Source organism: Primulina eburnea, chromosome 14, assembly GCF_022965805.1.
Source record: "Primulina eburnea isolate SZY01 chromosome 14, ASM2296580v1, whole genome shotgun sequence".
NCBI lineage: Eukaryota > Viridiplantae > Streptophyta > Magnoliopsida > Lamiales > Gesneriaceae > Primulina > Primulina eburnea.
The window spans coordinates 21127174-21199262 of record NC_133114.1 but is presented as its reverse complement, the minus strand read 5'-3'; the positions used below and the strand labels follow the sequence as shown (position 1 = coordinate 21199262).

General features: G+C 36.5%; 4 protein-coding genes and 2 pseudogenes across 4 annotated transcripts; 3 read left to right on the top strand and 3 right to left on the bottom strand.

The window, feature by feature from the left end:
* The first annotated feature begins 18276 nt into the window (after positions 1–18276).
* LOC140811250 (uncharacterized) lies at positions 18277–21897 on the top strand. Its single transcript, XM_073169118.1, has 5 exons — positions 18277–18424; positions 18860–19291; positions 20138–20448; positions 20871–21005; positions 21424–21897. The coding sequence occupies exons 1-5, from the start codon at positions 18277–18279 to the stop codon at positions 21895–21897; spliced, it is 1500 nt and encodes a 499-aa protein (XP_073025219.1).
* A 14539-nt stretch (positions 21898–36436) lies between these two features.
* LOC140811249 (protein FAR1-RELATED SEQUENCE 5-like) lies at positions 36437–37870 on the bottom strand. Its single transcript, XM_073169117.1, has 3 exons — positions 37463–37870; positions 37090–37363; positions 36437–36759 (listed from the first exon to the last, which is right to left on the bottom strand). Exons 1-3 carry the CDS (start codon positions 37868–37870, stop codon positions 36437–36439), a joined length of 1005 nt encoding a protein of 334 aa, XP_073025218.1.
* A 1797-nt stretch (positions 37871–39667) lies between these two features.
* LOC140812382 (zinc finger CCCH domain-containing protein 3-like) lies at positions 39668–45603 on the bottom strand. Its single transcript, XM_073170635.1, has 7 exons — positions 45311–45603; positions 44939–45111; positions 44762–44821; positions 43097–43213; positions 42674–42943; positions 41803–42030; positions 39668–40219 (listed from the first exon to the last, which is right to left on the bottom strand). Exons 1-7 carry the CDS (start codon positions 45366–45368, stop codon positions 39854–39856), a joined length of 1272 nt encoding a protein of 423 aa, XP_073026736.1. The 5' UTR covers positions 45369–45603; the 3' UTR covers positions 39668–39853.
* A 7223-nt stretch (positions 45604–52826) lies between these two features.
* LOC140813289 (uncharacterized) lies at positions 52827–60270 on the top strand (annotated as a pseudogene).
* Positions 60271–61045: 775 nt separating this feature from the next.
* On the bottom strand, positions 61046–64167 carry LOC140813325 (synaptotagmin-3-like; annotated as a pseudogene).
* A 514-nt stretch (positions 64168–64681) lies between these two features.
* LOC140812401 (protein FAR1-RELATED SEQUENCE 5-like) lies at positions 64682–67244 on the top strand. Its single transcript, XM_073170655.1, has 2 exons — positions 64682–67069; positions 67169–67244. The coding sequence occupies exons 1-2, from the start codon at positions 65874–65876 to the stop codon at positions 67242–67244; spliced, it is 1272 nt and encodes a 423-aa protein (XP_073026756.1). The 5' UTR covers positions 64682–65873.
* Positions 67245–72089: the final 4845 nt, after the last annotated feature.

The following is a 72089-nucleotide window of genomic DNA, read 5'->3' as shown; positions in this document are numbered from 1 at the left end:
TTTTTTCCGAACCTGAGTTCGGATTCATAATTTTTTCGAAATTCTCCTCCTCAAACATTTAATTACTTGATAATAATAAATTTTGTGTTTGGAATAATTTTAACTCGTCTCTGATACCATTTCACCCAGGAAAATAGATCATTATAAATAATAAGGGTATTTTTGTCAATTTTAAACTATTTAGGGAGTTTGGGCAAAGTTTTTGAGGTGTAGGGAGTTAAAGTAAAGTTGAGTTTGAGTTTGGGGATTTAAAACCAATTTTCCCTTACAATAAAGCAAATTATATAAATTATATAAAATCCTAATGAAGGTTGAAGAAGTCCGTGATAGGTTTACACAACTTGCTTGGCATTTATAGCCAAGTGAGAATACTCTTCTCTATATACCAACTCAAGCTTATCTGGGTCGTGTGTATGTATGTATGTATGTATCGCTTCTCGTGGTATTTATGGAGTTCGCCCTGGTTTGATACTAACTATAAACTTACTTGGGGCAAAGATGAAACATGTTCTTCGTAGCCGTTGGTTGTGGGTCGTCTAAATATGATTTCGAAGAGCTGAGACAGCCAGTTGGATCCTATTCAATTACAAGCAAAAACATAAAATAAATAATTTTAAATAATTTGTATCTCTGTTTATAGTTAAAATATTTTTTTTGAAGAAAGACAAATCACATGTATTCTAAAAATTAATTTGCAAATAATTCTAGTAAATATTTGTCATTCGTATATTAAGATCTGAAATAAAACAAAAACTTTTATGATACGGTCTCACGAGTCTTATTTTGTGAGATATATATTTTATTTGGGTCATCCATGAAAAATTATTACTTTTTATACTAAAAATATTACTTTTTATGCTAAAAGTATTACTTTTGATTGTGAATATAGGTAGGGTTGACCCGTCTCACAGATAAAGATTCGTGAGATCGTCTCACAACTCTCCTGAAATAAAACAGAATTGTTAAAAATATGATATAGTTGAAAATATTTTAACTTGCTTTCCCGGAGAAAATTCATTGGCCCCAACCGGTATAGATTGTTGCACGATTTGAACAAAAATGAATGAGACCTCACCCAAGTTAGTACCTTTTTTTTTAATCTATTCACAGAGCCATACGTGCTAAATTCCCCAAACTATAAAATCTTCTCAATCATATCCAATTTAAGTAAAGCAGATCTTTCCAATTTTACCCAAAATTAAATTATCTTAATATCATTCATACATATATATATAGATCCAATATGTATATATATGGGGTCCATATATATTATTCAATTATATTTATTATATATACAAAAAAATCTCATGAGAGAGTCTCGCTGATCAACTTTACGAGACAGATCATAGACCCGAGTCAGCCTATTATTTTTTATGCACAAAGTGTTATTTTTCAATCTAAAAATATCATTTTTGTTAGTTATATTATGAAAAAATATTGTGTAATATATGTAAATTTGAGTTATATGGTGAAATATATGTTGATTTGAGTGAAAAATATTATTTTTTATGTTAAAAATATAAAATTTCACTGCAAGTATGAAATAGACTCACGGGAAAATCCATCAGACCGTTGCACATGAGACATAATCATTTTATATGAGATATTGTTTCTCCTTGTACGCTTTTGCTTATTCTTCACTGCTATAGATGTTTTTAAATTGCAGAATTAGTCGAGGCAAGAAATGTTTTCTCTTCGCAAGACAAAAATTGCCACATGTTAACATGCTTAAGGTTTCACGGCAATTGTCCCTAAGATACGATGACTCAAGATCTAGAGATTGTAGCACTTGAATCTCTAGATAGCAGCGACATACAGTAAAGAAGTAATATGTGTGTAGAAGAGAAAATGAATCTATCAAATGAATGCACACATGAGGGATTATTTTTAATAATCCGATATGGTTGGAACGAAAGAACACAATCTATTGAGGAAACTATAGCCCAAGGACGTGTCTATTCTGTTAGAGTGTGCCCAGCAATCCAATTTGTGACTTGGACTTTATTGACTCTAATGTAAAACAATATTTATTTTAATAATATTTTACCGTTTTATCCAACTATGAAATTTACTTTAACTTTATACACATGCAAGCTACATAGATAAAGTACAGTCCTTGAATATATAATAGTACAACGAGGTATGCCTCTCAACATAAGATCATGAAACTCATTAAGAAGCTTACCATATATTTTAAACATGTTCCTAGTTGAATCAGTCATCTTACATCGGCGCTCTCAAATCGTCGATCAGGGTTATAATGAGTTCGGAATAATTTTTTTAGTGAATTTGGAATTTATTAATTAAATGATTGTGTTAGTAGTGGTGACTATTAACATGCACAAATTCTCATAAATATTCTAGAGGAGTCTATAATTAAATTAACCAAGGAGTTATTTATAAATTAAATAATTGTTATTTTATTCAATATACATATACATGTATATATTTTATATAGTGATATAAAATGTGTATATGATATTATTACATAATGTATTAATAAATGTCAATAAATACATTATATATTAATTATATGGGAGTTTAAATGTAATGAAATTATTAGAATCTTTGTGGGAGAGTTAGGAGTCTCACTCTATATATACATTACTAGGACTCATAATACATGACCAATTTTTGCACACAAAATTCTCCTCCCTCCTAACCAAGCAAAGTCATGGCCACCTTGAAGAAAATTGAGAAAATATTCGGCCAAGTACCTTCTTCCACCGCTGCGTCACCGACGCTGAACTGTCTTCGGTTTTTGGAAATTCGGAGTACGTAATCTCAACGCATAAATCGCTTGAGATTTCTAGTACAATCCAAGCGAGGAAGACAGTCTTCGATCGTGGACCCAATTAGGTGATCAAAGGAGAAGAGTTATTAGTAGGGAATTACAAAAAGGGCTATATCCCGTCTATGTAACGTTCGAAAAACCAAACCTACGTAAATCATATGCATGCAAATTATTTTAATTGCTTAATTATTTTATTTATTTTAAATGCTTGCATGATATTTTTTTATATGATTAATGAAAGGATCGGTGAATCGGGTGAAGAGTGTTTAGAAGGGGGGTTGAATAAACACTGCTCAATTAAAATTATTCTTCGACAAATTGATTTCAGTTGTGTTACAAACTGAATCTAAATATCCCGTCGGTCAATAACAATCAGTTAAACTGAATAAACAGTTGCGGAAAACTAACTGACTGAAAGATAGAGTATCTAACTGAAAATGATAACTAAAAGTAATAACACCACAACTTGTTTCTGGATGTTCGGAGACTTGAATAACTCCTACGTCACCCCTTCTATCACGAAGATAGGATATTCACTAAAAGACTTTGATCAAATACAAAAAAGTGTACTGGCCCACTTCAGTTTGGACTTATTACTTTGCCAATACTGAAACTCTTAGTATACAACACTTTTACAGATCGTAACTGATCTTAGCACAACTTATAAAATCTATCAATCGATTACAAAGTGCTATATAAGCTCAAGAGCGTAGTCTAGAATACTACTGATATAACTGATAAACGTGAGCTTTGATTTCTGAATGTAAGTGGATATTTTTGCAGCGTAACAACAAGTAAGATAAGATAACAGAGAGTCGGATATTCTTCAGCTGTTGTCTTCGACTATTTATAGGCTTTCCTCTCAACGGTAACATTAAAGATATTTGAATATTCTAACCGTTGATTGCCACGTCGATATATTCTGACAATCGTACACTGTTCATTCTGAAATGCGGCGAGCCACTACCAGTTGCAGATAGCTGTACTATTTGTCGGTTGTCGCTTTCAACTGATGACGTGTACAGCTGAGAGATCAGGTGGTAAAGATCAGTTGACGATGGAATAGACTTCAGTTGTAGCGATCAGTTGACTGATGACATGTTCAGTTACGTCGATCAGTTAGTCAAATTCAGTTGCTAGATCTTTTGTCAAACGCCGGAATTTCGTTTCCAACAATTAAAGGTATGGTATCATGATTAAATGATTATATGACATGATTTCATGAAATTGAAGGATTTTACCCGAATATTCAATAATAGGCAGGAGAAAGAAGACCATGGATGACCAAGACTAGAATAAATATTTTTCTTTAAATATTTTCAGGGCTTTCTAATATGATTAAAATGATTTAATTTTTTTAAAAATGTTACAGTTCGAATTATTGTACGAGCCGAGCTCGATTTTTCCCGGAAAGCCGATTTTGGGCAAACAACGAGTTTTTAAAAGATAAAGAATATTATTTTGGGAAACTAGTTTTATAAACTTTTATGTTCTAGTTAAATATGAGTTATTGAGCTCAATTTAATTAAATTAAGTAGCCTCAATTACTATTATACTTTGAGGCCCAAAACTCAAACTCATTAGCATGATAATTAAATTATAAATAAGGACTCCTAGGTCTTTTGGGAGCCATATTGCAGCCGAAAACACACAGAACACACACACACACACACACCAAATTTTCGAGTAAAGGTTGGGAAGAAAAGCTAGGGTTCTTCATCGTCCGATCGTCCATCTTCGTACCCTCACCAACGATTGAATATTCGAGCGTTTTAAACGCAAAGACACGTTTTCTAAACCATTTTAAGCATCATTCAAATCATAATATGTATGTTTTAATTTTTTTTGCATGAAAAATATTTACGTCTGATGGTTAGACGTTTTGTCAAATATTTCCAAAAGTTTCAATGTTTTTACGTATATATGATCGTATTATGATTTCCAACGAGTACGCTGCCAAACGTAGGATGAAATATGATTGGAACATGAATAATTAAAGGAAAACACCTTTGGGAAAGTGGCTCGGGTTGGGCTGGTATGACGCGTGGCTGGGCTGGGGCTAGGTTAATTAGGTGGTCGTGCTGGTCGTGGTCAAGGGTTGGGAAGAGTCCTAGCATGGCTAGCATGAAAAATATGTTTTGGCAGGTAAAAATACATAACAAGGTACATTTCTTGAAAAAATACATTTAAAAAATCTTATATTAATTAATAAAAATTAATCATGTAATAAAAATAATTTTCCTAAAAATTCCCCGATTTCCATTCCTCGTTCGAGCGCGAAATGCATCTAAAAACCCTAATGCATGAACTTTTAAAATTTCGTGAAATAAATTCTATCATGCAATAATTATACATTAAATGCATAAAAATAATTAAACACATAATTAAATAAAAACCCTAGATTGTATGCATTCAGGTTACGTGAATTAATTAAAATCTTGAACCTTACAGATAGTCTACAATCTTATATTAAAACTTGACAACCGTACGCTTGCGAACGAAAAAAACACAACAATTTACACATAAAAAATCTTAAATCCAAAGGCCCGTTAATAATTGGATATGTGCATTATTTTTAATCTTTAATTTGAGTGAGGGTAAATAATCTATGATTGATATAAATGAAAAGAAAATGAGAAATTTTTTAATAACCCTTCTTTCTCTTCTATTCTATAATAATCAAAGGGACATTCTTATTGACTTAGAACTAAAATATCTATAATATTAAATAAAAAATCTCTCAAATAAAGATAAAAAAAAAAAGACATCATCTTTTGTTTATCAAATTGCCCTTACAACAACAATTTTTCTCAAAATTGTCATATATCATCTTCTGTTTCCTAAATTGTCTTTACAGCAATATTTTTTCTCGAAATTTTCATTGCAATTTATTTGTAATACTCTCTCTCTGAAATTTGCAATATGACCTCTTACTAATTTCTATAATTATGATATAACATTAATTTTAATATAATAAAATTAATTAGAAAAAAAACTACACACATGCATACATCGCGTGTGTTGGTGCACTAATTATTATATATTCGCAATCACTCTATATCATATCCAATTATTTTAATAGTCACCCTATAATCCCTAAAAGTAAACGCGACCTTAAAGTATAATGTATAATGATAGATTTCTATAAGAACATAAGAGCTCACCATTGTTCATGTAAACGAACGAAAAGCATCGATGGCGGTAGTGATTCTAGTCGCGTTTACAACAGTCAGCTAGATTTCGGAAATAATTAGTGATAACTATATAAAGTAAGTCTCACATTCGAAAAAGAAAAAAAGAAATGAAATACTTATAATTGAAAATGCATCAAATAAATTATATTTGAGTGTCGACTAGTGTCAAGGAAAATATCCATTGTTGTAATTAATAGTCAAAGTTAAGAACTGGGGACACTAGGGGACTAAATCAAAATTAATTAATATTACTTCGGATTTTTTTATTATTACTAGTATTTTTAGTAATTAAATAATATAATGTGACTTAATAAATTGGAATCAACCAATGCAGTCTTTTGAATTGAAATAGACTCTCTCCAGAGAGGATTCGAATAAAGAAGTGCTTGTTCGAAAAATGTGTCTGTCTATTCAAATAGTCAAAATATTTGGCGGACAATCACATCCTTTGGCAGAACATGTTTCAGCGTTATAAATATAACTCTATTTACGAATTGTGTGGTACTTATTTTCTCAAATCTGTTTTGAAAAAAAATTATAGATATATATTGTTGTCTATATATAAATTTTGTCTTGGTTTTGAAGTTCTTGAAAATAAATTGTCATTACCCCAACAACAACATATACATCTTTAAGAAAAGATTGATCGAGGGCATTCGTAGTGACTAAGAGAGTCGAAGATCAAGAAGTGATTTATTTATATTGCGATAAAAACTAATTACATTCTAGAACTTATTTTTTCTAACGATCTTCAAGAAATATTGGTTTTTGTTTCCTTGCAATTGATCAGGCTGCTCGTTCGAAATTTGTGTTTGATGATTAGACTAACGTCACCCGTTGGAAGGACAAATTGTTTTTCATAGTCACTGAATTCGATCGGGGTTCCATATTTGTTGAATCAAGACCTGCTCGAAGCATATCGTAAGAAACGAGAAAAGGTTGAAGTTCGCTGCAGATGATACATTCTTATAAAGGTTGTATCAGACCGATCATATGAGCTCTCCCGTTCAATCAAATCCCCACAGGAAATCTGGAGTGCCTTGGAGAACAAATACACATCTGAGAAACAAGGTACAAATACATTTACAAGCATGAAATTTTTTTAGCTAGCTTCAAATGGATGATAATAATTCTGTCATGGATCTGTATATGAACTTCTTGTCTTAGTTTCTAGATTCAAAGATTTGAAAATAAAGTGACTCCTGTAATTACAAAATTTCCAACCACTTGGAATTACTATATAAAGAAATTGTTGCACACCTCTGAATATTTTATTACAGACAAACTCATAAAGCATATTAAAAATGAAGTGTCCAAAATACGACAACGTAATCCAACTGCATGCAAATCTAAGGAAATGATAAAATGTCTAATTAAATTATTTTAATTACTCTAAATTTATGTCTAGAATCATGTCTATATGTTTAAGTAGAAAGTTTTATCTGATTGTTTAATATAGGGCATTTAGCATTTTTCGATGCTCAAACGAGAAACGAAGACCGGGAACTGATTAAAGAAAATATTTTTATTAAATAATTATTTTTAATTATTCAAATTATGATGAAATTAATATGTGATTTTCGAAAAATAGGGATTTTAGGATATTTTTGCATGTCGAGTCATATTTTAAACCGGTAATCGATTTTTGGCAAAGTTAAGGATTTTTTGAAGGATCCGGTAATATTTTTACAAACTTATCGAAACGAAATATTTTACATACGCGTCTTGGGCCTAATGAGCAAGTTTTAGTAGGATTTTGGTTCAGGATCACTACCCTTCGATATTTTAAAATATGACCCATTCTTCCATTATTTTTCTCTAGTTACTTTCACTCAAACCCTAAGCTCCCCCCCCCCCCTCCCTCACGGCTGCACACACACACACAGCAGGCCTTTGTGCCTCGGGTTTTCAAGGGAATTCATAAGGCACGTTGTTACGTCCCTCCGATATTCGTCCCCCTTATCGTTTGTGTAAATTTTCGAGCGTTTAGACGCCCTACGCCCTCGCTTTCTCTTCATTCACACCATATTATGTATTTTTGAATGATCTTGCATAGTATATGATAGATCTACTTATTTATTCACGGTTTGAATGAATATGCATGGAAAAATCTCATTTTCTTCTTGTGCTTCTCATGTTTTTGCATGGTTTGAAGGGGCTGCCATGTTCTCGTAGTTAGAGGCTCGATTCATAGCGGGTTTGAAGATGTTTAAGTGCTAGAAACATATCTGGAATCGGTTTTGTAGGGAGAGCTGATCGGATCACTCGATTGAGGAGCTTTGTGGTTCGTTTTGATAGGGTGAAGGGGAAGCCATGCATGGGCTCGTTCCAAGCGTTGGTTCAGGTCTTGATGGATCTGAGTAAGGCCTGGGTGGTCCATGGGTTGTTAGTCGCAAGGGCTATGGCCATGGCTAGAGGCTAGGTCTCGCGAGTTAAGGGTTGGGTTGCGTGTGTGTTTTGCTGTGATTCTGTGTGCTTGGCTCGCTTTGGGTGACCCAGGCAGGTGTTCAGGTGGTCTTGGTCCTAGGTTCGGTGGTTAGGGCCTGGTCTTGATGGCTTGGGGTTAGGGCCAATGGTTAGAGCCGAAGGGTTCAAGTTAGGGTTTCGGTTTTTGTTCTGAAATTTAAGCGGGTTAGGTTGAGGTTCCAATGGTCCTAAATGATTTGAATGGGGCTGTATAAGGCTTGCTTATGCGCTGTTAAGCTATGGTTTAAGTTTGGGAAACTTTGGTTACGTTTCAGGTTGATTCGAATTAAAATCGAGACTCTGGTCCAAGATGTAAAACAAATTATGAAACTTAGACAATGGGCTTGATTCTAGGTCTAAGAAATAATTTAAAAGTGTGTTTTAAGGTGTTTTGGTATGCTTGGATGGATTCGGGTCGAAGTTCTAAGCTCCATGAGTAAAATGGTCAAGTTAGGGTTTCAGGGGAAAATGGTTATTTTGCACCTGAATTATATCAGCAGTGCTGACAGTGTCCTGATAATTGGAAGTTTATGTTTAAAAAAGTTTATTTCGAATGAATATGGATTTTTATTGTAAATGTTAAAGAATACATTGCATGTTTGTTTCAAGAAAATGTTATATGCTATTTTTTTTAATAAATCATAAACTCGAAAATTATTAATTTAAAATAATTTAACATTTCCATCAATCATAATAATTTAATATTTGAAATCTCAAGTGTATAAAAATCCCTAAATCGTCAACTAACCAAAAATCCTACGTCGACCTATAAAAAGTTCAACTAACGATAAAATAAAGCATAAAATGTCTCTAATAATATCATTAACAATAATCTTTTAAATATTTTACTATAAAGCTAATGCAGAAAATAAATGTACCTCAGATGTGTATTGCCACACTCGATCCACTCAAGCGTCAGCGCCTCCTCATATCATCAAATCATGCAACATTCAAACCTAGTGATTCTATCGACTCAACACGTTCTAAACATGAGTAGCAAATATTACAAATACAATCAAAAGCATTAAAAATCATACTTTTATTTAAAATAGCTTTTATGCATAAATAAATCGTAAAATCATTTAATCGTAAAGCTTTCAATCCTTTATCATTTTGGGAGAAATTTGATCCTTGAAAGTAACTTGCATTTTATCTTCTGGTCGACTGATCAGTCTTCAGCTCAAAATGGTCCATGGGGACGGGCACTAGGAACCGCCATGGAAATATAATCGTCGGGCTCTCTCTGGGGCCTTTTCCCGTAAACGGGCCCCCTCTGGGGACTTTTCTCTCAGAACATTCCCATAAAAATTGTAAGTTCACTGTTCTTTCTTAAAATATATCCCCCACATATCATCTATCCGACAGTCAATTCACTTTCTTCAAAATATTTTTCCTTTTCTTTTTAAAGCATAAAATATCATGACTCTAAAAAAAACATTTTTCACAGTAAAAATTGCACACATTTACCATAAATCATAAAATATAATATTTTCATAAAAATCATCATTTTATATAATTTAACATGCGTTATGACCCTTCGGGACGCTGCCAACCTTTTACATATTACTCAAGTGTAAAATGACTATTTTGCCCCTAGACGTAATATTTCTCAATTTTGACTTTTCCTTACTTTTAATGACATGAGCTTATCCCAAATAATTAATCAAGCTTAAATCTAAATATTTTTATAATTTGTTTTAGCTTAAGTTCATGGGTTTCGATTTAATTTCCTATTTAATTATTCGTGGGGCGTTTATTTCTCGAATTAATTCAAACTTTATTATTTTCTTCCAGTATTTTTAAAATAGAACTTTTATTTCATAAACTACCCTTGTGAGTCGTGAGTCACCCCCGTGGACCCATGGTTCAAGGCATTTTCTATTAAACTCGATTTTTGACCCTTGAATGAACCCACCGAGCCATCTATCAATTTTATCGAACCAAGCCTGAGCCACCTCGAGCCAAACCCTGACCAACCCACCTAGGGACCCTCCTGACCAGTCCTGAGCCAAGAACCCAGCCCCTAACTCACGCAAATCATCCTGAACATAGACACAAAGCTGCGCGAGAGCTTCTTTGACATCCTAGGACTCCTACTCGGTTTAGGACTCATTTGCCCACTTAACCCATGATCCCCTCTGACCCTTACCTTACTCGGACCATGGTCAGACCTAACCAAAGCCAGCCCGAGCCCCTGAACTATGCTGCAAGCCTGCTGCCACAGAAACAAGCCGCGCGAGCCCTCCATATGCGCATATTAGTTTCCTACTTCGACTAGGACTCTTTTCTCGAGTCACCCTCTAGCCAGCATGGACCACCTATTGCATAGACCCTCCTGAACCATCCTAAAGTGAACCAAACCCGAGCTGCGAGCCCCATTGGCTGCAGCTGCCTTACCCGAGCATGGGGGAGGAGTCCCAACTCGTTTGGACTTCTTCCCATGCGCCTGAACTCGAGTCCTAGCCATGCTAGGACTCTTTCCTACCACTGACCACATCCATCCCAGCCACCTAGCCAAGCCTTGTGTAGCCATGCACCGAGCTGGCCCTTGAATCGTGTGTGAACCATCCCAAAACCCTAGGATTCTCCTTGCAACTCACGTGCAGCACTTAGCCTATTTTCCAGCCCTTGTTTCCTCTTAAATTGTTCATATTCTATCCATATCTCGCCATATGTTGGCAGCGTACTTGTTGGGAATCATAATACGTTCATATATACGTAAAAACGTTCAAAACTTTTAAAATAGTTGACAAAATGTTAAATCATCGAACGTAAATATTTTTCATGCAAAAAAATGAAAACATGCATATTATGGTTTGAATGATACGTAAAAAGGTTTATAAAATGTTCCTTTGCGTTTGAAACGCTTGAATACGTGATCGCCGGCGAGGGAGGACGAACGGGCGACGAAGAACCCTAGCTTTCTTCCCTTGATATTTTTGAATTTGTGTGTGTGTGTTGTGTGTGTAAAAATTGGTTGATGTGAGGTCTTCAGAGCCTAGGTATCTAATTTATAGATTTTAATTTGCATGTTAGTGGGCTTAGGTTTTGGCCTTCCAAGTATATGAGTAATTGGGCCTACTCAATTTAGTTAAATTGGGCTAAATAACTCTTATTTAGTTGAAACATAGAAGTGTATAAAAATTAGTTTCCAAAAATAATATTTTCGATCTTTTAAAAACTCTTCGTTTGCCCAAAACCGGCTTCCCGGGTAAATTTGAGCTCGTCTCATAAAATAATTCGAACTCTACAATTTTTAGAAAAAATTAATCATTTTTAATCATATTAAGAAGCCTTGAAAATATTTAGTAAAAAATATTTATTCTTGTCTTGGTCGTTCCCGGTCTCTTTTCCTCAACCTATTATTGAATGTTCAGATAAAATCCTTCAATTTCATGAAATCATGCCATATAATCATTTAATCATGCAATCATACCTTTAATCACATAATATGTACCAAGTAAGCATTTAAAATTAATTGAATAAAACAATTAAGCAATTCAAAAAATTTGCATGCATGTGGTTTACGTAGGTTAGTTTTCCGGACGTTACGATTATCCCCCTTTAAATATAATTTCTTCCTTGAAATTTTCCTTGTCTTGAAAATTGAAAAGCTTAGGCTCCCTCATCCACGACATATTTAACCCTCTAACTTAAATTTTTCTCTTCATTTCGGTACTCATAATCTCGGAAAATGAGTTTCTATCTCAAGAATTTTCAACGTCATCTCTAATATCCAGTTCAGGTAGAGCATGCAACCTATTCTCCTCTAAGTTCTTCATTATCCCAATCAATTCCATAACCAATTTTTAACATTATTTGCAATAATGGCATTGTAAGAAAACTAGGTTACCAGTAATTAGTGATGTGTCGGCTCTACTTCAGCCTCCTCAGCTTGCATCACATATATCCTTCCAGTCGTGGGTTGCTTGAGCTTTGGGAATTCCCCGGCCTTGTGTCCCAAATCTCCACACTTGAAGCACTTGTAGGTACCACACATTCACTTTCCATAATGTGGTCGATTGCACTCCTTGCACAGTGGTTTCTCAACAGTCTTCGGGTTGTTTTCTGTTGGTGATTGTCCTTGTGGTTTCGGTGATCCGGTTGCTTAGGTGGTCCCGTATAAGGCTTCTTATTTTGCTGAGTAGCTCGCTGAGCACGATTCTTCTTTTGGGTCATATCACAATCAATATCTTTGAGTGACTGCTCGGCTCTAAAAGCTTTGGAAACAGAAGTAGTATAATCAGTATGATCGACGAGCATCACATCACGACGGATAGTCGGCCTCAAACCATCTAGGAAGTGTCGTAAGTTTTCCGCAACATCATTCGAAATAAAGGGAAAAAAATGACAGCCCCTATCAAACTTCTGCACAAACTCAGCAACAGACCAATCCCCCTGACGGAGACTCATAAACTCTCTCTTAAGCCTAGAATGGACATCAGAAGTGAAATATTTCTCAGAGAATACTCTTTTGAAGTCTTCCCAAGTCAGTGTCGCTAAGTTCACTACTCGCTCCGCTCCCTCCCACCATTAGGAATCGTCGTCCTTCAGCAGATAGATGGTACAACGAACTCGGTCAGCGTCCGCCATATCCATATAACGAAAGATCACTTCTAAGATCTAATCCATCCCTCAGCCACGAATGGATCAATAGTGCCCTGGAAATCCTTGGGGTTCATCCTCCTAAAACACTCATATGCAGCCTTCGGTCGAACACTTGCACCATTTCCTACGTGTTGCTCTAGTAAACGAGCTATATCGGCTAGTACACGGGTACTAGCATCCTGATTAGGTGGAGGCTGTGGATTATCCTCCTCATGTCTATCCTCATCATTCCTACGCAAAATCCTTCTAGGAGGCATCTCTGTACACGCCGTCCAAACCACGTAACCAACATGCATTTAATGTTTTACATGCAACATGCAACTAACATTTATATGATATATCATAAAAGCATTAAAAAAAATTTAGCATATAAAATATAAGGCAGTAAAACTCACATACTTGAGGTGTGACTTCTTGAGCTTCTCGGAGTGACAGTACACAACCCTTTTGGGATCCTTGGCTCTGATACCAACTAAAACGTCTACTATTTTTTTAATAAATCATAAACTTGAAAACTACTAATTTAAAATAACTTAAGATTTCCATAAATCATAATAATTTAACATTTGAAATCTCAAAGGCATAAAAATCCCTAAATTGTCAGCTTACCAAAAATCCTAAGTTGACCTTAAAAAGATCAACTAAGTGAGTCTAATCACTCAGCACGTTCTAAAGACGAGTAGAAAATAATACATATACAATCATAAGCATTAAAAATCATACTTTTATGCATAAATAAATCGTATATCGTAAAATCATTTAATCGTAAAGCTTTTAATCCTTTATCATTTTAAGTGAAGTTTGATCCTTGAAAGTGACTAGCATTTTATCCTCTGGTCGACTGATCAGTATTCAGCTCCACATGGACCCTGTGGATGGGCACTAGACACCTGCATGGAAATACGATCGTCGGGCTCCCTTTTCCGTAAACTGGCTCTGATGTGTCCCACATCGGTTATAAAGAGTTGTCTTGGGCAAAATATATATGAATTCACAATCCTCCTCTCATGAGCTAGCTTTTGAGGTGGAGTTAGGTGGATTCATATCATATGGTATCAGATCCATACTCTTGACTGGTCGTGTGGGGCATGTTCCTGGAAGTGCCCTGGAGTACGGGTTAACGAAGGAGTTGGCACGAGGACGTACAGTCTAAAAGGGTCGGGAATTCCTGGAAGTGCCTTGGAGTGCCGGTTAACGAAGGAGTTGGCACGAGGACGTGCAGTCTAAAGGGGTCGGGAATGATGTGTCCCAGATCGGTTAGCAAGAGTTGTCTTGGGCAAAATATATATGAATTCACAATCCTCCTCTCATGAGCTAGCTTTTGAGGTGGAGTTAGGTGGATTCATGTCAGGATCCCTCTGGGGCCTTTTCCTTCACGATATTCCTATAAAAATTGTAAGTTCATTGTTCCTTCTTAAAATAGATCTCCCACATATCCTCTATCCTTTGTCACAGTCAATTCACATGTCTCAAAATATCTTTCCTTTTTTTTAAAGCATAAAATATCATGACATTCAAAAATAACATTTTTAACAGTAAAAATAGCACATCTTTACCATAAATCATAAAATATCATATTTTCATAAAAATCATCATTTTATATCATATAACATGCGTTATGACTCTTCGGGACGCTGCCAACCTTTTACGTATTACCAAAGTATAAAATGACGACGTAATATTTCTCGATTTTGAGTTTTTCTTACTTTTAATGACATAAGCTTATCCCAAATAATTAATCAAGATTAAATCTAATTTTTTTCTAATTTTATTTAGCTTAAGTTCATGATTTTTGATTTAATTTCCTATTTAAGTGAGGTGTTTAATTAACGAATTAATTCAAACTTTATAATTTTTTTCTTCCCATATTTTAAAAATAGACTTTCTATTTCCTAAACTATCCTTGTGAGTCGTGATCCACCTCTGTGGACCCACGATTCAAGGCATTTTCTATTAAACTCGATTTTTGACCCTTGCATGAACCCACCGAGTCATCTCTCAATTTTATCAAACCACACCCAAGCCAAACCCTGAACAACCCACCTAGGGACCCTCCTGACCAGCCCTGACCTTAGGACCCAGCCCCTAGCTCACGCAAATCATTCTGAACATAGACCCGAAGCTGTGCGAGAGCTTCTTTGACAACCTAGGACTCCTACTCGGTACTTAACCCATGATCCCCTCTGACACTTACCTTCCTCGGACCATGCTCAGACCCAACCGAACCCAGTCCGAGTCCCTAAACAACGCTGCGAGCCTACTGCCACATAAAAAAGTCGCGCGAGTCCTCCAAATGCGCCTATGAGTTTCCTAATTCAACTATGACTCTTTGCTCGAGCCACCCTCGAGCCAGCACAGACCACCCCCTACCTAGACCCTCCTGCACCACACTGAATTGAACCAAACTAGAGCCGCGAGCCCCCTTGACTGCAGCTGCCTTACCCAAGCATGGGGGAGGAGTCCCAACTCGCGTGGACTTCTCCCCATGCGCCTGAACTCTAGTCCTATCCCTGCTAGGACTCTTCCTTACCCTTGAACACATCCAGCCCAGCCACCTAGCCGAGCCTTACGCAACCATGCACCGAGCCGCCCCTTGAATCGTGTATGAACCATCCCAAAACCCTAGGATTCTCCTTGCAACTCACATGCAGCACTTAGCATATTGTCCAGCCCTTGTTTCCTCTTAAATTTTTCATATTCTATCCATATCTCTCCCAATATTGGTAGTGTACTTGTTTGGAATCATAGTACGTTCATATATATGTAAAAACGTTCAAAAATTTGAAAACAGTTGAAAAATAAATATTTTTCATGCAAAAAAAGTTAAAACATGCATATTATGGTTTTAATGATGCGTAAAAAATTTTAGAAAACGTGCCTTTACGTTTAAAACGCTCGAATACGTGATCGTCGACGAGGAAGTAAGAACGGGCGACGAAGAACCCTAGGTTTCTTCCCTTGATATTTTCGAATTTGTGTGTGTTTTGTGTCTGTAAAAATTGGCTGATGTGAGGTCTTCAGAGCCTAGGTATCTAATTTATATATTTTAATTTGCATGTTAGTGGGATTAGGTTTTGGGCTTCCAAGTATATGAGCAATTGGGCCTACTCAATTTAGTTAAATTGGGCTCAATAACTCTTATTTAGTTGAAACATTAAAGTTTATAAAAATTATTTTCCAAAAATAATATTTTTTATCTTTTTAAAACTCCTCGTTTGCCCAAAACTGGCTTCCCAAGTAAAATCGAGCTCATCTCATAAAATAATTCGAACTAGAGAATTTGATTGTGACTAATACGAATACGAAATGATATGACTAATACGATACATGTATGAAATGATACGATGACATGTAAAGCCGAGACTCGGTTTACGGGTGAGAGTGTCACTAATATCCCCACCGCCTGGTACCATGATAATATTAATATTGATCGATTGACAATCAGCTGATACGAAAGTCACAATTAATGTTCTGAATTCATCTAAGGGCGAAATGTATATGTATATGATTTCAGGAAATGAATATGTTTATGTTTACGGAAGATAATTAAATATATATTAATTACAATACTTTTCACTGTTGCATGTTATGTATATGTATATTTTGTTATCGTGGGTAAGGTGTGTTGAGTCTTTAGACTCACTAGTTGTGTTTGATATAGGTGAGCATGAGGGGACGGGAGGTGAAGGTGTGTTGAGTCTTTAGACTCACTAAGTGTGTTTGATGCAGGTGAACATGAGTATTAGAGGACAGGAGGTGCTGATGACTGATCTGACTGAGCTGGTGGAGCACGAGAACCCGAGGACCTTGTGCTATTTCCACAATTATTAACTTTGAGGATATGTTTAAACGGTATTTTAAGCAGTTTTTGATTTTAATGGGTTTATGGTTTGGTAGATTTTAGTGTTTTTCTAGATTTTTTTTTAGACTCGTAGGGTGATTCATTTTTTTACAATTTCAATTGCAGTGATTTACTCGGTAGTCGGATTTATTTTTGAAAGCATGTTTCAAATTTTTTTATATTTATTGGCATATGTTTATGCTTCGGTCGATTGCTGGATAAAAAAAATCAGTAGATGTTTAGGGTCGTTTTAGTTGGTATCATAGCAAGGTTTCCTATAAAGGGTTGTGCCACTGCCAGCTTCAAAAGTTCAGTCGTCAAGCCTTAAATCTATAAGTTTAAAGTTTTAATTTTTTCACTTGCATGTTTACATGATTAATACGTTTAAGTACATGTTTTTATGTTTTGAAGTTAAATGGTTTAAAAGCTAGATTAAATTTCATGTTGTTTACGTTTAGAATTTGACTTTGTTCAAGTATTATGCCTCGCAGACGAGCACCTCGTGATGATAGACAGGATAGTGATCTTGAAGGTAACAGGGTTTTCCACCGCCACCACCAGGATATCCTGTTAGAGGGTACTTGAGGGCATAGCTCAGCTGATAGAGCGGGCTCTACAGACTCCGAGAGCACAGCATGACATTTATGAGAAATTTAGGAGGCTGAATCTTAAGGAATTTTCTGGCACCACCGACCTTTTTGTTGCTGAGGGTTGGATCAGGTTCCTCGAGCTACATTTTCAATAACTAAACAAGGTGGATGCTGACAAGGTCGGATGTGCCACCTATATGCTGTGGGAATAGGCGTCTCTATGGTGGGAAGGAGCAGAGCATGGGGTTAATCTAGCTACCCTCACTTGGAATCAGTTCAAGGATATGTTCTATTACAAGTATTTCACTCCAGACATCAGGGGACGTCTGACTAGAGAGTTTATGAGTCTCCGATAGGGGAACACGTCTATTGCTGAGTTCATCAGAAAGTTTGATAGGGGCTGCCATTTTGTGCCCCTCATTGCTAGATATTCTGCTGAGAAACTGAGGCATTGTATGGATGGCTTCAGACCCACTATTCGTAGGGACGTGATGTTGATGAGGCCGGCAGATTACGAGGCTGCTACTACTTGTGTCTATCAAGCTGAGCAATCTTTGAGAGGCATTGACTTTGAGTTGCAGAGCAAGAGACAGGAGACTCAGCGGGGTTCTCAGTCCAATAAGAAGCACTTTTCAGGACCTCATAGGGCTCCGGGGAAACAGTGGCCCCAAGGTCTGTTCAAGAAGCCGGGGCAGCAGAAAGCCACCTCAGAATTAAGGTGCCTAAAAGCCTGAGGAGAGGCAACAATGCAAGCAATGCAACCGTCTCCACTACAGTAAATACATGTTTGGAACATTCAAGTGCTTCATCTGCAAGGAGGAGGGCCATAAAGCTGCGGATTGCCCGAGGAATAAAAGACCTACTACCAGTAGAGAATATGTGATCCACACTGAGGAGGCTGAGGCAGAGCCAGACACGACTTTGATTACTGGTAACCTATTTACTTAACATTTTTGTATTTCTTTGATTACGTGAAACGTTAAATTGGTTAGTAGAGCTGCTTTGGGCGATAAAGAACTCAGAATAAACTAGGTTGCTTGATATGAATTAGATGGATTTAAGGGACGCCATTGTACTTTGAGAAATTTGGGCATGGAATGTAAACTTTATAATGTATAGGATTGAATTGAATCAACTTAGAAATATGAAGTGGTTATTACAAAAAAATTAAAATATTGTGGGCCTTTATGCAAAATTCAAAATTTCGAGGGCCAAAATGATAAATTCGAGAAAAGCAAGGGGTTAGTTGAGATTTTCAAAAAATCATGTTGGGTAAATGGGTTATTTTCGAGATTATTCAAGGATCATTTGAGGTAATTTTTTAGAATTATGTGTTATTAATGATAGAATTTCATGAATTTATTAGACTTGAATGGTTTTGATGGTATATTTGCTGCAAGAAGGACATTTATCTTTGGTATAGCTACCTATGCACCACTGTATTCAGAAAGGATATTTATGTTAGGTATTTTTTTTGAGGCAGTGAGGAACAAGCAGATGTCGCACATTATTTCCTTTATCTGTGCGAGGAAACTTATAAAGAGAGGCTGCCAAGCTTTTGTAGCGAGCCTTGTGTCAGTATCTAAGCCAGTCAGTCAGAGGCTAGATGATTTTGAGGTTGTCAGAGATTTTCCTAGCATTTTTCCTAAGGAAGTTTCTTGCATTTTACCGGATCGAGAGGTGGATTTTTCTATCGAGTTGATGCTGGGGAAAATCCCAATTTTTAAGGCACCCTATTGTCTAGCACCTGCGGAGATGAAAGAACTAAAGGAGTGGATTCAGAAGTTGCTGGAAAAGGGTTTTATTCGTCCGAGTTTTTCTCCATGGGGCGCATGTTTTATTTGTGAAGAAGAAGGATGGCACTATACGACTTTGCATTTACTATAAGGAGCTGAACAGAGTCACCATAAAGAACAAGTATCCCTTGTCTAGAATCGAAGACTTATTTGATAAGTTGCAGGGAGCTTCGATTTTCTCGAAGATAGATCTTCGTTCGGGATACCATCAGTAGAAGGTGAGAGAGCCAGATGCTCAAAAGACGGCTTTCAGGACTCTTTATGGGCACTATGAGTTTATGGTGATGCCAATCAGGTTGATTAATGCAACGGCTATCTTCATAGATCTCATGAATCGCGTATTTCAGCAATATTTGGATTAGTTCGTCATAGTCTTCATAGATGATATTCTGATTTATTCGAAGAACAAGGAGGAGCACAATCGGCACTTGAGAACAACTCTTCAGATGTTGAAAGACAAAAATATTTTTACCAAGTTCAGCAAGTGTGAGTTTTGGCTAGAGAAAATGGCGTTCTTAGGCCACATTATTTCTAGAGATGGAGTCGAGGTAGACCCTAGCAAAGTCGAGGCAGTTTGAGATTGGCAAGTGCCTAAGAGTGTGACAGAGATCCATAATATATTGGGTCTAGATGGCTACTACAGGAAGTTTATTCAGGGCTTCTTTACTAATGTGGTACCCATGACCGCCTTGACGAAGAAAAATGCGAAGTTTGTGTGGAGATCAGAGTGTCAGGAGAGCTTTAAGAAGCTGAAGCAAGCTTTGACTTCAGCACCAGTTCTAGCGATGTCAGCAGGGCAAGGAGAGTTTGTTCTTTATATAGATGCTTCAAAGTCGGTTTGGGTGCAGTTCTTATGCAGAATGATCGAGTGATAGCATATGAGTCCAAACAATTGAAGGTGCATGAGAAGAATTATCCAACTCATGACCTCGATCTTACAGCAGTAGTATTCGCTCTGAAGATCTGGAGGCACTACTTATATGGAGAGAAGTGCAATATTTTCACTGATCATAAAATCTTGAAGCACTTCTTCACTCAAAAAGAGCTGAAAATGAGGCAACAAAGATGGTTAGAGCTGGTTAAAGATTATGACTGCGACATTAGCTACCACCCGAGAAAGGCTAATGTGGTCGTAAATGCATTGAGTATGAAGAATGCAGTGATTACTCAGTTGTCTGTTTAGATACCATTGCAGACAGAGATTCAGATATTCAAGCTTACGGTGTATGCCAAGGGCGATGCTCCTAGTCTTTCTACCTTGATAGTTCAGTCGACTCTGAGAGACATGATTAGAGGAGGTCAATCTTCTGATGAGTAGTTGCAGAAGTGGGGACTGAGGGATGAGTCCCAAGGTCTAAAGTTGTATTCGGTTTAGGATGGCATCGTTCGTTATCGTTATCGACTGTGGATTCTTAGTGGAGATTCTTTTACGGAAGATGTTATGAAAGAACGTCACAGTACCACATACTCTATTCATCCAGGGAGTACAAAGATATATATAAGGATTTTCTTTCCTTGTACTGGTGGCCAGGCATGAACCGAGATATTTTGCGTGTTGTATCTGAGTGTTCGACCTTCCAGCAAGTTAAGGCAGGACATCAGAGGCCTACAGGGAAGCTTAAGCCTCTCCCTATTCCCGAGTGGAAATGTGAGAATGTCACTATGGATTTTGTGGTAGGGCTACCGAGGACGGTTGGAGGATTTAACGCCATTTGGGTGATAGTCGATCGGCTTGTGAAGTCGGAACATTTTCTAATTATTAAGAATATTTTCATCATGACTCAGTACGTAGAGCTGTACATCAGAGAGATAGTCAGATTGCATTGATCCCAGTACCCATAGTTTCATACAGAGACCCGAGGTTTACATCTTCTTTTTGGAAGAGTCTACATCAATCTATGTGTACCAAATTGTTGTTCAGTACAGCTTTTCATCCTCAGACCGACGGTTAGTCTGAGAGAGTGATTCAGATTCTAGAGGATGTACTCCGAGCTTGTGTGATCGAATTCCAAGGCAGCTGGGAACCAAAATTACCTCTAGTGGAGTTCACGTACAACAACAGCTATAATGCATCTATAGTTATCTCTCTATTCGAGGAACTTTATGGGAGAAAGTGTTGATCACCTATTACTAGGATGATGTAGGAGAGAGAGCAGAGTTGGATCTAGATATTGTCGGACAGATCGCAGAGCTACTAGTCAAGATCCGGGATAGGATGAAGACTACTCAGAGCCATCAGAAAAGTTATGCAGATAAGCGACACAGATATCTAGAGTTTGCAGTGGGTGACCACGTATTTGTGAAAGTTTCACATATGAAGGATATAATGAGATTTGGTAAGAAGGGCAAACTCGGTCCAAGGTTCATACGACCATTTGAGATTCTCGAGAGATTTGGAACACTAGCTTACAAAGTTGCACTGCCACTGAATCTGGCTGAAGTGCATAATATGTTTCATATGTCAATGTTGTGGAAGTACATGTCGAATCTTTCACATGTGTTGAATTATGAGCCTCTGCAGTTGACACCGAATATGTCATACGAAGAAAAGCCTACTGAAATTCTGGACAGACTGGAAAGGAGAATCCGGAACAAGTTATTCATGTAATGCCCGGAAAATTAATCCCAGTAATCGGTAATTATTGAATTATAATTTGATATGATTATGAAAGGATTAATCGGGACACGAAATACACATAAGTGTGAAAAGTGTGTGTATTGGTGCAAAGGACTCACGCACATGCGCGAGCTAATGCGCGCACATGCGCGCATTGGACAGTAGGCTTCGCGCATATGCGCGGAGTGACTGCGCGCATATGCGCGAAGGAGGCAGTAGGGTGCCTCGAAATGAAAGTTCCCTCGCGCACATGCGCCGATTTATGCGCGCATATGCGCGAGGCGATGTGGGCAGCACGCGCGGAGATTTTTCATCTCGCGCATATGCGCCGCGAGGAATCGCGCATATGCGCGAGACGTGCGATGGGCACACTCGGCCACTTGGCTCATTGCATGTGCGAGGTGTATATATATATATATACATGCAAAAATCATTTCTTCATAAAGGAAAGGGAGAAAGAAACGGAAGCTCGGGGAAACTTTTGCTTTTGTGATTTCAAAATTCAATCGTGCGATCAATCCGTCCGTCCGATTTTGATTCCGACTTCGGTACTGAGTTCCTAGCAACGTAGGCTACAACTGGACGTAAGTTTTACTATGTTTTGACATGCTTTGAAATTATGCTATTGTCAGAATTGAATGGAACTCATATATGTTGTTCTTGACATAGTAGACATCATAGAATCGAAGTCAGATTAAGAAATAGACTGATTATGGAATTGTTATGATTTTCTGATTATAATCAGTTGATACCGGACAGATTTGGATTATGGATTGATTATAGAATGTATTGGATATGGGTTATAGATTGTAACTATTATCTGGTGAATTGGTATAGACGGGGATATTGGAATTGTACCGTTATACCGTTGATGTTAAATTAATTCCAGATTGATCAGATTGTTATGGAGTTGACTAGTATATTGATATGAGATTATTGATATTGTCAGTACCAGACAGGCTTTGAATTCAGGACTTCGACTGAGCCAGAAACCGACGAAAGAAAGGTATAAATTAATGTTGAGTTGGGATTGCACAACTCGAGTAAGGTTTGACTCGAGTCTCCCTAAATCACATACTTAGTTTATTACATTGATTCTTGTAATTGATGAGATTGATGGGTATTGTCTATTGATTTATAGCCACTGCATGTATTGACTACTGAGTCGTTGAGTCATAGGTTGATTCGCCTAGTCACCGGCTGATTCGTCTGGTTATTGACTGATTCGTCTAGTTATTGGCTGATTCGCCTATCTATAGACTGATTCGTCTAATCATTGACTGATTCGTCAATTCTGCGGCTGAGTCGCCCAGACATTGCTGATTCGCATAATTCTTTACTGATTCGTCACTTCTGAGGCTGATTCGCCCAGTCACTGGATATATGTATTATATCGATGCCGTTTAGGAATTGATTCATTCCTATCGACTGAGATTCGGTATAATTACTATTATTCAGACATCGGGATCCCTAGGATAGAGTTGAGTCGAGTCTGAGACGACGCGTCAGTTGAGTCGAGTCTGAGACGACGTGTCGGTTGAGTCGAGTCTGAGACGACGTGTCGGTTGAGTTGAGTCTGATCTTACATGTTGATTTACAGTGTTTATATCATTCATGATTATTGAATGTTTGATATGGATTTATGTTTCTGATTTGGGACATGTTATGATTAATTCTAATATGCTTTCGTATATGCTTTTATATGACTGCATGTTTACATTATTTATACTGGGATATTCATATCTCACCGGAGTTATCCGGCTGTTGTTTTGTTTTGTATGTGTGCATGACAACAGGTGGGACTGGATCAGGGTCAAGAAGAGGATGAGAGAAGATTAGATAGTGTGGAGATCCGGGCTTTGCAGCAACTTAGGATTCAGCTTTGATATATAGTTGAACCTAGTTTAATTGTGTAGATAACACAAGAATTATATGTTCATGTATAATATGTAATTTGAGTAAATTACATTACGTTTCCGCTTTGTATTTTAAAAAAAATTTAGACCCTGTTTTATAATTGATTAAATAGTCCCAGAAACTGATTAAGAACATGATTAGCGTCCGGGTCCCCACAATTCAAATGGTCAAAGTCAAGTGGCAAAATCATTTGGAGGAGGAAGCTACTTGGGAGACTGAGATTGAGATGAAAAGTCGCTACCCGGAGTTATTCGGAGAGTGACGAAATTATAATTGAGGGGATGAGGAATTGTAAGGTGCAAAATGCAATAACGTAATCCAACTGTATGCAAATCTAAGAAAATGATAAATGCCTAATTAAATTATTTTAATTGTACTAAATGTCTAAAAGCATGTCTATATGTTTAAGTAGAAAGTTTTATCTGATTGCTTAATATAGGGCTTTTAGCATTTTTCGATCCTCGAACGAGAAATGAAGACAAGGTACTGGTTAAGGAAAATGTTTTTATTAAATAATTATTTTTAATTATTAAATTTATGATGAAATTAATATATGATTTTCGAAAAATAGGGATGCATGTTTCGAATTCTACACTATGTAGGAAGATAATTTCGAAGTTGATAGTGAGGGTTGAATTTTAAGGAATCATGAAATTAGAGACTGGATTATGATAATTTTAAATTTTTAGGGACTTAATTGCAATTTTTCTAAAATATTGAGGGTGATTTTTCTATAATTCGGAAGTATGGGGGCTTAATTGTGTGAATTTGAAAACTATGAGGCCTAAAATGCAAAATTTTGGGGCTAAATTTGAGAATTCGATCATGTTGGGTCTTGATTGCAAAGTTTAGAAAAATTACGGGGGCATCTTAGCATTAAATTTGAAAGTTAAGGGAGCCGCTTTACATTTAATTCGATAAGTTGAGGGGCTGGAATGCAATAATTTAGGCTTAGTCGAATAATCCGAGAACTTTGGGATTTAGACTGTAATTTCAGAAAAATAAAAAGTTCTAATTGAATGTAGTCGGTAAATAAATTACTAATTAAGGGTTACATAAGTAATTGTGATTGAGGAAGTTAGACAGATATGTTAGTATGGGTATGTCCTCGGAGGAACGAGAAATGGAGTGACATAGGAGTATTTAAAGTCTCTAAATATCCATAAAAATCCTCGTGTGCATTATTCTTGTTCATTCAGTACAGTACCCTAGCTAAAATATATTCAAATCTATCATTCAGTTTAATTCCGCACTATTTTAGTAAACTGGTCAATATTGACATACAAGATTTCAAGATGAGTTCCTCAAAGAACTTATTCACATTCGAAAAATATCTTAAAAAGCATAAGTGTTTATTCAATCATCTTTCTAAACACTTTATCCATATTAACAGATCCTAACAACAAGTGATCACTTTATCTTGTTTATATTGCTCCACATGGTGTGAAGTCTCATAGTTTCCTTCTTTATTGATCCATGTCTGTATCTTATTGATGTAATTACCTATATATGAACACTTTAAATCACATCTTATTTCAATTTCTCCTCCTCTTGAAAGCACTGTGCAATAAGCTCATTCAAAGTCCACTTTTCCTTCTGGTTATTATATCGTATTTTGAATTGATTAAATTGCGCAGGTAGAGAGATTAAACTATATGAACGAGTATGTCTTCGAACAATGCCAACTTGAATGCTTCAATCGAGTCACAAGATTTGACATCTCCATTATGTACTCCCTTGTGTTCTATTTCTCTTTGTACCGCATTGAGACAAGTTTAGTCGAAATAGTACTTGTCTCGACATTTTCATTTCCCGCGAAAGGGTCTGCTATTTGAGCAAGGAACTTTTTGACATCTTTTTTTTCAGGAATTGCACTCTTTATAGTATCTAGAATGGAATGTCTCATAATCATCAGAGTCATGCGATTTGATCGCTACCACGTTTCCAAGGAACTCTTTTGATCAACGTTTCTTGAGCTGGTCAAAGGTACGAGGCGATATTCTCTTAGTACATAGTCCAAATCCATGCAGCCAGTACTTCATAACATTCTCTTTCCATTTCTTGAAGTTTGAACCATTAAGTACTGAAATTTGTTCATATTGGTAGATATAGAAGTTGATATAACAAAATAGAACAAAAACTCACAATAAATTGTAGTCCATGCATATATTTAAATTAAATAAATTACAAAAATATATGCATGCGGATGGTTGGGCCCATAAAAAATACCTAGCACAACATTGATATTCAATTTTTAAACAAAAATCACAATTTGTAAGTGGTACAATTAAATATCATGATGATTAAATATTGATAATAAATTTGACCAACAATATGCCTTTCTTTGGACCTACAATTGCATATATAGATAAATCCAAAATTATCACATATTTAGTACCACATATTGTGTTAACATTTGGCTTAAAAATGACCTTCATTTGGGCCAATCATTTTCTGCACGATATAATATCATTTAATATGTCTACAATATGTCAAGAAAACAATATTCTTTTGGGCCGATTAATTTTCGCACAATTTTAACACGCTTATAATATGGCCAAAAAATAACATTTCTTTGGGGTGATTATTTTCTGCATATATATAAACTCACTTATTATGTCTGTATTCTACTCAAAAAATATCATTCTTTTGTGCCGACTATTTTTTGTATAGATATAAATGTACTTGAAAAAGATATATTGGACCTAAAATATGATTATAAAATAATTTTATTTTGGTCCGATTATTTTTCGCATAAAAGTATATGCACTTTAAAATCATCTATTGTGTTTGTAATTTGGCCAAAAAAATAGTCTTCCTTTGGGCAGGCTATTTTCGAATAAATTAAAATACAATTTATGTTGAACTTTAACAATATCTACATATCTCAAAAAATCACTTTGTTAACATGTAATTTAAATTTAACCAAATTTGATATACAAGTTATTAATTTAACTCAAAATTTTCAAAAGAAAATGTAATTTACTTTGATTAAGCCAAATAAAAAATATAGAGACCGAATATGCAAGAAAATAAAATATTTGAACCTAATAATTATTCATCCATAAATATTTTACCGAAATAAACAAAGGCAATAAAATAATGAATAATTCCATATCATTTTATTTCATGCAATTAAAATTTAAAATGGTCGAATTTAATTTCACAAATCACAATTGCAGAAATAAAAATTTAATAAAAGGTCAAATTCCTGAAATTCAAAATCTGGTTTAAAATCGGACAACCAAACAATGCCTTAAATTCAATCAAAATCCCCAAATCAAAACCATAACCCTAAACACGAAAACTGCAGCCAGCTCCTCCTCCGGCCATGCCAAACTCCGGTCACCATGACCCATCGTCGTCTACTTTCGGCGACCACTGCCTTACCTTTTCCAACCAAAACTCTACCAGAAATCGATTAATATCGACACAAAATGGACAAAAATCACGTGGAAACTAAATTTTTTAATTTCAGGTCAAAATCCAATCACGTTGCGGTGGTTTTCGATCAATAGATGGTATTGATATGAGTGTGTGGGCATGGGCAAGATTTTCCCTCAACACCCACGCCCGAAAGTGGCCGGAGTACGTCCGATTTGCCCCTGAATCCGGTGGCCCAACCTAGAATCAAAAAAATCGAATTTCCATTTTTTTTTCGAAAATAAATCTTAATTTTGAATGTAAAATTAGAAAATTCTTTATCCAAATAGCATGAATTTATTAAGATCCAAATTCATAAAACTTAAAAAATCATATCTGAATCAAAAAAAAATTATAGACTGGAAAATCTCATCGAATCATAAAACATAATTTAATATTTCAATCAATCAATAAACAAAATTCTCATAATTCAACATGAACGTGACTCTGATATCATTGTTGGACATTTAACAAGAATAAATATACAAAGCATGTGATTGAATCCAAATCACAACAGACCATTAATTCATGTCGAATTATCATAATATATAAAAACAATAAACGAGTATCAGATTTCATTGATCAATCTAGTGTTCTAGTTATGGATCTTCCAAGGCAGCAGAGAATCGATCACCTTATTCTTGCCTCATATGGAAGAAAGGGAGAGATCTAGAATATGTATACTGTATATATTCTATGTTATTCTCTGTGCCTCGAGAACCATAACCTTATATAATCTTAGCAGTTTTCGACTCATCGTAGAAGACTTAATTGAACTGGGTTTCTACACATAAGGTGGACCATATCACTTTGGAAACCCATAATTAATTAGATCACCTTATTAGGTCTTTCATTAGAGAGTTTGTCCATATACAATTAATTAAATTATGTGTGTCACGCCCCGAGACCGGGGTTAGTCGACACCGGCGTTGTCCAACAATCACATAATCGTCAAACAACAAGCCTCGCAGTACAGTATATACCAAAACCAGTTTATTTCTCATAATCAATAAAAGAATCGTCTTTACAACTTGAATACCAAAATAAACTGATTAAAATGTTTTAATAGTGCGGAAACGATAAACATAAACTAATCTTTAAATCTTCTGGAATAACTCGATATCTTCTACCGTCTCAAATTTGCTCTTGTTTTTCTTCACCCATTTGCTCTTCGTTCTTATCTGGGTGGGGAGTAAGTAAGGGGTGAGTGATATGGTCGCCACTCAGCAAGTGGGGGAATATCGAGCACAATAAAACAACATGCATAACTTTCGAATCATAGATCATGAGTTCATACATACTTCATAAACTTGCATAACATTCATCAGCCATTGTGATTTATCCAACTTTCTATGGTTTACTGACGTCAGTCCCTAATTTTTACTCCTCTAAGGGGGCGAGGCCGTATAGCGGTTATATCCCCCACCGCGTAAGGGTACGTCATGGTTGGGATTCCCACCCATATACAGTCGACTCCTCACAGTGCTTAAAACAGTATGACAATTCGACACAAGAAAAGGAGTAGGAAAGAATATGTACTCGACTGTATTTTCAAAAATACCGAAAAATCACATATGCATATATCCGAAATTTTAAACCTTTAAAACAGCCCACTTACAGTATGTATTTATGCTAGAAACGTAGGTGTTTGGCTTCGAGAATTGGATCGCTTCTCCTTCTTGTTCGGACAACACTTCGGCTTGATTTTTAGGCTAACTTCGAGACGATATTTGGGCAGAGTTTCGGCTAGGGAGAGTTGCTGAATTCTCGAAAATATGCAGCAAGAATTTCGAAAATAGGGTGTAGGAGAATGAAAGGGGTGATGAGGTATTTATAGGGAGGAGAATGATGTTTAATTCACTCAAATCATACCAATATTTTCTTTGACTCTCTCAATATTGACTCCAATTCTCCTTGCCAAATTTCGAAAATCCATCTACCTAAGTTGTGAGATTTCTTGATCTCATGGCCCTTGATTTGGCTTGAAAAAATATGGTGGCTAGATCTAACGGTTTTGGTGCAAGTTTGATGATTACCTTCCCAATATCTAACTCTCACCAATTTGGCATTTAATCTAGGATGGTTTTTTCGAAATCCCCTTGCCATATCATACCTTAATTCTTTAATTTGTGTGATATCCCAAATCTTGTATATTCCTTACTCAAATTTTCGAAAATAATCATGCATAAGAGTTAATATCATTAACTTGATACCAAAGATTCCCAACAAATATTTCCTTAAGCATAACCTTATAAAATACAAAAAAATCCTATGCTAAAAATCTTACACTTATTAATTACAAGATGGGAAAAAATCAGGTTCTCACATCCCTCCCTCCTTATGAGAAGTTTCGTCCTCGAAACTGGAGTTGGCCTGGTCTCCAAATAGGTAGGGATATTCCTCTCGCATCTTTTCTTCAACTTCCCAAGTTGCTTCCCGCTCTGTGTGGTTGGACCACTGTACCTTGACGTAGGGAATGATACGTCGCCTAAGAAATTGTTCTTTGGTGTCCACAATTCTGATAGGAACTTCTTCGTATTTCAGTTCTTCTCCCAAGTTTTCTTCGGTCAAGAGTGGTTCTACTTCTAAAACGTGACTTGGGTCTGGAATGTACCCCTTAGTTTGGATACGTGGAACACGTTGTTGATTCTTGACATGTTTGGTGGCAGTGCTATTCTGTAAGCCAATTTACCAATTTCTACAGAATTTCGAATAGTCCTACGTAACGAGGTTTCACTTTTCCAACTTTACTGAATCTAATGATTCTTTCCTTAGTGAGACCCTTATATAAGACTTTTTCACCCGATGTGAATTCCACTGGTCACCTTTTTAAGATCAGACTAGCTCTTTTGCCGGTCTTATGCAGCCTTGAGTTTGTCTCTGATGATGGCCACCTTTCCATTGTCTATTGGATTAGTTCTAGCACAGTTATGATTGTTTCTTCTATTTTGTCCTAGTACAGTGGTGATCGATACTTTCGTCCGTAAAAGATTTCAAATGGAGTCTATGGAACGTGCCCTTATTATATCCTCTAGAATTTGAATCATTCTCTTTGTTTGACCATCATTTTGAGAGTGATAAGCCGTACTAAGAGTAATTTTTGTTCTCGTAGCTTTTTAAAAGCTCTACCACAGACGTGACACAAATCTTGGATCTCTATTCGACATTATGATTGTAGGCACTTTATGTAGCCGTATAATGTTATCCATGTATAGAGTAGTCAACTTGTCAATATTATAATTCCTTTGGACGAGTAGAAAGTACACATATTTTATGAGTCTATCTGCGATTATACGTATCCCGTCATGACTCTGTATTGACTTTGACAATTATACAACGAAATCCATGGAAATATGTTCTCATTTCCATTCTAGGATTCTAACGGTCGCAGTAGTCCTTCCAGTCATTTATGCTCGACTTTCACTTGTTGGCATACTTGTCACTTAAATATAAACTCGGCGACGTCTATTTTCATCCTTCTTCGCCAGAAAATTTCTTTCAAATCCCTATACATCTTTGTACTGACGGTATAGATTTGGGATGTTGACTTATGCGTCTCTTACATCACTTCTTATCGAATATTGTCGATGCCTGGCACACCCAATCATCCTCCCATCCCTAGGGTTCCACCTGGATCCACTTGAAATTCTGACGACTTTATTTCCTTGGCTTGTTCATTGAACTTCTCTAGTGTTATGTCTCGAATCTAATTTAACTTGGCTGTTTCCCGAAGACATGGTTGTACAGAGAGTGATGCTATGGTTATCTTACCCGTGATTTTTCCGACTTAAAGCATCGACAACCTTATTTGCCTTGCTGGCGTGGTAGCTTATTGTCAACTCAGAGTCCTTGAATAACTCTATCCACATTCTTGCCTCATTTTTAATTCTTTTTGAATGAGCAAACACTTGAGGCTTGGTGGTCTTTGAAGATTTCACATTTTGCATCGAAGAGATAGTGTCTCCAAGTTTTCAAAGCAAATATTACTGCTGCCAACTCGAGATCGTGAGTAGAACAGTTTTGCTCATGCGGTTTTAGTTGACTCGCCTGTCTCGCATGAATACGCATATGATATCTTCCTTTGATGCTTTAGTGTTGATGGTAAAATCCTTGTCCTCAGCAGATAATACCAAAATCGGTGTAGATGCTAGCTTCTACTTTAATGTTTGAAAGCTCTTTAACATTTTTCTCTCCAGTTGAATTCATAGTTCTTTTGTGCGAGTCTCTCAGTGATACGCCTACTGAAGAGAAGCCATCGACAAATTTCAGCTAATAGCCTGGTAATCCAAAGAAACTTCCAATTTCTGTTGCATTCTTATGTTTCTGCTAATTTAGAATTTCCTCTACTTTCTTTGGGTCCACTGATACTCCTGATTTTGATCTTACATGACCTTATTCTGAATGCTGACATTGTGGTGTTTTCTGCTCTGACCTATAGCTGATGATAGCACGTCCTTAGGTCAAGCTTGGAGAAGACTATAGCTCCTTTACGTTGATTGAAAAGATCTTTTATCATTGGAAGAAGATATTTATTCTTGATTATGATCTTATAGAGTTCTCTATAGTCTATACGCAATCTCATACTTCCATCTTTGTTCCTTACACATAGGACTGTACGCACTTGGTCTAATTTGTATTTGTCTAACAACTCTTGAAGTTGTTCTCTTAGCTCCTCGAGTTCATTTGGAACCACTCAGTACAGTGTATTGGAGATTAATGCATCACCAGTACCAAATTTATCTCGAACTCTACTTCTTAGTCTGAGAACATTCCAAGAAGCCTTTCTAGAGAAAAAAAAAACGTCCGAAAATTTTCGTATTACTGAAATATCTTCCAACTTCCGCTCCTCTCCTTCTTGCACTTTATTTACCATTGCTAGGTAAACTTCTTCTCCCAATAGTATGGCTTCCAAGTCTGGGTCACAGAAAATAATGTATTTATGTTCCTTGCTATCACCATGGTACCTGATTTCTTCTTGGTTCGGGGTTCAGAGTTTGACATTCTTACTCTGGCCATCTACTATTGCACGGTTCTTAGCTAATCAGTTCATCCTTAGGATGACGTCGAATCTACCGAAGTGATTTGAATCAAGTCGGCACTGAATATATACGAATTGATACTAATTTTATCTTATCTTTAAATTAACCCGATTACTATCTCAAAACTTAAAACACATATAGAATATTGAAACTTAACTCAGTATCAATCTATAGTTTATTGACTTAAATCCCGAAAATTATAACCTAGTCGTTATCTTAAATAATTATTCTTTTACTAAATCTTACTTTCATCAAGATCATGAGCCTATCATGCTCTAATACAAATGAGTTAATTGAATGTCATTCTCTTTGAATCATTCTTAGTACCATAAAAGTCGAAACTTACTGTACTATACTTTCCTTGATACCCATCAATATCTCATAACTTATTTTATTTACGTAAGGTCGTAACCTACTTGTTATCCCAAAATAATATAAATTCCTTAACCTGATGATATTTTCTCACAAGATCTTCCAATGTCCTACATATTTAAAGTTAGCGCTTAACATTTTTACTAACCCAAACATAATGCCCACATAGTTAACTATCGACCCAAAATCAAATTCTATATTGGAATATCCAAAACTCATTATAACTCTTAATCTCAGATTTTCACATACTAGTTTTTTTTTCTTCCCATAAATAATTTATTGTCCCCAAATCAAATATTTCACCTTAAGTCAGAAGCTTAAGTCAACTTATCTCAGACAAATACAATCCCAACAATATAGGTCAATACTAATTGTTTCCTTACTAAAATTCCATAAAACTCCGATAAGCACTGCGAGAACGCGTTGAAAGAGATTTTTCGAGATATTTTCCAAAAATGAAAAGTTTAGATAAGAACATATGGATTCGAATGGTATATCGAGAGGATTTCAGATCAGTTGACGGAACCGAATTCGGAGTTTCCTACAAAAAATTTTGAAGAACACATGTTGGCGGGTTGACTCGTTGACTCGGCCGAGTTGACTCGCCGTGTTGACTCGCCGGAGTACGGTCGGAGCAGAGGCGTATGTCGGCGATGGGGTAAGGGTCACGGAACCGGTGACGGAATGACCAGAATCGGTCGGAAAACAGCCTAATTTGGCCGGAACTCGCTCAAAATCGGTCCACTCCTTCGAAATTGGGTGTTTTTGATTTCTTGATCAGATTCCAAAATTGATTGATGCTAAACGTTACCCATGGATTGCGTATCGTTTGGGTAAAATTAATTTAAAATCGGAGTAGGATTGGTAGGGCAATTGGACGAAAATAATTTCGGCGTTTTAGGGTTTATTCCCAAATTCTTAGATCTGAAATTTCGGCTTTACCTGAATACGAAATCTGAAATTGAATGAGCGCTTTTGTTCGTTTCGTCGAGAAAATGCTAGAACAGGTCGGCGATCGAAAAAAATACTACCGGACACGGCAGGAATCGGCGAAAAACGCGGCAGCGCGCTAAGGCGCTGTTTGGCCGAAAATCCGAAAATTTCCGATTTTTTTTTTTTTTTGAAATTCGAATTTTTTTCCCACTCGGATTATGAACCTGGCAGCTCTGATACCACTTAAATGTCACGCCCTGAGACCGGGGTTAGTCGACACCGGCGTTGTCCAACAATCACATAATCGTCAAACAACAAGCCTCGCAGTACAGTATATACCAAAACCAGTTTATTTCTCATAATCAATAAAAGAATCGTCTTTACAACTTGAATACCAAAATAAACTGATTAAAATGTTTTAATAGTGCGGAAACGATAAACATAAACTAATCTTTAAATCTTCTGGAATAACTCGATATCTTCTACCGTCTCAAATTTGCTCTTGTTTTTCTTCACCCATTTGCTCTTCGTTCTTATCTGGGTGGGGAGTAAGTAAGGGGTGAGTGATATGGTCGTCACTCAGCAAGTGGGGGAATATCGAGCACAATAAAACAACATGCATAACTTTCGAATCATAGATCATGAGTTCATACATACTTCATAAACTTGCATAACATTCATCAGCCACTGTGATTTATCCAACTTTCTATGGTTTACTGACGTCAGTCCCTAATTTTTACTCCTCTAAGGAGGCGAGGCCGTATAGCGGTTATATCCCCCACCGCGTAAGGGTACGTCATGGTTGGGATTCCCACCCATATACAGTCGACTCCTCACAGTGCTTAAAACAGTATGACAATTCGACACAAGAAAAGGAGTAGGAAAGAATATGTACTCGACTGTATTTTCAAAAATACCGAAAAATCACATATGCATATATCCGAAATTTTAAACCTTTAAAACAGCCCACTTACAGTATGTATTTATGCTAGAAGCGTAGGTGTTTGGCTTCGAGAATTGGATCGCTTCTCCTTCTTGTTCGGACAGCACTTCGGCTTGATTTTTAGGCTAACTTCGAGACGATATTTGGGCAGAGTTTCGGCTAGGGAGAGTTGCTGAATTCTCGAAAATATGCAGCAAGAATTTCGAAAATAGGGTGTAGGAGAATGAAAGGGGTGATGAGGTATTTATAGGGAGGAGAATGATGTTTAATTCACTCAAATCATACCAATATTTGCTTTGACTCTCTCAATATTGACTCCAATTCTCCTTGCCAAATTTCGAAAATCCATCTACCTAAGTTGTGAGATTTCTTGATCTCATGGCCCTTGATTTGGCTTGAAAAAATATGGTGGCTAGATCTAACGGTTTTGGTGCAAGTTTGATGATTACCTTCCCAATATCTAACCCTCACCAATTTGGCATTTAATCTAGGATGGTTTTTTCGAAATCCCCTTGCCATATCATACCTTAATTCTTTAATTTGTGTGATATCCCAAATCTTGTATATTCCTTACTCAAATTTTCGAAAATAATCATGCATAAGAGTTAATATCATTAACTTGATACCAAAGATTCCCAACAAATATTTCCTTAAGCATAACCTTATAAAATACAAAAAAATCCTATGCTAAAAATCTCTTACACTTATTAATTACAAGATGGGAAAAAATCAGGTTCTCACAATGTGAGCCCACAAAATAATTTCAACAAGGTAATTACGGAGCTACCAAAGGAGGGATACTCATGTTGTAGGTGTATGAGTTGGCGTCCAATTGGTGATCAAATTTACATGTAGATCCATACATTCAAAGTCAGTAAAGGCTGTAATACAAACGAATCCGGATCCCCTACAGTGTTGAGTAAAACAGCAAATGGTGTTGTGTGCCTACATGAAAATTTTCAACATTTGACAATTTTTTTCAATCTTGCTTTCTTTTAATTTTTTTTGAGTCTTCTCTTTTTTTTCCCCACTTTTTTTCCCTCTTTTCCTCTTTTTTTCCCTCCATTTTCCTCCTTTTTTTTCCTCTTCTACAAACATTAGCGGACAGTTTTATATGAAATGATATAAACATTTTAATTCTTTTATGTTAAATTAATAATTTTACAATTAAATATTATTATATTAAATTTTTACCAGTGAAAACCCGTATCAATTTTTTTCCGAATTTGATGACTATTATTAATTTTTTTTCAATGAATAAAATTTTAACAATATAAAACTATTGACATGTTAATGCTTAAATTAAAATTTAGAACATTTCCATTATGCAATATCAAAACTAAAATTCAATACCACATTTCCATCAAAAATAAATAATTCATACGTTTTGAGACTTCATTTCAATTAACAATGTTAATCGGTTATTCTTAAAAAAAATTACTTTAGAGCATTATTGGATATATCTCCATAAAAATCATGGCTTCAAGATAATAGTGTGGATGATCAAAATGTGCCAACATTAAATAAGAATAAATATTATAAAATCAATTTTAGCATATAAGAATTAATATTTTTTTTGGCTTAAGATTTTTACCCACTAAAAAATTTCTAGATATCATTAAAGTTCATACCATCAATAATTCAGTGAATTGAATTGACTTCCAGTTGTTTGAATACATGCATGAGATACCGGAGGTGCTGAACAAGATACGGGTAATTCATCATGTGTTCCGATGTCCTACAATGATTGTAAAAATATGAAATCTAGATAATTTTTGTTTCAAAAAAGTATTAACAGTAGTTAATTTACTTCGACTCTCGGATTTGTTTTTCTTTGTTTTGCTTGAAGTTTTACCCAACTCTTCAATCTTCTTGATTTTTTCACACCATTTCTTTTCTTGAATCATTTTGCTTGTATCATAGAAGGTCCTATCGATGATGTCTTGACACGACCATTGTTGTCTTGGCTCACTTCAGTCAAACACATTTCCATGACTTGCTTGGTTAGATCACATACCGAATTATGCACCAAAGAGAAAGTTGATGGGTGGACGGATGCTTCGGTTGCTAGTCTAATGAGCATCATACAAAGTTTTCTATACCGTTCTGTACTTTCTCGTTTAGTATCTTCTTCGACTTCATTGCCCATACAATCGTGTACCACTCCACTCCTAGCTTTTCTCGTCCATCTATTCAAGATATAATGCTCTGGCAGTTTTTTATATCCTGCACATCATATACTTTCACAGCATGACAACACAATAATCCAGTCATCTCAAATTTTCGGCAACTACATGAAATCATCTGTGTGCTGTGATTAAATGTCACCCTTCATTCTCATTCTTTATCAATTAGCCTGACAACATATTCACATAATGGTTGAGTTTCATTTTTATATTTTATATAAGCAGCTGCGAACAAAACAAACTCCACTTGAAATAGATGAAAGGTAGTAGGGTATAAATTTCATAAAGTTGACGCAACATAGGAGAACTCTCTAGCTTTAATGTCGGTAATTATTGGCGTGTCTAAAATTCACAACTTAGCTCATTGTACCTCTTTTCCTCCAAGACCCGTTCGAAGTGCTTAAAAATTGCATTATATCTAAATCGGGTTTCATAAAACTCTTGATATCATAATTGACACTTTCACTGAGTTGTATGCTCCTCATGCCAAGTGTGAAAGCTTTGTTCATGTAACAAGCTGCCCATTTCTCCTTTATATTGTCAGTGGATTGCAACCATGTGGTTTCTTGAATATTATATTGTACTAGTATAACACTCCACGCCTCCTCGAATGGGATCTCATCATCAATGCTATACATACATCTCTTAAAATCAGTTAAAAAATGATAACCATCTTTCATCAAGTTTCCCAAGTGTTTGACGTCATTTTGCATCAAATGCTATGTGCATAATCCATGAAATACCTCAGGCATCACCTCCTGTAAGGCCTTTGCCATAGCTTGACCCTGATCAGTGAAGATAGTGAGAGGCTTTTTTTTCTTGTGTGCCGCTAAAAAAGTTTCGAACAACCATTTAAATGATGATGCAGTCTCATCATACAAAGGTGCTGGACCAAAAATCACCGCTCCTCTATGATGATTGAAACCCGAGAATATAGCAAGTGGTTGGTATGCACGGTTTGTACAATACGTGGTATCTAGTGACACAACATCACCAAAATACTCATAGTCGATTAGCATTCTCGCATCGTACCAAAAAACATTAGTTATCTGTTCTTCCACATCCATCTGATTAGCATGGTAAAATGAAGGATTTTTAGATAATTGTTGTTGAAAATATCGCATTAGACAACCAACTTCCCCATATACCATACTACTTTGTCTTTTGGATCGAATATAATTTTTAGCATCCAACATGGTATAATCAATACCATCTATTCCCCTTGCATGCTTACTCATCAACTGAAAATTTTATTTTTGTTTAAGCCTAACATCCTCTGCCAGATCAATCTCATAAGCTTAAACTTCTGTAACTTTACATTGGGAAGACAACATATGAACTGTTTTTTGAAGATGGAGCGGGTGATTATGCTCTTTGATAACCTCACTAACTTTATATTTACTATACACAATTGTGACGCCCATTATTTCTTTACAATTTGTTCGAGTCTCAAGCTGAGGATTGAGTGTCGATGAATCTCTTTTGTCTTCATTACGAACACCCACACACTCCTTGCAACAAAAATATTTATACGAAGTTATAAATCCGGTGTTTTTGTTCTTGTTAAAATAATGCTTCATGACTCCAAATCCAATTTTCCCACCCTATTCAACCCAAAACTTCCAAGACTCGTCTAGACCATTAAATTGCATACCAATCTTAGGCTTGAATTCGATATTTGAACTAGAATCCATCAATAATCTCGAAATATCAATAACATTTTTGGTTTGTTTTAGTCTCAGTTTTCCACGATGGTGGATAAAAATGCATTAAATTTGTCTGTTACATATAAAATGCAACAAATTAATAAAAAAAAAAATCTAAACTAATATCCAAGAGCAATAAGCCAAAACTCAATAAGTTAAGGACGTCAATTGTAATTAGTGTCAATCAAAATTCTAAACCAGGCGAATTGTGTCATGTACAAGAGAACGGTTAAATAGCCTAATTTCCTTGTTGGTTTGCTTGAAGTATTTTTTATAGCTCCATATTCACCTTACAAAATGTAAAATTCGTACAAAAATCATATTCAAATGATAGCCTTTATCAGTGATTAATAAGATTCTTACTAAAAAAATTAATCTTAGATTAGATTATAACAACATTTTTTTTTCCTAATATTGTACTAACTATTAAAAACACATCACAACCAATTTTCTAAACTATGAAAAAATGAAAGGAAAATTCATAATCTACTAAATTAATACAGATCAGAAATATATATTTTCTTTCTTAAAAAAATTAAAATAATGTTAAAACAAAGCCACAAGCGAGAAAACCGCCCAAATCTCCTACAACGATGATATTTAAATGTAGCATCGGTAATGGCAAGTTATACAGACAATTAATAAGAGTTTCAGATCAATAGCACAATAAAAATACAAACAAACAAAACCAAATTAAAAATTCGATAGCCAAACAATTAGAAAAAGAATTAGACATTTAAAAGAACAAGAAAATCGAACTTTGTATGTTATAATATTTCATGTAAAAATAATAAAATTGAATGACATAGAAAAAACAAGGAAAAAAAAAAAGAAAATGGATAAAAGAAGACGAGATGAAATCCCGGAGAAGAAAACAAGATCAAACCTAAAAAAAACTAGTTTAAAATAAGTCCAAATCAACACAACCCGTTAAAACTCCACATCACCAAATGTCGTTGGTGCACTGCAGATCCAGATCCAGATCCAGATCCAGATACGGTACGAACATACATACTATTGTTTATGTAAACAAACCAAATGACAGAAATTTCGTAACCTCATTTTTTCGTTTGATCTATAAATATGATAAATTGTGATAGTTAATCTATTAATAAATAGTGTAAACTCAAAAGTATTGCGTACAAAGAAGAACTTAATATATAGATACTATCATTTATAATAAAAGTAGATAAACTATGATAATATTATAGATATAATTTACTATCTAACGACATAGAAGAATGGCGCAAATCGAGACAAAGATGTCACCTACAAATCAAGTGTTGTGCTTGGGAACAGTATCAAAAACATACAAAAAGACCATGTCGAATAATGAACTTCGATTTACATTCAATTAAAAGGCCAGAGAAGAAGGATAAGCATCAATAACATGGATGCTGGTATTCATTCTAGTCGTGCTTACAACAGTCAGCCAGATTCGCTAGATTCGTAGTGGATCATATCACAAGGTGTTTTGTAGGAATTCAGGAGAGAATTAGACTGATCAGGTGAATCTTCGCAGCTTTTAGTATTAGAGTGCCAATCCTCGTCGCTCCTAGTCACGCCTTTCTTGATCCCGTAACTTAAAGTTGATGATTTAGAGGGAGACATTTCAGATGATGGAACCAGTGGTGATGTTCTTTGGTACAGTAGGGAAGGTGAATAAGGAGCTGCCAGAGGTGGGATGGTCAGACTGTAGGCGTATGAGTAGGCGTCCAATGGGTGATCAAATTTACACGTAGGTCCGTACTTGCAAAGTCCGTAAAGGCTGTAATACGAACATACAGGATGTCCCTGCAAGAGAACACAAAATAGTTTAAACACAAACTGTAACGACATCAAATCAACATTAAATTTTCAGAACATTGTCTTGTTGCAAGAATCATAATGCCTTGCACTTCAACTGTTGACAACGCAGCTTTTAGTCATCTCACAGCCTTTTTTTCTGAGTAAAACATGTGTTTTTTGTTCCCATTTTGTGGAATTATCACCACGACATCACAACTTACCACTCCACATTATTTGAGGATTGGCCATCATACTGATCGACTCTACTATGTTTGGTGTATTTTTAAAACATGGCATCATGATCTTTGCTCGTTCCATAGTTTTTAGCCATGTTCTATGAGATGAATTCATTCCTCATATTTTCGACAACATAAGAACGTGTAGCTCTCTGATATGATCCGGTTTTTCTTTACTTTTCAAATGACAACTACTAATAATCCATGGTTACGTTAGATTTTTATATAATCATGGAAAGTGCCACTTTGTATGATTCATGCAAGCTCTCCATCAGAATTCATAGCATTTAACTTTCAACAAAGCAAGCCAACCAAATGCTGTATGTGACAAGAAAAATATACTGCTATTTCCACATTCAAAATTTCGACAACTATCACAGATCTCACACACGTACAAATAGCGAGTAATTTCCCGACACGCCCCACCTAATGGCGAGTTGCGGGCCGGCCCATCCCGATAGCCTGTTTTGATGTCTACGTAAAAGGAACCCATGACCGATTCATTTTAAAACAGGATCAATTGAACTATTTTACCAATGACAATATAAAATGGTACAACTCTAATTTTTTATGCATTTCATCAATATGGTTTGAGCAATTGAGCCGGGGCTCACATGATCACATCCCACATAAATAAATACAGCAGAAACTTTTGGCAAAACAGGCTAAAAGTTCCTATTTCCTCACATGCAGCATGCTTTACATTGTAAGCTCAACATAAAAACAGACATTTCTCAGTTCATCTCAGTACTCAAATTGAACTGGGTTATTTCATAATAACTCAAAATATAGTGGGAATATGACTTCTGCAAAATTATGAAGTGTGTTTTTTGATCATGGATCAAATAGTGACATCATAGAGGATAACTCATTTTTGCTATCTAAGTTATAAAACTGACAGCTGTGGATGATTTTACGCTAGACTAGTCAGCGAAGCTGTAATGGGTTTATGTAAATTGAAATGAAATGGAAATGAACGCAGTTAGAGGTAACAAGCACAGAATGGATAACGATTTACACATTGAACTCATTTTAAGATTCCAAGCATCACAAGGAACAATTGATTCAAGCATCATATGCAATCATGTCTTCAGAGTTGAGCATCATAAAATAATGAATTACACATATGAAATTGAAGTACAATTTTCAGAGGAATCAGATTCGCAAATCGACATTGTCAAATTGATCAAACCCAATCCCCATTTTCTAACCGACAGTATTTTATTATGGAATTCACGAACACATTCTAACACAAAGAATTTATATGTCTTATTTTTATTCATTTAGGCTGGTCAATTATTCATATCAATAGATACATGCCAACAGCAAATATAAAGACATGAAGCAACTCACAGGTCTTAAAGGAAGCCCAAGTGGACCAAGGGAACTCGATGTCAGTTGCGAGATCTTTTCTCTTGGGTGGTTATACTTGCAGTCCTGTCCATACTTACAGCTCCCATAATTCATGAAATATCGGCATTCAGGTTGATCCGGCCTTTCCGGAAGATAAGATGCTGATAGCTTCCCATTGGGAGCTGGTGCAGCATGGACAGTAGTCATAGACAGAGGACTGAAATTTCCCTAGTGTTCGGTAAGAGACCAAGTAAATAATTGCAAATTATGAATATAAACCTCATAATAAAATTTATATGGACAGTTCATGACCCCAGACAACTAAATGCAGCTGCTAGCACAGTGATTAAAATGTATCAAGAGAGTGCTTATGAAAATATTGGCTGCATGACAAAGAAATCATACAGCTGTTCCACACATAATTTGCTTTAGATGTAATACAATGAAAAATGTCAATTTGTTGCATTCTACTTGAAAAGTTAAATGCTTTCAGTTCTACAAAATGGAGATACTGTCAACTTTGCAAATGTCCTGAGTCTTCCAAATTTATGAAATAGTGTTCAAAATAACATCACAAATATATGGCCTAACCAGAGTGTAGATCTACAAAACTACTTTTTTTTTAAAAAAAATTATAGTGTATAGGTTAGAGAAATATGGTTAAGAACTCTAAAAGGAATAAATATACATTAGAATTGCTGCAATAGCCTCTCATACGATTTTGATGGCAACAAATTTTAATCACCTTTCCTTCCAAGCAAAGTTCATTAAATTTTAAGCAAAACAAAATAACATTCTTGGGACACAAAATGTTGCATTAAATTTCACAAAAATCCCACAAACTGATAATTTTCCATTCAATAGAACATACCACATACGTGCTCCAGCCTTGTGATTGAGATAGAAATAATGGCATGTAGCTTTGTGGAAGTTGCATGGAAGGACTGGGGAAATAAGTAGTATTTGAGAAGGATGCTGTTGGAAGTTCACCAACAGATGGTGCACCGGACGAAGACACAACTGCAGGTCCTACCACAGGTAAGACATTTGCAGTTGGCAGGGGTTGAGGATGATGGAACTTGCAAGCATATCCATACTTGCATAATCCAGTCAGCATATAATGAAGGCATGACTTTGAATCCTGTATACTTGCACAGATTATGATAATAAGCTCTACCGCACAAAAACCACTACTTCTATAATAAGCATTTTCATATCACATTCCATTTAGATTATTGAGCCTTCAAAAGCATTTTGAATTTAGAGGTACAACTTGACAAAAAAGAACATGTACCTCACGCATCGGCAGACCCAATATATTCGGGACGGCTGATGAGTCTACAGGCCTGTCCTTTGGGTGATGGTACTTACATGATGACCCATATTTGCACCAACCTGTCTTTAGATAGAACTGCAAGACAATAGGAACAATTTATAAGAGCCTGTAAATGATAGCAACCAAAGAATTATGCAGATCTATGCTTACTTTGCAAGAATTATGAAAAGTTCCTTATTGGAAAGGGACAAAAGCAGGAGAAGAAACAACTAATGAAGGGTTTGTCCAAAAAATACAGTTTATCATTTACTCAATTTGTCCCAGAAGACGAATCACAGCCTTCAAATATACACCTAATCATCTATGCTCGTTCAAACAAACAGAACTTAACTCAGGGGAAAAAGATTCAAGTAAAAAATGATAAATACTCGTAGATGACATAGAAACAAATAACACACACACACACACAAGGCAGTCATTGTTTTGAACTGATATGAGTTGAAGATCATATAAATCAGAACCATTAAACAGATTGAGGATCGGTTGAAAAGCCAAATGATTAATCCCCAGAAGACAATAATATAACTAAAACATACCACGTCAGAAATCGCTCCTGAACGTCATCGAGATCACTATAAATATCTTTGATATGGAGAGATATAAGTTTATGGTATCTTCTGAGAACGTCAACAAGCATTCATACATTTCAACAAGTTTAATGTAGTGGCCCGAACATGTTGATTTCATTCAGTAAAAAAAAATTTAAAGGTTCAGAATTCCTTACAGGCTCAAGCAATTTGTTCTATTACAATATGAAAGAAGAGAGAACTCAGATGGCTCAAACATTGTCTTATGAAAGTCCAAAAATATGATTAACTGAACATATGTAGCCCCAAATTCTCTCTCTATATATATCGAGAAGAAGGAGCCTATAAGTTCTCATTTGGACCTCCGAATATGCGCCCCCAAAACTACTAAAATCGTTTTTAACCTTAAAAAAAATACACATGGTAATTTCAAAATCTTTTATTAACATGGTAAATTTAATTAATAATTATTTAACAAAATCTTTTAATAACATTGTTGCTGTGCAAATGCCAAGAGTGTGCAAATTAATTATAGTTAATTGAATGACAATTTGCAACAAACAGAAATTTCTCACATTAAGAAAAAATCCAAGACTAACTTTATTGAAAATAACTTCTTTGTCTAACACCCGTATAACTTGAGACTTGCTGAATATAGCAAGCTAAATTACCATAAACAACAAGGGAGTAGGGACACATGTCAGTAAACCGTCCTATTCAAATCACTCCACACTAGGGCAAGAATTAAAAAGTCTACTTGAGTATAATGTTGATACTATCATAAACAGCCCCCCTAATAGCCCCAATAAACCTGGAAACTACATCATATTTGTTTGATAAAAGGAAGGCGATAAGAAATATTCGGACATATCTATTAAGATTTACTTCACAAGGAAATCAAGTCCAAAAAGTGACCACTTCGCAGAACCATAAGAAGATAAGGGAAAAGTGATTAATCAAGAGCTTTGTTAAGAACAGTATTTAAGATAAGAAGACACAGGAATTTAAATATAATTAATGAAAAAAAAAACCCAAAAATTTAAAAATCTAACACAGAAAAATGACAAACCAGAAAACAAGAACAATACAAATTTACCCCGCAATCAGGCTGCCCAGCTCTTTCTGGCAGTTCAGCAGTGTTTCTAACACCATAATCCTAGCCATCATCAACAATAAAAGGAAACGAATATGATTCCATATATTACTTCATTAAGTAGATAAAACACCGCAAGCACAGTAAATAAAAAGATATCATTTTGAGATTGAAATTTACTTGTCCTCCATTAGAGGGATGATTGAAACGACAATTGCTCCCATATCCACAAGTTCCGGTTCTCAGATAGTATATGCAATCCGGTTCACCTGGCCGATTCGGATATGCACCCACTGCATCACCCACTCCACCATTATCATTACCGTTCTCCAACTTCAACCTGCTCATCATATCTGCAGCAACAAACATTTACCAATCCGTAAATTTTTCTGGAACTTTTTTTACAAAAACTACCTTCTGGATCATCAAAAGACGAAAACGATCATCAGCACAGAATCGGAGGATAAAAAATTACAAAAACGACATACCCTACCGCAAAACAAAATCAAATACACAAAAAAATGTTCTCCACAGAAATATTCAAGATAATACCTTCAGCTTGCTCAGGAGCTGGATTGTAGGAATCGGGCAACACACCATTCCTAAGCATTCTCTTCCGATATTTGTACACACTTCAATAAATGCTATTCTCACTAAACTCTGAAGATTATTCGTGTGCAAATGAATATACATACGATCGATGAAACTCAAGACAAAGCTCCGATCAATGGCGGAAATCCAGAATCACGCCAAATTTAATTACAAAAATATGAACAATTAATAATTTGGAAAACTAAAATCTACGAAAGTTGTATGAAGAAAAACGCCAAATATTTAGTAGTAAATAATTAATAATAATATGTACTAAGTAATAAGTATATGGCAAAAACTTGTGAGAAACGATCTCACGGATTATATTTGTGAGATCTATAAAAAAAAATATTACTTTTTATGATAAGAGTATTATTTTTAATTGTAAATATCGATAAGGTTGACCTCTCTCACAAATTAAGATCCGTGAGACGGTCTCACATAAGACCCACTCAAAAAGAATATTTAAAGTCGTAAAAAAACTAAATACTGCGGGACGATGTATTGTAATGACGTATGTGCCCTTTTCGTTTTCTTTTCTAACAAGTTGAGCGTGGGCTTTTTTAGTCTTTTCATCGGATAATTAATACAGCAGACGAGAATATAATCTTTTGTCTCTATTTTATAGTACGCGAAAAATCGGCGCCGTTAAAGCGCGCGAAAGAAATAGCGTGGTCTACAAGCAGGGACGTCTGAGCCGTTGGATCAACCTTTCTGGGACCCACATGGAATATGACGATTGGGCCCAGTAGCACCGACCTCATAGATATAACGTATCACAAAAAAGATATTATAATGATATTTTATTTTTAATATCGGAGCATAATAGTTTAATCGTCATAAAATGGTAATTTAATTTGGTTTCCGAATTGTATAATATTTTAAGTTTTGAATCCAACTCGAATTAAATTTATTCGAGCTCGAGTTTGATATCTGTTTTAGTTGGAATTCAGTTTGAATAATTGAATCAGAATTTTAAATATGTTTGCGAACTAAATGTTAGAAATATATTTACTCAATATATAATTATATTATATTAATAATAAATAAAATATTAAAGTTGACAATCAGCCAGCGAACTATAAAATAAAATTGAGTTGAGTTCGGGTGAAAAATAAAATTCGACTTGATTTCGATAATTTAAAATATAATTTAATATTTTTCAAATCGATTCGATTTGTTTTGTTCAAGTAGTTGGCCCCAAAATAAGAAATATTATATTTAATCATTTTTCTAAATGAATATATTTAAAAAAATAGAGAATTACAAAATGCTATTAAGTTTAAATATAGTTGATCGTAGAAGAAATGGAGAGTGCAAAATAATGGTAGTTGAGGTGTAATAAAATACATGCAGCTGCCGAAATCATAATGGTTAGATTTCTAACAATCAAATTTGTAATGATTAATATCTTGTAAATATTGGAGTAATTTTGTTTTGTCAATTAAATTTTTTGGGTTTCGTGTGATTCAATTAAACATGTATAAGATATTTAGAGTTATTTACTTTTATTTTCAAAATATTTGACTTCAAACTATTACTTGATAAACAGAGATAGTCGTTCTTTTATGTCCATACAATGATCAACTGGAAAAATCCTTTGGTAATACCCCAAGAAATATCTCATATTACCATGTAAGCATGAGCTATCAGACGTAACAGTGTAGTGTAATTAAGCGGAAGCATGGCCATCTGTCCCATCTTGAGTAGTGGCTGGGCACTAAAAACAAAATCATATTTACTTTTCCTCCCATAAATACCCTGGTTTGCTTATTACTAAGGCATTCATATACATTCACTTGCAAACGAAATACTCGCTCTCTTCATAAAATATTGACTTGAGCATCAGAACCACGTCGGAAATCATCTGTCGCTCCACTAACGATCTCTATTGTTTTATGCGTGCAGATATTTCCAAAGCTAGGGAAAACTTTATCTTGAAAGAATACAATCCGACTTGGTGCAATTGTCCACCTATCTCACACCCAATTTACCTGGTCTCATCATTAGCGTCGTATGTGGGAATCAAATCTAAGATGAAGATATTGTTTCCACTCGAAAATTAGCCCGGAGAGACACTTCCAGAAGGGAATTCTCATATTCAGAGGTTCCCCAAGGATATCCACCCCAACAAACTTTCATGGTCAATCCGGAACAATTAACTCAATGGATAACAACAGTTGTTCAGAAGGCTATGGCAGAGAAGATACCTCCTAGCATTAGTCGAGCACGCCGTGAGGAAGGACCTAGGGAGAAATCTCCTTCCCAAGATGGACTGGAGAATGAAAAATAGGAGAGTTCCTAAGAAGGGTCCAATGCTATTACTGTGGCCGAAGAATTAGAAGATCTAAGACAAAAATTGAAGAAGCTAGAGGGACAGGCCATGTCCTCTTGGACTCCCCAAGTTCAATCAAGAGGGTGTCCTTTCTCCACTCGCAGAGTCAATGAGCCCTTGACAACTCACTATAAATATGGGGACTCAAACCTAATCCATCTTCTTAATCATTATTAGGATCATTTAATTAATTTGGGTCTAAATTTTTTTTAAAAAAATACAAATTCGGAAACGTAAAGTAATCACTCTGATAAAGATATCAACATAACGTACAGATCATGTACAACATATGTTTAACATATGTACAAGTGTCATATCTTTAAAAGTTTACAATCATAAAATCACCTAATAATTAAATTAGGCTTATAAAATGCTAAAAATTAACTAAATCTTTTAAAATGCCCCATCCTTAACTTAAAATAGAATACCACATTTTAAAAATCGCCAAAATCTTCGTCGGTCTCTTTTCCTCGATCCCGCATCGAATAATTGCCTGAAACATGAAGCTCAAGAAAACATTTTAACGTGCATAACATAAACATAAATAATTTATAATAATTAAATTTCATAAATCATGCATTGCTAAAATACATTTAAACTTAAACAAGAAATTTAAATAAATGCATGGGTTTTACGTGTACTGAATTTGGGCTCTACAGATATGATCCACGGAATCATCTGGAGAATCAGAGTGGTGAGCAGCCTCTACCTCTTTCTAGTTATCTACTCTGGTAGAACCTCATAGTACGACCACCTCCACCGCCTCAGATACTTGAGTCTCAGTGGCTGCTTTCTGGACCGGCAGCTTCTTCTCGGTAGCAGCTTTCCGCCCGTTTTTTCTCCTCAGTTGCTCGTCTTTTGGCGAATGCCTCTTGCATCTCTGAGTTGTCTGATAGCAAAAAAATGGAAAAAATAATATTAGAATAAGTGTGAAGTCAAAAAAATGGAAAAAATAATATTAGAATACTATGTTGAGCACCCGAGCGAGAAGCCATTGCCTCGATCACCATGTCTAAAGGTTCCTCTGCCTGGGCACTCAACCGTAAGCCAACAAGTTCTCTTCAGTTAGAAGGAGAGAAGAGGAAAACTTCTTCCCTTCCACGAGCTCCTGACTTCAGATAAAAGGCTCCTCAAACTTATAAGCCCGGGGAAGATCAGGCTGAGTAGGGAGGATGGGCAGGAAGCTAGTCAAACACTGAGGAGGAGAGGGAAGGGTGATGTAGAAGAACCTGCATTTCCATCCCTTTAGTGAAGAAGGAATATCATAAAGGAACCGACTTCTCATACGGGGAAACAAAGAAAAGGCATTGTCCCCAAACCCGCAGACAAAGAAATAATGGAGGACAAGGTGGATAATGAGAAGGTTGTGCATTTTGAAGAGAATGTAAGTGACGACTATTATGCTAAAAGAGTTGGGTGAAGTTGGTTTATGGGGACTCCGAAAAAATGGGCCACTTTGATGAAGAAAGAGGGATGGGAAATATAAGACCATTACGTATTTGGTCTTTAAAAAAAATTAAAGAAACCCTCGGGGGGATGATCAGCCCGATTGGAGGGACAAGAGAGCCTGATTTGGAAAGAGGAAAGAATAGTTCCTAGAACTCTAAGATCTTCCTCAGCCCCGAGGCGAAGGATTATTTCCATGGTGGAAAACCAGGCGGCTCTCAGGGTATCAGATAAAGGTGAGCTGGGAGCTCGAGCTTTGCCCTTATCCTTTTTAGAAGCTCGGGAGGTGCCGATGTTGGGGGGTTTGTGTTTTTGTTTTGTTTTTTTCGAGATACGGGGGGAGGTAGGTTTCTTCACAAAAGGGGATGGTGAATCAAACCATGCCGCTACAAACTTATACTCAGGTGAGCCACATATATACGCTCTAGAAGTAGAAGAAGTGGAGTCTGACATATTTCTAAGAAACCGAAAGAGAAAGCCTACTTTGGTTATTTAGTGATTTTAAGATTTTTAAAACTTTTGAGATTTATCAATTGGGTATTTTAAAATTTTAAAGTGAATTAACATTTTTTTAGCATTTAAACTAGCATTTTTAGTAGCAATTTAATTAGAATTTTTTTTATTTAGCATGTTAATTGGGTGATTAAACATTTTAACCCCTAATTATACCTATAACTCACGCGCGCGCACACACACACACACTTCGGCTATCACATATACACACATTCTCCTTGCTCTTCATTCTTATTTTTTAAAATAAAACTTAGGGTTATTGAGTTCTCTCAGCAGCCGCCCCTCTCCTCTGTATTTTCCAGCAAGTTTTCGTCTCTTTTCTTGAAAGAAATCGTGCCACGTTCGTCCTGGATCAACCCTCGCATCTTTCCCGCTTCGGTGCCGTCGTTTCGGTAACATTAAATATCAAAAGACATGTATATTCTTTCGTTTATGCATCGATATCATCATAGTATTTGTTTTTATATTTATTATGTGTAAAAATTCATGTATGTTGTACAAAGTTGAGCAAAAATTGGTTGGATCGATTTTGAAACGAATTTAGATCTGAAAACTCAAAATTTGCTGTCATTTTAAATACTGAAAATTTTCGGTCAATTTTCTGGAAAAACTTTCAACATATAAAACTTAGAACTTTTTGATATCTTTGATTGGATAGTAAATTCGAAATATTTGGATAATATTTGAAACATATCTCTACGGAAAATGATGTTATGTATGCTCAAGTATGTATGATGCAAATATGTTTAGGAAAATTTTTATGATGATGGCACGTCAACGTTTATGCTACTACGTCCATGTTTCAAGTATGTTTATGCTATTACGTTCAAGTTTCAAGTATATACGCTCTATTTTAAAGACGCATGTGTTTTTATTATGTATTACTTGTTATATCCAGTTTATACATGTTGAGTCTTTAGACTCACTAGACTTGATCGATACAAGTGAGGATGACTTTGAGGAGATGAAGGGTGGGGACTAATGAGCCGTCTTGGACTGCGCAGGAGGCTAAACCCGAGGATCGCCCATGTTTTAAGATTTTATGCAAGACGATTTTAATACTCTGATTTCACGCTAAGGTTTACGATGTTTAAACAAGTGTTTTTCTTAGGCAAACTTTGTTGGTGATATTTTCATTGCAAAAATTTTGGATGAACAGTTCATGGATGACCATAATTTGAAATTTTATTTTATATTTAAGAAAATTTTTATTTTTTCGCAAATTTTAAAATAGTTTAAAAGTACGGTACGTTACAGTAATGGTTTGAACTCATGTTAGTACGTGCAGCAGTGGCCCCAAGCGAGATCCAACGAATCCCTCAACGCCAAGCAAGTATGTTCGACGTGCAAAAGAAAATATTTTTATGTTTTTGAGGTATGCTAAATGTCTTGTGACCAAATTATGAACGAGTTTGGAAGTCGGTGAACGTGGCCGAGGACTTCTCCACCCCGGTAAAGCATGACCGGGTTTTGATCAGGATTGGAAAGCGGTAAAGCATGACTAGGGACCAATCCACCCGGTAAAGCATGACCGAATATCTCATGTATGTGGAAGTGGATTTTCCCTGTCAGCCCAGTACTGTAGTTTAGTCTGATCAGGTACATTTATGTATAGGTCACTTGCTTTGAACATATCTCTACGCAAAATGATATTATGTAAGCTCAAGTATGTATGATGCAAGTATGTTTAAGAAAAGTTTTATGATGATGGCACGTCTACGTTTATGCTACTACGTTCAAGTTTCAAGTATGTTTACGCTATTACGTTCAAGTTTCAAGTATGTAAGCCCTACTTTAAAGATGCATGTAGTTTTATTATGTAGTACTTGCTATCTCCAGTTCATACATGTTGAGTCTTTAGACTCACTAGACTTGATCGATGCAGGTGAGGATGAATTTGAGGAGACGAGGGGTGGGGACCAATGAGGCTTGGATTGCGCAGGAGGCTAAACCCGAGGACCGCCCACATTTTAAGATTTTATTCATGACGATTTTTAATACTCTGATTTCATGAAGTGGTTTATGATGTTTAAACGATTATTAATTTTGACAAACTTGATTTTGGTTGTTTTTATTGCAAATGTTTTTAGACGAGCAAGTTATTTTAATGCAATTTTGAAAGTTTATTTTATATTTAAGAAAATTTTATTTTTCCGTAAACTTTAAATAGTTTAAAAGTACGGTACGTTACAATTCGTACATGGTTTTTTTCAATGTCAAAGTGATCCCAAACTTTGCTTCGCTTTGCTTGGCCTGTCGTCGTGTTCGTCATAATGTTGCTTTCTCTGGCGGATGATGACGATTGAAAATTCCCACCACCTTCATTGGGACGTTCCGCGACATGTTCTTCCTCGTGACTAGGTTCGAAGTCTTCGAAATCAAGAATGTAGGATAAATCTTCACCAAAATCTAAATTGCGGTTTGAAGACGACGCCATTGAAAATATATTTAATAAGTATATATAATGAATAATAACAACATAACAATTGTGCTGAAAATATTAAAAAGAGATTGATTGCAAATAAATATAGAATGTGATTGTTGGGTAAACATAATGAAAAACAAGCACGTATTAGAGAGGCAAAAAAAAATATTTGCAAATTTACCCCAAAAATATTTGCAATTTGGCCTTCAAAAATATCCGTTGGGCAACTGTTGCCCAACGGATATGTCCATATTTTTTTTAATTTTTAATTATTTTATTATTATTTTTAAAAAATAAAAAAAATTCGGTTTGGGATCCGGTTTCGGTTCAGATTTTTCGGATCCAGTTCCAGAACCGGATCCAGAACCGTTTTTGGACGATTTTTTTTATAAAGAATCGGTCCACTCTATTTAAATATGGTTTTGGACCGATTCCGGAACTGGTATGGAAGAATTGGTTCTGGTTCTGGGTTTTTCGAGTAAGTTCTGAGCCGAACTGACCCATTAAGCATGTCTAATTAATATATAATACTTATTTTAATTATAATTTTATCTTAATATGTAGTTTATGAAAAATTAATTTGATTAAATATTATTGAAAATTAATTACTTTTATAAAGTTAAAAAAACCGTATGTGAATTTTGTTTAAAAATAATAATTACTTGAAAGTGTTTTTTTTTTAAATATATATATATATTAAAAAATGACACGGGCCCGCTTGTAGGTAGAAAAAAGAGTGAACCCAGCAGCATCGAATTATGTGTTGGCTTTTCAATGGTATCAAAACCCAGCACTGCATACACCTTTACGTCTCTCGGTTTTTGCTAAAAAGTGAGTCTTGGGCTTCTTGGGTGGGTTTCTGGTGCATCGTTGCAGCCGACTGCGCCACCGGTGGGATAGGGTTCTGCGGCTATCACCAGTGCGCGCGCAACGCCAAATCGAGGAAGGGTTCTGCGGCTATTTTGCGTCTTGGCAAACCCTAATTTGTTTTGTTATGGAAGGTATAGAGCCGTGGTTCTGATGCCATGGCGATTTGAGTGGAGAAAACATGGGTAAGGAACTAGTATTTATCGTCATTCATCGGTTAAAGAAGTGTAATATAAATAGGATAAAAAAGAGTAATTGATGGAATGATTCCGGCCTAAATAATTTTGAAAGATACAAATTTTAAGAAAATATGGGAATCCCTAAAATATTGGCACTCTTTGTGCCTTTTTAAGAGATGAGACTATAGATTATTTGAATTCCAGTTTGATACTTGCACATGCTAAGTTTTGTGGTCTTCTGACAGCTTTTGGACAATCACCCAGCAGTCTATTTTGGTCACAGCCAGCTTTTGGCGAGAATAGTAATGCTAGTGACAATCCTTTTGCTCCTAAGCCCATTGGAAGCACGAGCCCTTTTGGTTCGCATACCGGAGGTTCCATCTTTGGGGGCATGTCTACTGGTGTATTTGGTGCTCAATCTTCTTCTCCTTTAGGTTCGACTTTTGTGTTCGGTGCTTCTTCGTCACCTGCTTTTGGAAGTTCAACCCCTGCATTTGGTGTTTCCTCGGGCTCGGCTTTTGGAAACTCGATTTCTGCATTTGGTGGTAAGCGCATCAATACCCACCTATGAAATTGTTTCATCAGCTTATAGATTTGGTTTTTATTACATTGATATATTTTCTAAACACAACAAAAACAATGTCATTAATTGATCACTGCGATCTGAGTTGGTCTGGTTCCTGTTGATATGTGATGGTCGTGTCTCCCATATTTTAGTGAGTAAATAGAAATTTAGTGGGAGGGGGAAGGAAACGAGGTTGAGGTTGGAGGAGTTGACGCCTAGTCATTATTTCTCTCAATAGATGAGTTCATGGGATATGAGTAGACATGACCAATTGCTTCCAAGTTTTGCCTTATATGCTATAGGCAAGCTTTGTTTGTACATCTCAGAGAATGGTATGCGCTTTAGCTAAAAATATCTAAGTCCATTGTTTTTAAGAATACCCAAAATCTAGTTTCATTACATGGAAAACTTAAGGAGTCGTTATTCTTAGTTTGAACTTCATCGTCAATAGATGTTTGCTTTGTGATAAATGATTAAAAACGTACTTGCTAAAATTATGGAAAATTCTAACAATGAATTTAGAATTTTTGTAAAAATAGTGTACTTATTAAATACATGAATCACAACTGCGAGTAAGCAATATAACTGAATTGACAATTACATGTAACTTCAAGTGTAATATTCTTATGTGAAACACATCAATTGTAAAAATTATTGCATAGGAATTTGTAACGATAGGTTTGTGATTATATATATATGTGGGTGTGTGGGTGTTCCTTATTTGCATATTTATTTTTTTAACCACATGTTCATCTCACCTCACCTTGTATAATTCAAATGACCAATCATATTCTACATCACCATCAATGTCAGTGCAATTGTTCATTCATTTTTCCCATGCTGGTCAGCTGGTCTGTGTTCATTTCAGTCAACCAAACAAATCCATGTCTTACTATGGGAACTGTTTGAATTTGTATCAACAAAAGTGTTTGTTTCGAAAATCAACGTGCCATACATACTGTAGATTTTTTGATCTTATCTAAAAGTTCTCTTTTATTATCATAGTTGAAAAAATTGTGAGGTGATCATAGTAATATTCCAATAGATCCAACACATATTTAGCATAAATCACAAAATTTGTGAAGAATCATTTTGATTTTTATGTAACCTGGGTTTCAATTCGTGTCCCAGAGACTATTTTTATATGGTAGACACTTTCAACTATGTCAAAGGAGCGTGGTTGGAATCTGGCAGACAATGGGATTCATGCCAAGATGCTTTGAATTTTTCTTTTCTTTCAACTATTGTCTTCTTATTATGCAATATGTTTTGTGTTGATAATATAGGTTCTGGGTTACACGGTCAGAAACCGAGTTTTGGTGGTTTTGGATCTGATACAACTCAAACAAGTCCATTTGGAAGCTCATTTCAACAAAGACAACCAGCTTTGGGCATCAATCTGTTTGGTTCCTCAACACCATTTGGTGCTCCTAGTCAGCCTGCATTTGGTTCATCAAGTTGTCCTGCATTTGGCGCTCCAAGTACACCTGCCTTCGGTGCAACCTGCAGTCCGACTTATGGTTCTACTGCAAGCCCTACATTTGGTAACACAAGTGGTGGGTTTGGTGTGTCGACTTCTCCTTTCGGATCAAGTACGCCAGCATTTGGTACTTCTAGCACTCCAGAATTTGGTTCCACAACTCCTGCTTTTGGCGCGACGAAAACTCCTGATTTTGGCGCGACGACAACTCCTGCTTTTGGCACGAGGACACCTCCTGCTTTTGGTGCAACACCTCCTGCTTTTGGTGCCTCAACATCTCCTGCTTTTGGTTCCTCAAAAACTCCTGCTTTCGGTGCGTCAAGTACTCCTTTTGCTGTTGGATCCAGTCCAGCATTTGGTCAATCAACTGCTGTATTTGGAAGTATCCCATTTGGATCTTTATCCTTAGGAGTTCAAAATGCTTCTTTCAGTAAGTTGCTTTCATGTGCTCTGATGGCAGGTTTCTGGAATTAAGTATATTATTTAGCTCAAATGTGCTAATGAAGTTTAGTGTTTTAGAATCGTTATGGTTGTAACTGATCTTTTGCTTTCATGCAACTCCTATGCAGGAGCACAAACTACAACCTCAACTTTCGGTGGCACTGGTTTTGGCCAGTCTGTTTTAGGAGGGCAACGAGGGGGAACTAGATTAGCTCCCTACTCATCAACTCCTGAGACAGATGGAGCCACTGGTACACAGCCTGCTGGCAAACTAGAATCTATTTCAGCCAAGCCAGTCTACGAGGATAAAAGCCACGAAGAACTTAGATGGGAGGACTACCAGTTAGGAGATAAAGGTACTCATGTCAGACACTTGTTGACATCTTGAATCCCTAAAAACCTTGTTACGTCCATTGTCGATAAATTTTTTCTTATTAAAACAAGGAAGGCCAGCTCCTGCTGGACAGTTTACTACCGCCCTTGGATTTGGTACCTCAAGTTTTGGCTCGGCAACTGCTGCTGCATTCCCTCATTCGTCTGCCACCCCTTTTTCATCCACAACACCTTTCAATCCATTTGTGTCCCAGAACCTTTTTTTATATGGTAGACAATTTTTTTATACAAGAAATGATATTATATTAGAAGATTAAAATATAATAGTTACCAAAAGCAGACAAGAAATCCACAAGGGAAGAGAAGAATGTAAAATCACTAATCATGTCAACAACAGATATAACTCCAATTCCATCACTAAATCTGAAATCGAGGAATTCTTAAACTCTGAATGTTTTATGATTCCCGATCCAGATATGGTTTGAATCTGGCAGACAATGGGATTCATGACAAGATGCTTTGAATTTTTCTTTTCATTCAACTCGTCTTCTTATTATGCAATATGTTTTGCGTTGATAATATAGGTTCTGGGGTATTCGGCCAGAAACCGAGTTTTGGATCTAATACAACTCAAACAAGTCCATTTGGAAGCTCATTTCAACAAACACAACCAGCTTTTGGCAGCAATCTGTTTGGTTCCTCAACACCATTTAGTGCTCCTAGTCAGCCTGCATTTGGTTCATCAAGTAGTCCTGCATTTGGCGCTCCAAGTACACCTGCCTTCGTTGTCACCAGCAGTCCAACCTTTGGTTCTACTGCCAGCCCTACATTTGGTAGCACAAGTGGTGGGTTTGGTGTGTTGACTTCTCTTTTCGGATCAAGTACTCTGGCATTTGGTACGTCTAGCACTCCAGCCTTTGGTTCCACAACTCCTGTTCTCGGTGCGACGACATCTCCTGCTTTTGTCACGACGACATCTCCTGCTTTTGGCACAACGACACCTCTTGCTTTTGGTTCAACACCTCTTGCTTTTGTTGCCTCAACAAGTCCTGCTTTTTGTTCCTCAACAAGTCCTGCTTTTGGTGCTTCAAGTACTCCTTTTACGGTTGGATCCAGCCCAGCATTTGGTCAATCAACTGCTGTATTTGGAAGTACCCCATTTGGAACATCATCCTTAGTAGTTCGAAATGCTTCTTTCGGTAAGTTGCTTTCATGATCTTTGATGGCAGGTTTCTGGAATTAAGTATATTATTTAGCTCAAATGCGCTAATGAATTTTAGTGTTTTGGAATCGTTATGGCTGTAACTGATCTTTTGCTTTCATGCAACTTCTATGCAGGAGCACAAACTACAACCTCTACTTTTGGCGGCTCTGGTTTTGGCCAGTCTGCTTTAGGAGGGCAACGAGGGGGAACTAAATTATCTCCCTACTCATCAACTCCTGATACAGATGGAGCCACTGGTACACAGACTACCGGCAAACTAGAATCTATTTCAGCCAAGCCAGTCTACGAGGATAAAAGCCACGAAGAACTTAGATGGGAGGACTACCAGTTAGGAGATAAAGGTACTCATGTCAGACACTTGTTGACATCTTGATCCCTAAAAAACTTGTTACGACCATTGTCGATAATTTTTTTCTTATTAAAACAAGGAGGGCCAGCTCCTGCTGGACAGTCTACTACCGCACTTGGATTTGGTACCTCAAGTTTTGGCTCGGCAACTGCACCTGCATTCCCTCATTCCTCTGCTACCCTTTTTTCATCCACAACACCTTCCAATCCATTCGTGTCCCAGAGCCTTTTTTTTTTATGATAGACACTTTCAACTATGTCAAAGGAGCATTGGTTTGAATCTGGCAGACAATGGGATTCATGCCAAGATGCTTTGAATTTTTCTTTTCTTTCAACTATTGTCTTCTTATTATGCAATATGTTTTGTGTTGAAAATATAGGTACTGGGGTATTCGGTCAGAAACCGAGTTTTGGTGGTTTTGGATCTAATACAACTCAAACAAGTCCATTTGGAAGCTCATTTCAACAAACACAACCAGCTTTTTGCAGCAATCTGTTTGGTTCCTCGACACCATTTGGTGCTCCTAGTCAGCCTGCATTTGGTTCATCAAGTACTCCTGCAATTGGCGCTCCAAGTACACCTTCCTTCGGTGCTACCAGCAGTCCGGCCTTTGGTTCTACTGCAAGCCCTACCTTTGGTAGCACAAGTTGTGGGTTTTGTGTGTCGATTTCTCCTTTCGGATCAAGTACTTCGGCATTTGGTACTTCTAGCACTCCAGAATTTTGTTCCACAGCTCCAGCTTTCGACGCGACGACAACTCCTGCTTTTTGCACGATGACAAATCCTGCTTTTGGTGCAACACCTCCTGCTTTTGTTGCCTCTACAACTCTTGTTTTTGGTTCCTCAACAACTCCTGCTTTCGGTGGTTCAAATCATTTTACTGTTGAATCTAGTCAGCGTTGTAAAATTTGGCTTAGGCGGATGCATAGGCGCTAGGCGCCTGCTGACCGCAACGAAAATGTGCTAGTCGGCCAGCCTAGGCGGTGGTATGGGGAAGTAGTGGGAAGAACAATTGTACCGGTTAGGGGCTCCAACTTTTGAAACTACAGCCACAGCCATGATGAGATTCTAGCATGATATTTGGAACGGATGGCAGATGAAGGGTGTGATGAGGCTTTCTAATTGGAAGGGAATGAATGGGAATGACAGTATGGCAGCTAGGGTTGATAAAATCAATTTTTTTAATTGTGGGCCAGTTAATGGACAACCCATCGACTTATAAATGAGCCTAGTCCTCAATAACTAAAATTTGTAACATCTTTCCTTAACTAAAATTTGAAACACCTTTCCTATTTTTTTTTTTAAAATCATAATCACACATTTCTTATTTTTTATCATGCTTTCGCCTAGGCGGCCTAGGCGCTCGTCTAGCGTCCGACTAGCGCCTAGCGAATTTTAGAACCTTGGTTCCAGTCCAGCATTTGGTCAAACAATTGCTGTATTTGGAAGTACCCCATTTGGAACATCATCCTCAGGAGTTCAAAATGCTTCTCTCGGTAAGTTGTTCTCATGTTCTCTGATGGCAGGTTTCTGGAATTAATATATTATTTAGCCAAATGCGCTAATAATGTTTAGTGTTTTGGAATCGTTATGGCTGTAACTGATATTTTGCTTTCATGCAACTCCTATGCAGGAGCACAAACTACAACCTCAACTTTCGGTGGCTCTGGTTTTGGCCAGTCTGCTTAGGAGGGCAACAAGGGGGAACTAGATTAGCTCCCTACTCATCAACTCCTGAGACAGATGGAGTCACTGGTACGCAGCCTACCTGCAAACTAGAATTTATTTCAGCCATGCCAGTCTACAAGGATAAAAGCCACGAAGAACTTAGATGGGAGGACTACCAGTTAGGAGATGAAGGTAATCTTGTCAGACACTTGTTGACATCTTGAATCCCTAAAAAACTTGTTACATCCGTTGTCGATAATTTTTTTCTTATTAAAACCAGGAGGGCCAGCTCCTGCTGGACAGTCTACTACCGCACTTGGATTTGGTTCCTCAACTGCGTTCCGTCATTCCTCTGCTACCCCTTTTTCATCCACAGCACCTTCCTCCAAAAACCTCCCCAGTTTTTAGCAGCTCAGGGTTTGGATCTTCGTCCTCCACATTTGGTTTTTCCGTTTTGGAACGTTGAATACATTTGGTTCTTTCCCATTAACACCAGCAACATCCTTCTTATTTGGATCTACTGCTCAAACATTTGGAGTTGGTACCTCCCCTTATATTTTTGGCAACTCCAGCACATCAGCTTTTGGATCCCCATCTATCTTTGGCCTGACATCATCACAGGGAACCTCATCTGCATTTAATAATGGCCCGGGCTTTGCCAACACTCCTTCCCATTATTCCAGTCAAATATATCTATGCTAACACCAGCAAGTTCTCCATTTGCACAGACCTCTTCTGTGCATGGCCAAACTGCCCCTGGGCTTAGTCAAACAAATCTGTTTAGTAAACCCTCAACTAGTTTTGGTGGAAATATGTTCTCAAGCACACCATCACTTCGAAGTGACATCAACTCTATGGGATTTGGCCAAACAACTAGTTTTGGTGGAAATGTGTGTGTACCTTAGATTCGCAGTGTTCCTTTTTCAATGGGATCAATTGAAGTCAATTACAAACATTATCGTCATTAGTGATGAAGAATGTCCATAGACCCATGCCACTGTACATTTGAGGGCATATGGTAGCCCTGCCTGGTTGCATCTCATAATGTTTTTTCAAAAACTTTCTGGGTATTAAATAAGATAACTTTGTTGAGCTTGATTTGACCGGATTATAGTTTAGTTTGGGAGCTCTAGTTTAATTTATGCTGCCTTCGTATGAGCACACTTGTATGTTATGCTTGAATTTTTTATTTTTATTTTTGCCTGTGGAATTTGCATTTTAGGGTGATGTGGATGCTAAAAATGCATTCAATTGGTTCGAGATATTTCTAATAGATGGGTAATCAGAACTTGATTTTATACCCAAGTTATCTCCACGTGCATTTGTGAGTAAGATTTTTTGCCCAGGAATCCTAGATTTACATGGCATTATCCAGTATATGGTTTTCAATATCCCAATGTTTCCTCGTGTGTTGAGATAATTTTTGTTTTTCAATTTTTATTATCTTTTTTTTTTTAAAATAATTATGTTATTTCTTTTTATTTGAAGCCAATACTTTCTAGTCCATTTCAATTGGCGCAACCTCCTCAGAGTTATGGTGGTTTTAGTTTTAGCAACTTAGGACAGTCTCAAGCAGGTTAATCAATATCAAGCCTTTGAATGGCCTATGACATTTTATTTGTTTTCCATGATTGCCTGAGATTCTGAGTGTTACTTTAATTGATGTCTTTGGGTATACACAGCTGGAACAAGTGGCATTGGAGGCACCCCTGGTATTTTTAGTCAGGGTGCATTTGGAGAACTGTATGTCAAAATTTCCTTCATATTTTGGTTCAAAACCTGGTTACAATCAATTATCTGTACTTGATGAGAACTGGAACAATCATGAGATAAAATAATACGATAAAAGGAAAGATTATGGTCTCATATATTATGGGATTTAAATCAATCAATCTCTTGAATCATAAGATCATGATCTTCCTGGATTTATCAACACTTTCCCTCAAGTTGGGTGCAAAGATGGTCGTCATGCCCAACTTGCTGACTTGATCCTCAAAATGTGGTCTTAATAATCCCCTGGTTAAAATATCTGCAATTTGTTGCATGCTTGGCACAAATGGAATACCTCTTTTTTACCAATCTCATTGTGCTTAGTTCTGTCGTGCAAAACAAGATTATGAGCAATGCCGATGGCTGATTTGTTGTCACAATACAATTTTATTGGTAAAATTATCGGCTTCTTAATATCTTCTAAAACCTTTTTTAACCACATAATCTCACATATTCTCTTAGTCATTACTCTAAATTCGACCTCGTCACTACTTCTTCTCATTATGTTTATTTTCCTTGATAAAAAAATCTTAAAATCTTGTAAAAGTATTGGTATTTTCCAGCTAAATGATAAAAAAACAAATAACGATAATAAAACATCTAACAAATATATTGATGAGAAATTATGTGATTTTTTTTTTTTATATTCAGACTATTTTTGGAAAACAAATCTTGTTTGATTCTATCATATAGTTTTCCAACGTAATTCGACATGCATGACTCCATTCTTTGAATCTATATATCAAATGATATTTCTGGTTGATACGTCCGTTGTGAATGACATCGGAGAGGTTGATGTTAACAATAACATGTCCTAAAGATTCCTAAAACATGTAATAAATTTTTAGTTAGGAAGAAATATGAGATACGTATATCTGAACTAGTTTGAAAAATTAAGATTTGTAAGATGAGATCATAGGAATCTGGTAAATAATTATCTGAGTTTCGAATACCTTGGAATGGAAGCTGATGCTGGTGCGCTTGCTCATGACTTTTTTTATGTATCTTCTCTTCCAAGGAAAGTTCTTCGAGCAAGAACTGGAACTCTTCGTCCCACGCCGGATTACGAGTTCTCTTAATCATCTAAATAACACCAGATATTTCTCAACCGAAATTGTAAACGATAGGGTGTAAAGAGATACTTAAAAAGCAATGAAGTTCACCTTTGATTTCTTTGTTTCCCCTCGAAATATTATCAAAACGTATGGATTGTTGTGGCGTGACCCTTCTACATCATGTGCTCCTTGGACTGAGAGTAGAAGTAAGCCTACTCCGTTCGGGCTTCCATTACCAGATGCCCCATCAGTTATACGAACTTTTCTACCATATCCTTCAAGAATCCCACTAAAACTACGCAGATCTTCTCTAAAAGGTGCATATGTGTAAGCTCAAGTACGATTTGCCCTCGTTGCTCCTTGTTGTGAGGAGCAGAAATACTTGTATCTTTCAGCAATTCGAGTGTTGCCTCCATTGGCACATTTGGTGCTAGTAGTGTCAGAGGATATAGTTGAGTCCCTAATCTATCGTGAGCACCCACCTGTTAAAACGCCAAATGTCTTATTTTTAGGGCCGTGAGAGTAGATATAAGAAGAATGAGCTTACCATGTATGGTCGGTGGAAGATGTCCAAGGCTAAGATTCTTGAACTCAATCGATTGTATCTTAAATTTCCCGATATACTCTGTAAATATGGGCTCCGCTGAGCTTCTAAGTATTTTACAAATAGCCTGTACATCATAGTTTGGATAAAATAGATTCTCCGGTTAAAGCATCAGCAAGTACGGAGATGTAAAAAACCTTGTCAAGAAAGAGGGCCACATATCAGACAAAAATTTGTTTAACCAATCTACCTGCATATGACACAAAACTTTGTGACAACATTGAAAGACAAACAAAACAAAGCCTAGTAGCCTACTTTGTTACACACGCTCGACATGAAATGGAAAAATGAATACTCACTCGATCAAAATCGGGACTCTTCACCCACAGAGGAATTTCAGGCATAAGATCTTCCAACCAAGCTGTGTCGAGCTCACATGGTAGCCTGATTTCCGGATCCTAACGTCAACAATTACCCACACTCACTCATTATCCCATTTCACATTTCAAACAACCAAATGCATCTTGAGTATATTTCTTCGAATAGCCAATCGAAAATCGATTGAACCAAGAAAGACCTTTTACAACAGCTAAGATAGAACATGGGTGGGAAAGACTTAAAAACTAAAAAAAAGCATAGAAAGATTCAATAAAATTAAGCTTTTTATGACATCACATATCAATAATACACTAGCCCCCAAGAAAATAGGGTCGGGCGGGCTCACATTTACAGAAAATAATGTCATTTTTGGTAGAAGTTAATATCACATTAAGCATGATTTATAGATACTTAGACTTTATTTGCATCACAACATGATAGATGATGAACTTGAACAATGATCAAACGCTCTTCATTAAAAAAAGAGATAAAATTTCCAATTTTTCCATAATTTATAAATGATCTATTCACAATAATGAATCAGAACATAAAACTCGCTTCACATATCAACAAGAAAGAAAATATATGTATCATTGGTCAAATACAAAAGTCTACACAAGAACAAAAAACACATGGATTTGGAAGAAAACTGGTTACCGTTTGACATATAAATTTAAACCCAAGAATTTATTTTATTTTTAAAAAAAATATTATTCCCAGTAAAACAAGAAGCAAAATCAAACAAGATTACCTCAACATCTCTGGGTTCAGAATAAATAAAAATATAAAACCCAATCAAGAAACCAAGAGGAAGCCCCATCCCAAAACCAAGAACTCCCAATAAACTGCTCAGTAATCCCATCTGGTTTCTTCCTTCAACTCCGAAAAATGACCCCTCCTCGATCGTACATAAATCAAATGTAGAAGTAAGTCCAAAATTTTTTAAATAGATGAAAAAGGACAAAAATTAAAGGTAGGAGACGAGAGAAGGGGCATTGGAAAAGCAAGAAAAAGAGGGTGAAATCAATAAGAATCAGCGAAGAATATTGAAGAGGATGACGATGCTATTGATTGCCAAGGAGAGGGAGTTTAGAAATTACGAAGGGACTGAACTGAAACCGCCAAAAGGTAGACTACTAAATACAACACTTCAAATACTTCTCCAAGAGGAAAATATTGGCATACATATAAGTATAATTTAATGGTTCGTAAGAGGATATATATATATATATATATACAAAAATGTTACCCTGCACAACTTTGGTGTGTACTTCCTTGGGCTCCGCTGAGTTGGCGTCCAGGTGGCTACTATTTTTTTTTCCAATTCAATTGTGTTAATACACAAAATCAGAGAAGTAATTGTCTTCTTCTCAAAAAAAAAAGCTATCGACGCGCCCCCACTTCACCGCCCAATCTACAACCGAGGAAGAAATTCATCCACCGCCCAAGTTTTCCAATCTCCGCTGTACCAAGCAGGTATGCACCGCTAACATTTATTTTTGTTTATTTGTTGAACAAATTTATTTTTGCCACATTAATTAGGGCAAAACATCGCTTTCATGTACAAAGTAGGAGGACGGCAGAGTTGAACAGATTGAAGGAAGATTCAATCTTTTAAAAACTTATTATAGCCATGGTTTATCGTATCTGTCATGGAAGTTTTTATAATTTTTCAAAAAAATATATTTTTTTGTTACAAAAACGATCATTGTTTTTCTATATTCTTGTTTTTTTCCCACCTTTTTCATTGTTATGATTGGGTGGTTTTTGGGATGTTTTCTTTTCTATATTTTTTGTTTTCAATGGTAATACACTTTTATTGTTTTTTTAGAGTGTATTTATGTATTTGTGTGCACAAATTTATTTACTTATATCTTAATTTAAACTCCACAATTGAGATTAAAGTAATACAACAATTTTTTTTTTTTGAATAACTACAATATAATGTTCATCAAATTGTTCTAAAGTTTCATATTTCTCAGTAATGGAAGTAAATACCGGTGATGATCAGCAATTCATTCCCCAAGTTGCAGACGATCGAAAGCCAAAAATTGGGATGGAATTCGTATCATTAGAGGATGCATTTTCGTTCTATAATCAATACGCACGAGAAGCAGGATTTAGCGCAAGAATAATCAACAACAAGAAAAATAAGATAACAAATGAAGTTGTTTGGAAGAAATTTGTATGCTTTAAAGAAGGGCGTACAGACGAAATAAGGTGGAATAAACAAGAAAAAGGTGATCAACCGAAAAATGAAAGAGCTCGCGGTGAAGTTAGAACTGGATGTAAGTCAAAGATTTCAATTGTCAAGAAACAAACTGGTCCTAATTGGATTGTCAGTACATTCATGGAAAGCCATAATCATCCACTCTCGACTCCTTCGAAGGTGCATTTACTACGTTCACATCGTAATGTTTCGGCATCAAAGAAAGCATTGACTCAACAGTTTTCAGAAGCAAATGTGCCAACTTGTCAACAAATGCGATTATTGGAAATAGAGTATGGAGGACCCGAGCATGTAGGTTGCACTGAAAGAGATACTAGAAACTTTGACAAAAAGCTAAGAGATGAACAAAAGGGTATTGATGCCGAAACACTGATTGAGTTCTTTGCATTTGAGAAAGACAAGAATTCCTCTTTTTTCTTTGATTATGAGACTTATTCAGATAAAAGATTTAGCATGTGTTTTTGGGCAGATACTGTGTCAAGGAGGGCAAACAGTGTATTTGGTGATGTTGTGGTGTTTGATACGACGTATAACACTAATAAATATGGTATGATTTTCGCACCATTTGTAGGAGTTAATCATCATCATCAGACAATTGTGTTTGGTTGCGGTTTTTTAACTGACGAGAAAACTCAGTCTTTTGTTTGGTTGTTTAACAAGTTCATAGAAGCAATGTCTAAAGGTGCACCAAAACGTGATAATTACTGACCAAGATCCTGCTATGACGAAAGCCATTGCACAAGTTTTCCCTAAAACAGTGCATCGATATTGTTTGTGGCACATATTGAACAAATTCCCAGATAAATTAAACCCTATAACTTTTCGTGACTACTATCAAAGCATAAAGAATGTTATTCAAAATTCCACAACACCTGATGAATTTGAGAAAACGTGGGAAGATGTTATCAAATGTGCTAACTTGGAGCAAAATGATTGGTTGTCATTGATGTATGAACTGCGACAGAAGTGGGTGCCAATATATTTTAACCACATATTTTGTGCTGGAATGTCAAGTAGTCAGAGATCTGAAAGTTCACATGCATTTTTCAAGAGATATGTCTCTAATAAGAATTCATTGATGGATTTTATCACCCGTTTCAATAGGGCACTCCGGCACCAAAGGCACAATGAGTTAGTTGCTGACCATATTGACATGAATGAGCATCCCAAGATCAAGACAAACTGGCCAATGGAAGCTCAAATGGTTAAGGTGTATACGAAAAAAATATATGTGGAATTTCAAAGTGAAATGTGTGAGAGTCATGGTTATTATGTGCAACAAGTATCTGTAGGAGTTGAATTAGTGGTTTACAATGTGATGAATTTTCAAACTTGTTCTTCCTCCAAATCAAGGACGCTCACACACAATAAACAGTTGGATTATATATCATGTAGTTGTATGAAGTTTGAGTTTGAGGGTATACCATGCAGACATATGTTAGCTTTTTTTCGTATCAACCAAGTATTTCAATTGCCTGATAAGTATATACTCAAACGGTGGACACGAGATGCAAAGGTTGAAGCAATATATGCTATGGCTGAGCAAAATGTCATCGACGATCCAAAAATGTGTTTGATGTCAAGACACTCGAGGTTATCCTATAAAGCTTCTGTAGTAATTGATGACGCATCATTGACTGATGAAGGAACAAAATTCTTCGATGAACAATTAGATTATATTTTAAAAAAAATTAAAGAGATTAACATTAGTAGAACATTCAACAATGGAAGTCAAAAGAAGAATATCATGGATGGGGTCTCTGGTATTACCGATCCTTCTGAAGTAAGAACAAAAGGATGTGGGAAAAGGTTTAAATCATCAAAAGAGAAGTCAACCTCAAAGACCAGGCTATGTCGTGGATGCGGGCATCGAGGTGTGTCACATGACAAGCGCAACTGTCCAAATTTGCATGACAGGTATATGTTGATTAACTTTGTGTTTGTTTTATAATATTTTCACAAACCAATTAATTTCTTTAATTTTTTTTGTAAATATGACTATTTGTCATTTATCAGATCAACTGTAGATGATCATCATAACAATGATGACAACATAAATGAAGAAGATTTTGCATCGATGACTGGTACTTGAAATGCTTCATCTTTTTTAAACAAAAGTTTCGCATTAAAAGATTGGCATTAAAAAATTATTTCAAAATCTAATTTTTTTTTTTTTGAAAAGTAAGCTTGTAATTAAATTAAGATAAATTGTTCATTACAAACTCGACCAATCAATGAGGAAAATCCCCATTCAACCAAACAAAGGGTTAAGGAGACAAAGAAGCAAATTTAGCCAAATTATGAACAACGTTATTAGAAAATCTAGGCTCATAAACTATGTCAGAGATAAATTGATCTTGCACCAATAGATTGATTTCAGACGCACAGGCTCCAATATAAACTGAGGTTGTCATGTACGGCTTTGACTGCTTGCACTGCCAATACAGAGTCAGAAACAACTAGTGTAGCGTCCCAGATTCGACGACTGTTCTCACTGTACCAAGACGAGTCTTTCCAGCGTGCTTATGTCCTCACTCACACGCACCCTAGGAAACTTCCCAGGAGGTCACCCATCCCAAAATTGCCTCAAGTTAAGCACTCTTAACTTTGGAGTTCTTATGTGATGAGCTACCGAAAAGAAGATGCACATTCGTGGTATGAGTAGTACATATCAAATCTTTTAAGCCCTCTTCAACTGAACAGTCCATTACATTGAACAGTCTCAGAATCCCTCTCATTCCGGTGTGGGATCGGTTCATTCATGTTCCCTCCACCTAGAAGCCTGCCATGAGCCGCTCATTGTCCGTGCAACCTCATGGCACCGGCGATCACCCCCCGCCCTCTTCGGCCCCGGGCCTCACATGCCAACCAGCTTCCGCTTGGTTCGTCCCCGAACCACACCGTACTAATAGAGGTCAGCTAATGCACATGGGCTGTCCCGATTGGGCTTAAGTCCCCTCACGGTTATCCTATTACCCATTACTCATAGAACTTCTCCAGCCCAGGCACTGGAGTTTTTACCTCCCCAGTATTAGAACGGTACCAGGATTGCTGCCACGATCTATATAAGTCCAGGAGGTCTTGGGTTCTAATCCTGGGGAAGTAAAAACTCCAGTGCCTGGGCTGGAGAAGTTCTATGAGTAATGGGTAATGAGATAACCGTGAGGGGACTTAAGCCCAATCAGGATAGCCTCAACTGGTACCAGGATTGCTGCCAAGATCTATATAAGTCCAGGAGGTCTTGGGTTCTAATCCTGGGGAGGTAAAAGCTCCAGTGCCTGGGCTAGAGAAGTTCAATGAGTAATGGGTAACGGGATAACCGTGAGGGGACTTAAGCCCAATCGGGACAGCCCATGTGCATTACAACTAGGACATCCCGAAAGTTCTTTTCATAAACAAGTTTAACTCCTTCCCGAATAGCCAGTAGTTCACCATGGGCAACAGACAGAGGTTGAGAGATTTGCTTACCAAATACTAACAATAATTGTGGGGACCCGGACTCTAACTCTTTTCTTTGGGATTCAATGGATCATTAATATAAAAAGTGGGTCAAATTTTTGCTTTTAACATTAACTTACATGAAAGCTAAACAAGAGGAGTCTATGTTATTCAACAACATAATGTACAAACATAAGGTACAAACATGTCTTGTTCCATCCATACTCAACAACTAGTAATTAAATACAGTACATGTCAAAATTACAACTACTAGTTCTTCTGCTATGCCCGAGATCACTACGCTATGTCCATCTCTCATCCTCTGCGTGACCCAGATCATGTCCCACCTGTTGTTATGCACACATACAAACTTAACAACAGCTGGAAACTCCGGTGAGAACAAATCTCAGTATAAACATGTATACATGCATATAATCAATCTAAAACATGAAACATGATAGTATGAATGTCATCAACATAAACATGCAATGCGAATCCAATCATGTCTAGACTCGACTCAACTATAACTCTAGGGATCCCGGTGTGAATAAGACGTCAATGGCTGTCACCTACCCTCCCACTCGGGGTGACTGTACGTCTTATTCCTAGATTTCGGTCTGAGCTGTATCGACGGCTGCAATAGGAGTCAGAGCTGCTCCTAAGCTGGGATACACCGAACATCTAGATATTTGACAATAGCTGTCAACGACTCTCCTATCTTAAATGCAATGAATATCAATATGTAAACCAAGCATGCTCATATTCATATCTGAATATCACAATGACCTTATATGCTTGAATACAATTCTATAATCAAAGCATAATCATGTTACAAGATTTGAATAGAATTCTATAAACAATTCATAAACATGTTACCATATATACAACAATTCTAGTAAGTGATTTTGGTTGGGAAACTCAAATGATATCTTATTTGAGTTGTGGCTTCCCAAACAAACATGGCTTATACCTTTCTTGTTGTGAAATAAATCGAAGTCTCGAAGCCGGGATACAAACTCTGTCACTCCAAATCTGAAATGGCAATGTTGAGACATACAATATCAATTCCCAACTCAATTCAACACACAAACAAATCAATAATCAACTTCGGTACAATCTGACGGTATAACAGCGTTACTTCTTGATACCGATCAATCCAATTCTTTAAATCACATACCCCATATCAACAACTCATAATCCTCATTCAAGTACAATGTATCATGCTGAATTTACATCATCTCAATTCAACATATATGCTGGAAAATCAATTAAATCTCATACGGTATCCGATAATCGATCCGATTACATTTCTACAATCCTCATAATCATAAGAACACATTCCATAACTCAAATCATAATTCTCCCAACACATATATATCAAGACATACTGGAATTTAATGAAACTTACATCCTTTGATAGCTCTTGCCAAGAGGAGCAAGAATCTTAACTTGGAATACAAATCGGAAGGTTAGATCTTAAGAAATTTTACTATGAAGCCTTGAAGAAATTTGAAACTTCTCAGCCTCTCTCTCTCGGTCTTGGCTTCTGAAATGGTAAGGAAATGAATACAACTCATTAATATTTGCATGGCAAGGACACTTGGCTTTTTCCTTTGGGCTGCACGTCTCGCACATATGCGCGGCATCACTCGCGTATGTGCGCGAGACCTACTTGTCTCGGCAAAGTCTCCTCGCGCATATGCGCCACTTTACCTCGCGCATATGCGCCAAAGCTTCTGGAGGTGTCGCGCATATGCGCCACTTCATGCTGCGCATATGCGCCAATGCTACTGGAATTGTCACGCATATGCGCGCATGTCTTCGCGCATGTGCGCCAACCGTTCTGTCCTATTTTGAATATTTTCTCCTCTTGTCCATGTATTTCCTATTCTCATATATATATATATATATATATATATATATATATATATATATTATGCATACTCATATATTCCGAGTATTACGTCAATGAGGACTAAGAATCTCAAGCCTTACATTTCTCCCCCTCTAAGAAATGATTTCGTCCTCGAAATTGACTTCACTTAATCGAAATATGTAAAAGATGCAATATAATCAACACTGAATAAATACTTACATCATGTAAATAACTCGGGATGTTTATGTTGCATGTTTGCTTCTGTTTCCCAAGTCGCTTCTTCGATGCCATGACGACTCCACTGAACTTTCACAAGTGGAATAATCTTCGTTCTGAGCTTCTTTTCTTTCCGATCAAGAATCTGTATCGGTTGTTCAACATAGCTCAATGTCTGATAAAGCTCAGCTTCGTCAGGCTGAATGACATGAGAAATATCTGGCATGTATCTACGTAACATCGATACATGAAAAACGTCATGTATTCCTGATAGAGAAGGAGGAAGAGCAAGTAGATAAGCCCGGTCGCCAATCTTTTCTAAAATCTCATAAGGACCGATGTATCTAGGAGACAACTTTCCACGTTTGCCAAATCTAACAACGCCTCTGGAAGGAGAAATCTTCAAGAATACTCTGTCTCCCTGTTCAAATACCAACGGTCTACGTCTGATGTTGGCGTACTTCGCTTGCCTATCCTGTGCTGTCTTCATTCTCTTCTGAATAATCTTTACTTTCTCAGTCATGTCACGAATCATATCTGGCCCAAGTTCTGGCACTTCTGAGATATCATCCCAGTATAGCGGAGATCTGCACTTCTTACCATATAACGCTTCAAACGGTGCCATCTCAATGCTCGTCTGGTAGCTATTATTGTAAGAGAATTCGCAAAGAGGTAGGGAATCTTGCCAACTAGTGCTAAAATCTAGCACTACGGCTCTCAACATATCCTCTAGTGTCTGGATAGTCCGCTCTGACTGTCCGTCTGTCTGAGGATGATAAGCAGTACTCAGGTGTAATGTCGTACCCAACGCCTGCTGCAAATTATGCAAAAAGTGTGAAGTAAATCGTGGATCACGATCTGATACGATAGACTTCGGCACACCATCTAATCTGACTACCTCTCGAACATATATCTCCGCCATCTGATCGTGTCTGTAAGTCATTCTGTACGGGATGAAACAAGCTGATTTGGTCAATCTGTCGATAACGACCCAAATCGCATCTCACGAAATCCATGGAAATGTGGTCCCATTTCCATTCAGGAATAGACAAACTCTGAAGTAACCCTCCGGGCTTCTTCCTCTCGGCCTTCACCTGTTGGCAGTTCAAGCATTTAGACACAAATTCTGCAATGTCTGACTTCATCTGCTTCCACCAGAACTGTGTCTTCAAGTCATTATACATCTTTCTGCCACCAGGATGGATGCTGAACCGACTATAGTGCGCTTTTGACATGATTTGATGCCTCAAATCTGAAACATCTGGCACAACAAGACGGTTATTTACGTACAAAACATGCTCACGCACCTGATATTCTGACAAATGCCCTGATCTGACCATTTGAATCGATCTCTGCACATTCTGATCTGTTCTTTGTGCTTCTTTAATCCTCCAAATCAAATCAGGT

Excerpts from the sequence above, each read along its gene's own strand:
- LOC140811250 (XM_073169118.1), top strand. The coding sequence starts at position 18,277 with ATGTTTGGAACATTCAAGTGCTTCATCTGCAAGGAGGAGGGCCATAAA. Across the intron at positions 18,425-18,859 it reads AGACACGACTTTGATTACTG|ACTTGAATGGTTTTGATGGT; the intron begins GTAACCTATTTA and ends TGAATTTATTAG. Across the intron at positions 19,292-20,137 it reads TCAGAAGTTGCTGGAAAAGG|TTCTTATGCAGAATGATCGA; the intron begins GTTTTATTCGTC and ends GTTTGGGTGCAG.
- LOC140811249 (XM_073169117.1), bottom strand. The coding sequence starts at position 37,870 with ATGGTATATGGGGAAGTTGGTTGTCTAATGCGATATTTTCAACAACAA. Across the intron at positions 37,364-37,462 it reads TACAGGAGGTGATGCCTGAG|AGATGTATGTATAGCATTGA; the intron begins GTATTTCATGGA and ends ACTGATTTTAAG. Across the intron at positions 36,760-37,089 it reads CGGGTCTTGGAGGAAAAGAG|GATATAAAAAACTGCCAGAG; the intron begins GTACAATGAGCT and ends TATGATGTGCAG.
- LOC140812382 (XM_073170635.1), bottom strand. The coding sequence starts at position 45,368 with ATGCTTAGGAATGGTGTGTTGCCCGATTCCTACAATCCAGCTCCTGAG. Across the intron at positions 45,112-45,310 it reads AGCTCCTGAGCAAGCTGAAG|ATATGATGAGCAGGTTGAAG; the intron begins GTATTATCTTGA and ends TTGTTGCTGCAG. Across the intron at positions 43,214-44,761 it reads CTGGGCAGCCTGATTGCGGG|TTCTATCTAAAGACAGGTTG; the intron begins GTAAATTTGTAT and ends ATTGTCTTGCAG.
- LOC140812401 (XM_073170655.1), top strand. The coding sequence starts at position 65,874 with ATGACGAAAGCCATTGCACAAGTTTTCCCTAAAACAGTGCATCGATAT. Across the intron at positions 67,070-67,168 it reads TGTCCAAATTTGCATGACAG|ATCAACTGTAGATGATCATC; the intron begins GTATATGTTGAT and ends GTCATTTATCAG.